Consider the following 72,089-nt stretch of genomic DNA (forward strand, 5'->3'; position numbering starts at 1 on the left):
ATAATAGCAAATTGATCAACGATTCGAGTGTTAAGATTGTGAGCTAAGAACGTTCATAAACATCACAATCCATCACACATTGAATTACCTTCAATTTGATCATTATCACCAAGTGTTTGTATATTTGTTTCTATCACTCTTACTGCATTGCAAACATTGTCCATCATACAAAAAGTTAATCTGATTTTCAATAAGAGAAACGCTTTGATTCTGCAACATATACTCTTATCATTCAATTCAATTCCTTGACTGGTTTTTTAAACACATATATAATCGTTTCGATAGCGGTTCGGAATATACGCGAGTCGATTCAGAATCACTTCCGCTGAAAAGTCGTTTAAATCCGTAAAACTGTGAACGATCTATTCACCCCCCCTCTAGATCCTAAGGCCAGCGTCTAACATAATAAACGCGCAAATGTCACACCTTCAAAACATAATGAACCTGCTCAATTATTTATAGATACATAACACAAATTACGGATGAACCAAAACAAATTTCATAGTCCTCAATTTCACTTTTATTACACAGCGCCAAAAGAATCATACTATTTATCAAAATGATTTTCATCCAACAAAAAAAAAATATTTATCCAAATAACAGGGAGTTCACAAGACTCCAAACAATCATAAAAAATAACGAAATAAATAAGCGTTCATCCCCCACCCACCCACCCCCCTGTGTTACATATCAGAGCAACGACGCCAACTTGAATAAAATGAAGAGCAACCTCTTCTAAACTTCCACGGCCTCAGAACTACTCCTAACTATCTGCACAATGTCGTATAAAGCATAATTCCAACAGAAGGGTGAGATATCACAACAATATAAGAGAATGTATAATAATAAGTATATAGCAATATAATCATGCTGCCATACCCCCAAATTTTCCCACCTCATTTCAAAAAGTCAAATAATCTTAAAATTGGGTTTCATAAAATTCTTTGGTTTATTTACACTAACATTTTAGGTTTTATAAATATTCATTTAAAATTTATTTTGTCTATTTAAAAATATATAATAGTTTATTTAAAATTATTTGTATTTCTTGAAGAGAAAATACTTGTTTGCACTTCACATACTTTCAATTAGTTTTTTATTTGGAATAAATAACATAGCACAATTGGTAAAGGAGTAGAGCTTGTAAGCACAATTTGAAGGAGTGAAAAACACTTAGAAAGGGGGGATTGAATAAGGGTTGTTTCTTTTTGGCAAATAAAAATAATGAACACAATTATTTTTATCCTGGTTCGTTTGAACTCAAACCACCTCCAGTCCACCCTCACAGGTGATTTACCTCCACTGAGGATTTAATCCACTAATCAAAAAATGATTACAACGGTTCTCCACTTAGATCAACCTCTAAGTCTTCTTGAGTCTACAGATCACAACTTGATCACTCAAGGAAATTTCTTTTACAAAGATATAATAAAAAAATACAGAGATATTAATGCTTCTAAAAAGCTGTAATCACTAACTGATTTTTCTCTTAAGCTTATGATCTAGAACTCACTAAGTATACAAAAGTATGTGAGCTTGAAGATGAAGATGCTTGATGTGTTCAAGAAGTTTGCATGAAAGAATGTTATGCGTTATATGTTGTAACCTTTCTCTTGGGCATAACATACCCTTTTATAGGTGTTGAGAATGTGACCATTGAACAGTTCTATATTTAATGCTTTGCGTGTACAATACATGCTACATTTAATGTTACATGTTTTTGTCAACTACCTCGAGCCTTGCTTCAACTGCTTTTTCTGACTATGCCTTTTGTAGCCATGCTTCTAACGTTCCTTTTGTCAGAGAGACAGACTGGCCTATTTAGCTAGTCATCATTTGCTTTCTTCCAGAATCATACTTTGTGATTTGCTTTGTTCATCATAGTTTCCAGCGTTTGGTGCAAGTTAGAACTTCAGCGCTTCAGACTATAGAAGTTCCTTTGAGCGTGATACTTTTAGAGTTTCAGAGCCTGCTTCTAGTAGCCATGTTCTGACAACTTCAAGACCATGTTCTGATGTCTTCAAGACCATGTTCTGATGTAGCCATCCAGAACATCTGGGTCAGAGCATCTGAAGGATAAGATATTGCATACTCTTTTACACTTTTCCTGAAATGGAAAACATAATTTATTAGAGTACCACATTGTCTTATACAAAATTCATTTCTAATGTTATCATCAAAACTAGAAAATATGATCAGAACATTTCATGTTCTAACAAATGTCACGGGTTTGAATCCCACCATTGCACATTTTAACATTTTTTGGTTTTTGTTACTAATTTTATTTCCTTTTTTAAATTACCAAAACTTGAGCTTTTCTTGTTCCGGGTTATTTCCTTTTTGGGATTTTTAACCTAATTTTTGGTTCTATAAATAGGGCTCTCTTACAATCTCTTACAATTTCTCTACACACTTTCACGATCAGCAAGTTCATAGTTTCACTTCTTTTCAAAGTTTCTACTTAGTTTATAGAGGCCGATGATTTTTATATGAGGCCCCCCAATTTATTTTTAATGTTTAATTTTAAAATCATATGATGATAATCTGATGGTATAGTTTTAAATATATTTTCGTATTTCCAATTTGCAAGTCAATCCCTCAAAGTTGTTGTTCTTGACGAACAATAACAAAGTGGTTGTTCTTGACGAACAACAACAATTAAAACCTAAAAACCTCTTTTATTTTAATCCTAAACTCTAAATAGGTCCCCTTGAGTACAAGGGAGGTAAAGGGTGCATAACACCTTTCTTATATCTAATTTACCTACTTATCCATATATCTTTTATTTTAAGGGTTTCTCACTTGCCTTGTCCTTTCATTAGGATAAAACAGGTAGTGAGTGGCGACTCTCTGTTTAAACGTAAATTTTTTAAAGCAGGTCATTACACATGCATAGTCATACATTCCACATCTCACACATCCACACCATTCACAACAAATATCACATAATACATACATCAACCACAAAACATAATTATCATGTTAACAAAAATGCAATGCAATGAGACCGACTCACAGACCCAATGCATGTGGTACCAATATCATGAACAATTAACTTCACACTGCTCTTGAATCTACGCCATGCGACACAACCATGAAACAAACACAACACATTAATATCTACATCCATCAATGCAACACACCAATACAGGCCACTTGTTTATCATACATGCATCATACAATTCATACAACTCAACAATAATAGTATGCACATATCTCAACATAATAGACAAAGTCTCACACGGAAAAATGTTAGTTCCCAATAATTAATCACCCAATGTGTTTGAAATTAGTTTTATATGATAGAATATATTGTTAGCTTCCCGTAGATTCAAACGGCGTGTCAAACGGACACTTGAGTAAAAAGTTACGAATTTTTAAAGTTTTGGAAATATTTAGCTCAACACAGTGGAAACTGGTTAGCTCCAAACTGGTTACCAGTTACACCCCTGTAACCCAAAAATACCATGCCTCTATTTTATAAGGTAACCGATTACCTCCAAACTGATTACCGGTTACACCCCTGAAAAATAGTCTTCCTATGCCAATTTCACACAGGATAACTGGTTACATCCAAATTGGTAACCGTTTACACCTGAACCAGAATCCAAAAATCGACATTTTTCAAATAGGAAAAGCCGAAAACCTTCCCCTATCAATCCCAAAACCTCAAAATGCAACCAAAATTAAGTTTCTCATTACCAACCATCAAGCATACATATTACCCAATGTTTCTACATATTTTACACCATCAATTACACCAATTCAACCACAATTATATCAACAATTCATCATATAGATTTCCACATACATAAAAGCAATTTCATGAATAAAATCATACAATAACCATAGCAATTAAATCCCCACATACCTAACATTAATCAATCCCTTAGAAAGTTGGAACCTCACCCTTACGTTAGATTGAAGATTCCTAAGCTCCAACAATGGATTCTTCAAGCCCTAGCTCTTTCTTGATTTCTCGCTTCTACTTCTCTACGAGCACAATCGTTCCAAAATAATATGATTCCCTTCTCTATTTTTCCTTTTTACTAAGATAACCCTTAGACCAATAATATGGCCTTCCTCTTATACCCCCACTAATCCTCATGTAATTACCACCTTGCCCTCATTCTTTCTACTCAATTTATCCAAATTAAATTATTAAAATAATTCTAACAATTATTCCTAAATTCAAATAATTTCCAACAAACTATTTAAATTAGAATAATTCTCAACACGACTTAAGTCTGACACTACCCCCATATAACTTCATTAAACCATCTATTGCATCAAATAAATCACAACAAAATAATTAAATAATAATTATAATATTCGGGGCGTTACACCAAAGGCTGCAAAGAATGAGATAACTACCAGAAGGTTTGTAGAGTTCGACATGTTATGTGATAGTGAAATAGACTCTGAAGGAGAAGTCATTCAGTGTGTCATGTTAGTAGACTCTAAGTCTGTGAGTACATAAGAAGCACTCAAGAAGAAAGTATGGTTGAACGCCATGAAAGAAGAACTTGAGGATATAGAAAGAAACAAGACTTGGGAGTTGATTGAGCTTCCAAAGGAGAAGAAATCCATCAACGTCAGATATGTTTTTCCAATGTGAAGTTGAAGCCAAATGTGTCAATTGTCCAACGCAAAGCAAGGTTAGTAGCTAGAGGTTTTCTTCAGAAACATGGGCTAGATTACTTTGAGGTATTTGCACCTGTAGCTAGACATGAAACAATCAGGTTGGTGATTGCTATAGCTGCTAATATAAATTGGTCTATGATACATCTGGATGTTAAATCTGCATTTCGAAACGATCCTTTACAAGAAGAAGTTTATGTGTCACAACTTCCTGGATTTGTGAAAAAGAATCAGGAAAGGATGGTGTACAAGTTGCATAAAGCTTTGTATGGACTAAAGCAAACGCCTAGGGCTTGAAACTTGAAGATTGATTTGTTTTTCAAGAAATAGGTGTTTCAGAAATGTGAGATGGAATACGGTGTTTATGTTTAACATACTTTTAGAGGCAATATGATTCTGATGTGTCTTTATGTTGATGACATATTGCTAACAGGGAGTTGTTCTGATGAGATAGTCAAGTTCAAGAAGGTGTTGATGAATGAATTTGAGATGACTGACTTAGCAAAGTTGGTATACTTTCTAGGGATGGAGATTTTATACTCTGAGAAGGATATCATTCTGCATCAGCGAAAGTATGAGCTTGAGCTTCAGAAGAGATTTGAGCTGACAAATTGTAAGTCTGCTATCACACCTGTTGAGACGAATCACAAGCTGGATTCTGATGATGAGGGTGATGATTTAGATGCTACAACTTTCAAACAATTGGTAGTCTCGCTGAGATATCTCTGTAATACCAAACCTGACATATGCTATGCAGTTGGAATAGTGAGTAGGTTTATGAACAAACCAAAGTAGTCACATTACCAAGCTGTTGTTAGGATTCTAAGGTATGTTAAGGGGACTCTCAAGTTTGGAGTTTTGTTCCCTTCTAGAACTGAATATGAGTCAGAACAGATGTGCTACTCAGATTCTGATTGGTGTGGTGATAGATTTGTCAGAAGAAGTACTTATGGATATTTGTACAAATATCTGGCAAGTCCCATTTCTTGGTGCTCTAAGAAGCAACCAGTGGTTGCGTTGTCAACTTGTGAAGCAGAATCCATTGCAAGTGCTTTGTGTGCGTGTCAAGCTGTTTGGCTGATGCATTTGTTGCATGATCTAAAGATCAAGGCGAGCAAGCATGTGAAGTTGTTGATCGATTACAAATCAGCTATAAACCTTACTAAGAACTCAATGTTGCACGGGAGAATCAAGCATATTTACCCAAAGTTCCATTTTCTAAGGAATCAAGTCCATAATGAAATGCTAGAAGTTGTTTTTTGTAGGACCTAGAAGCAACTTGCAGATGTTCTAACGAAAGCTATCAATACTTGACACTTTATCCATTTGAGGGATGAAATTGGTGTTATAAATTTTTGAATAAGAATTAAGGGATGGTGTTACAAGTAATTCATATCCAAAAACATCATTAATCGGAAGCAAAAACTTCCGAAGTGACTGTTCCAGAAGTGGTGTTTAATTTCTGGAGTTTAGTTTGTTTGTTAACTTGACTATTAAGCATAGTGTTTTGTTGAGCCTACATGGTCGTTTACTTTGTCTATTGAAACAAGTTTGTAGCTAGGATTTTGTAATATTGTAATGTCTTTTTGTGAATAGAGTTTCTTTTTTAAAGTTTGTAGTAATCGTTTTTCTCTATCTTCTTCTGCTGTGCGCCAACACAAATCAAAGATACATCAATCCAAAATTTTGAATGCAAAATTGCTAGACTACAATGATCAGACAACACTGCTGCCCCACACAAACTATGGGGATTTAATGGTTTTTCCACGACCATTGATTATCTTATATTAAGATTCTTATACTATAAATATACTGGACATGAGACGGATAAGTAATGGAAGACATTAATTGTAGATATACTATACATACCTCTCCTTTTTTCTAGACTAACTACATCAAAAAAGAACCAAAACAATGATTATTAAAATAGAGGCTCAATTTTGTGAGTGAATGATAAATGACAAAAATATGTAATTAAATCTATCTAGTATCTACTTTTGTTATTAATCTTACAAAATTAATTAAATTATAACTTTCTATTTTAAGCCTCTAAATTAATTTGGTGAGTCAGTCCCACAATGGAGAGGCAGACAGATCACAAAGGAACAAAAACTGCAAGAAAACACAAACGAGTTCGGAGCAAGGACGATTTGCAAATGAAACGAAAAGCACAAGAAATCGAATCCAAAACCTGCACACACTAATTTTACAAACATCTACTACTATAAAACGACGACTCTCTTTAGCACAATTTCTATCATTTATATGAAGATTATGAATAACTAAAACTTGTCTCTGTTCTCAAATGTTACTCAACTTCAAATCAAAAACAGTATCTAAGAATGTTTGATTAAAGTTAGGAATCATTGTAAAACAACCTTAAAAATTCAAGACATGAGCAACAGCAAAATCCAGAGAAATTCAAACATATCTATATAATAAATATAATCGCTTATGTGTAACAAACTTCATAAATCAAATCATAGTCCAAAACTAAAATCTCTAACCCAACAAAACCATACACTATTATTCTTTATATATATCAACTCTATAAAACTAACAAACACTCTCCTTAACTCCTACAAACAAAACATTAAAACTTTCTTAAGCATAAGTTTCTTTTCTCCTCAAAAAAACAAACAACGAATCAAGATCAGGCGGTTGAAAATACCCCTCCTTCGGTGGCGGTCGTCTGATTCCGGCAACCGGTTTCTTCCTCGGCGGCGGCGGTGGACAAATGAAAACCGGAATCTGATTCTGCAACAACCTCGGCGTCCTACACTCATCTTCCATGGCAGCTTTATATTCAGACAGACACCCTTTTGCTTCTTCTCCCCAAAATCCAACAGAAAGAGCAGAATCAACTCAGCTTCACAAAAAAAGTGTGAACTTTCAAAGAAAATTGAATGAAAGTGTTTTTTTCATGAGAAGGGTATATATAATAGGAAAATAAATAATAATACTATTTATTTAATTTTGAATATTTGAAAATTTTGAATAATTGGTGGGAAAAAAATTGGGTTGGGAGAGCGAGCGTAACGGGGAATTGGTTTCGAGGTGCGTTATGATGAGATGACAGCTAAGCAGATAAAAACATTTAGACACGTGTCGTTTTGTGAATGGATGACGTGGCATACAGTGGGCCAGGTTTCACCGCGTTTATTTTCATTTGATTCAAATTGGGCGGCGCTATGGAAAAGTCGGTGATTGCGCGGGAAAGTGTAAAATTGGGTTTGGGTTTGGGATGGATGTGCGGTGAGTGACGGATGTGGGGCCTGCTGGGAATGAACGGTGGATATGTGGCTGTTGTTTTTGGAGTTTGGCAGGGGGGTGTGAGATTAGTGTTGCTGGAATTTTGTGTGGGGTCTATTATGGGTATGGGTTTTTTTTGTTGTGTAGTAGTGAAGGATTGAATGGCCTAATGTTGAATAATTACATGTGTCAAGTCATGTATTATTATTACCTTTTAAAGTTGAAGACGAATATAGAGTTACATTTTTACCTGAGGTAGTGACGTACTGACGTTATAGGTAGAGTAGTACATATTTGTGAGGTCTAACTTTTGTTTTATGAAAAAAACCTAAGTCTCCTATGTAGTATAGATTTCCTTTTAAGTTTGAGTTTAGCTTTTAAAAAGTCTAATATGATATATTAATCTATTTTAAAATATTTTTAGTATATAAGGCAAGTTATTGAGTATGTTAATTAAGTATGTACAAAAATTAATATGATAAATTTTTGAATAAGTTAATAATTTTATAAAACAGTCTAAAATAAAATTTAGTTTGTCAATAATTAATTTAAAGAATATATTAATCATATTTATTTAAAGAGATTGCATATAGGTTTATTAAACTCTTTGTATGCCCTATTAAAAAGTTTAATATTTTAAACTTTGACGAAGATTAGAGCATATATTTTGGATTTCTCAAGTAGTAAAGGTTGTCTTCTAGGGTGTAGCTCATCTTCATCTTCTAGTGCATCAGGGACTCTAAAATGTGTGGATAATTTTAGCAAATATTGGATGACTAATATTTTTTGAGACCCATAACACATGCTTTTAGATATTGTACGAATTGTCTCATAAGGAGGAGAATTCGAAATCAGAGCTCATAGTATTTTGGGAAGATTTAGGCTTCGTATATAGGGCTGGCTCCTTTGATGTTTAGGGTACCATAAGAAAAAGGTGGTACATAGAAACACATTTGTTGGAAGAGTTAACATCCAAAAGAAGAGACAAAATGGATACTTGGTGAGGAAGGAAATTTTTAATTTATGCATGACTTCCAATACTATTTGTTTTATCTTGTGTATTTACTTCTTTTATATTGTCTCGTAAAAAACTGAAGAAGGGTATTAAAGAGAACTCTCCCACACCTCTGCCACCGGAAGGGACGATGGAGGAAGTCGCGCAGGCTCAAAAGGATGTCAAACAGAGGGGTCATGTCGAAGGGAGAAATGACCCAAGTCCTTCTGTCTCTTAAAACACGAAGCAAGAAATATATTGACTTCTCAAGAAATTGGATTGCAAGTCGGCCTTTGCTGTAGACAATGAGTGATAACCTACTAGACGAGAGAAAGATAAGAGACCTATTCAAAGTGGGTCGGATCCAAATAAGCTCAAGACGGGGCACCCAAAGCTGGAAAATTGAATATATATGGGACCCAAAGTGCAACACTTTCATATTATATGCACACATTCCTTCTTATTATTGGTCTCTATTTTGCAAAAGATATGAAGGTCAACTTTCCAAGTAGAGATTATACGTACTTTGCTTGCTTAACCAAGTCAAGTAAAAAATAAGTGATGTTGAGATGTCTTACCACTTGCATTAGGCAGCTCTTGTATTGTCTATTGACACTTCGGGTAAGGGGGAGTATTGGCCATAAATAGCATGAGAAAGGAGAGGGAGACCCTACAAAAGTGACTAAATGTTTCCCTATTTTAAAAGGACGGCCTTTAGAAGAAGTTTATCGAGACAAATGGGTTATTAGAATCCTCTCAAAAAGAGGTGGAGGAGCATAGTTCCCCAACTGCACTTGCCGCAAAGGTGAAACACCTAGTGAAACTGATGCAGGAAAAGGAAAAAATCAGGATGAGGTATGGGCATCGTTATCCAGCGTAGTGGTTCTCTGAATAAGGTTAAGTAGTACTTTCAAACTTTGAACAAAATTGTGGGTGATATGGAGGCTTCCTTAACAAGTGCGAAGGAGTCTCACGGGAGGGAGGTAATTAACATGACGGAGCTGATGAGGAAGTTGAAATGGGAATATTAAAGTGAATTCCATAGCCACCAACTGATGCAGGTCTCCTTTGATAACACCTTGAATCAGATGGAACTATTGTGTCGTGGAGTGAAAATTCCCAAAGACAGGTTCAACGTGTCACAAAAGGAAAGTTCATGACTCTTGGTGAAATTCTGACTTCATAGTCATTGCTTTGCTCGCCTTTTTGTTAGGCAACCATGTTAACCTTAATTTGTTTTGTTTGTTGTCGTCCTGTATGGCATTAGAATTTTGCCTATTCTTGTAAATACTACGCCAAATGATTTTTATTCATCAGTAAGTTTCTAAATGGATATTTGTCTCAATACTATGTCTTTATGAATGATTTTGTTTCGTCATTTAATATTTACGAATGATTTTGTTTCGTCATTTAATCTTGACGAATGCTTTTGTTTTATTATTTTATCTTTCGCATTAATCACTTTCTCTTTGACGTTTTCCATGAACTTCTTGAAAGTTGGCCTTCGCATTATCCAACGTCTCTAAGGATCGCTCTCAGTCAAGAGTTTGTTTTCCTTCACTGCCCCCAAGTGAGAACTCGGTTTAAGGCTGATATAATTTGGGATCCACCTCCATTGCAATAGATTGGCTACCTAACAAGAGAGGGTGTGCCTAGTGCGGTGTTCCATTAGTGTTTTTTGTATTTCCTTTATACATTCATCATCTTCCCGACAGAGCTCTGAAGTCCTTTTGAAAAGTTGAATTGTTGGAATATTTTGGGAGTTCCTTCCACCATTGTTGTGATATTTTCATGTACCTCTATTCATGGACCATTTTCTCTTCACTTTCTTGTCTTTTTCAACGAAACGGGCTTGCAAAGAAATTGCAACCTTTGCTTTGTCAACATTCCTCTCTTCCATTCTCGGCTCATGAGTCTCGAGAGAACTTTGCAACTCTTCTTTGATCATGGTTGAATGATCCTTGGACTTTACAATAGCAACCACGGAGTTATCAAATCTTGATGTTAACGATCTCAAGATTTTACCAATCACATAATGGTTAGTGATTATCTCTCTACAAGCTTTCACATGATTCACCAATCTTGTGATTCTTGTAGTAAATTCTCTAATGGTTTCCTCCTCTTCCATCTGATTTAATTCTAGCTGCCTTTTGTGAGTTTTTACCCTCGCCACTTTTGCCTTATCAGCTAACTTTTCTTCAAGATTTCCTAATCTTCCTCTGAGGATGTGAAATCATCAACCTTCTCAAAGCTATCAACATCAACACATTGATGAATGAGATACAAAGCTTTGAAATCTTTCTTTTTCTCTTACATATGTGTAGTTCATTGTGCAACAATTGCACCTTCAACAAGTGGATTAACACCATTCTTGATCATTTCATGAACATATTGATAACATAACAACACCTTTATCTGTTTCCACCACTTGTCATAATTCTTGGTATCTAAAATTGAGAGATTTGCATGAATAAGTTCATTGGAGATAGAAAGCATTTTCACACACTAAGTGTTCGATCAAAGAAACAAACTCTTGATGCCTAATATTAGGGAAAACCCAATCATAATGATGAACAAGTGATAGAGAGGATGAGAAAATTAGAAATAATTAGGGTGAAAATAGTGGCTATTCATTACGAACCAAACATGAGGTATACATACAACACTACACAAAAGTTCAGCTAACCATCTCAATGAAAAAACAATTTTTTTAACCATGTAATTAGTTAGATAAAACCTATAACCAGTTATAAATTCTATTGTCTTCAAAATTATCAAAATCTAGAGGATGTTAATCAGTTACAAAACTTATTGTTTTAATACTGGCTAAATTACCTCTAGGGTCCTTTAAGTTATTTAATGATAACAAGTTATTACTTTATGTTTTTTATTGCTACATGTAGGTCCTTTATGTTAACTAACGACTGCACCGTTGACCTTTTTCCCAAACTCCTTTCCAAAAAAACCTGAAATGGAAATAATGGTATTGATATGTCACTTAACATAGGTCAGAGACCATCATTGGATCATATAATAAATTTTTTAGTGCATAAAAATATTTTTGAACTAATTAAAATACACGCAAAAGAAGAAAGTAAAGAAAAATAGTAAAATAGAAAATAAAATTATCATAAAATTACACGAAATGTAAAACGAGAAGAAATTTTTTAAGGAATTTTTTCATAATTTTTGGATCAAAAACATATTTAATATGATTTTTAGAAGATAAAATAAAATTAATAGAACAAAATAAAGCAGAAAAAGGTCAACGGTGCAGACGTTAGTTAACATAAAGGACCTAGATGTAGCAAAAAAATCATAAAGGACTGACTTGTTATTATTAAAAAACTTAAAGAACCCTAGAGATAATTTAGCCTTTAATATTTTTGTTGTTAAAAGGGGTTGTAACCAGTTACACCGCTAATGTAACCGGTTACATCAATTTAAACTACCTAAAATCACAACAAAAATGTGTTATAATTTGGTTAGTTTATCAATTTCTTGAGAGCCCTATTTATAGAGCATATCTTTTAGGGTAAATAGCATTTTCGTCCCCTGCCATATAGGCGAGTTTTGAAAAAACCACCCGTAAAAAAAAAGTTGCATGGATTGCCCTAACTTTTCCAAAATATTTTAATTTTAACCTTAAGCAGGGCACATCATCAAAAATGCTGATATGGCTTCGTTTTTTATTATTTTTAATTCAGAATCTTTGACACATGTGTTTATTGCCTCATGTAAAGTCCAAATTGCCCTTCCACATAATCTCTCAATCCAACCTTCAACAATGGCATCTCTAGCCCTATCATCTCTCAATTTCTCCCACAAACCCCGTCAGTCCTCCTTCCTCATCTCCTCATCAAACCCCTCTTCTCTTCCCACTCTAAACTTTCTCCCCAAAAAACTCATAAAATCCAACAAACTCAGAACCCTAATTTCCGCCCTTTGTTACTTCTATCCCTTTTTTGATGGCTTACAGTATGGAAATTTGTAATCACTCAATCTTACCTTGTTCAAGCCATTGTTGAACCCTTGATTCCTGCAATTAGGTGAATTCGTTGAACGTGTAAGAAGAGGTGAAGCAAATCTCCTTGAAGAAGAAGACGTTGTAGTAGTAGTTGTTGTAGTTGAAGATGAATTTGTTGTTGTAGTTGTTGTTGTTGAATAAGAAGAAGAAGAAGAAGAAGGTGAAGGTGAAGGTGAAGGTGAAGGTGACGTGTACCTAGAAGAAATTTGTCTACATTTACCTCTTTTGGGTACGACGCCATTGATGAGGTTAATGGTTTCTCTAAAATGGCAACCACCATTTCAAAAAGGTGAAAACTTTATCTCACATTGTGAACTTCATAGCTTGAAAATGGTAGCAAAATGGTATGTGCGTGCTCCGAGTGTTTTGTCTTCTACTTTGTTTCTGACTGCTTCTACCTCACATCGTGAACTTCATAACTTGATTTTTGACTGCTTCTACTTTGTCTTCTTCTTTTTCAACTTTGTGCGTGCGTTGCTGCGAGTATTTTTTTGTTGTCTGACTTGTTGCTCTGTGTTGTTAGCGTCTATTGCTTCAGTGTTGTAGGTTAATGAACGAACCGAAGTTGAAATTGCAAAGTGGAAATCGTGATGATGATGATGATGGTGTTTGTTGTGTTGTTTGGAGTGATGCTACGACTTGGAGAGGTTAGAAGAGATGCAAGTTGTGGTTCGATTTGGTTGTTGTTGTTGTTGAATGCTTGGATTGGTTACAATGATGTTATGGAGTTTTTGCTGAATCGATGATATGGTGTTTGTTGTGTTGTTGTTATGTTGTGTTTGAAATTGAAGATTATGGTGTGATTTGATGTTGCAAGAATAATGGATTATGCAGGTGTGGATCGGTTTGTAGAGTTTTGTGGAGGAAGTTTTCTATGAAAAAATTATACAGAGTAACACTAAGAAATTTGTGTAGAAGGGCAATTTGGACTTTACATGAGGCAATAAACACATGTGTCAAATATTGTGAATTAAAAATAAGGCTTAAATGCACCTTTGGTCCCTGTAAGTTAGCGAGTTTTTGATTTTCGTCCCTGTAAGTTTTTTTTCTGGGTCTGAGTCACTATATTTCACTTTCGCGTTTGTTTTAGTCCCTAAAATCAAAATCCGTAGGAAAATTCGCAAGAAAACCTGCAGATTTTCCTGCGGATTTTGGCTTTAGGGACTAAACCGCATGCAAAAAGTAAAATATAGGGACTCATACCAACAAAAAAAACTTACAGGGACGAAAATCAAAAACTCGCTAACTTACAGGGACCAAAGGTGCATTTAAGCCTAAAAATAATAATAAACGAAGCCACATCAACATTTTTGATGATGTGTCCTGCTTAAGCTTAAGGTTAAAATTAAAATATTTTAGAAAAGTTAAGACAATCCATGCAACTTTTTTTTTATATAGGATTTTTCAAAACTCACCTATATGACAGGGGGCGAAAAAGCTATTACCCTATCTTTTATCTTTTCAATAATATAATATCATCTTTTATCAATGTAATATCTTCTTTTATCTTTCCAATATATTTGTCGTTGAGAATTTTTTCTCATTTACAAATTATCTATTTTCTAAAACTACTTTCCATCATGATTCTATAGTCACGTTTTCCACTATCCATGTTTATAGGAAGAATACATTCTACTAACTTTGATTTTGTCAACTATTTTCACATTCAACTTCTAATTTTTATCTAATCCTTCTATTTAATAAGTATAATTACTTTTTATGTCTAGCATAGTAAGAATCATGCCATGGCACTGTATATAGTGAGAAAAAACATTAGCATGTGCATGAAAAGTTAGCTATTGAGAAAACATTGTCACCTATGTAAGTTGGTCATTGTTCCTCCAACCTTGACTTACATTAGTAAAAGTTCAACATGAGTCAAAGTTCAATATGCCTTAGAAAATACTTAAGTTCCAAAATTGTAATAATGAATGAAACATAAAAAACTTACTCAACTTCAATAAATTGACTCTTCATCAACATTGAGCAAACCTTGTAGCTTTCAGAAAGTGATCAAACTATTAGGGAGAAATATTAACTTCACAAAGTGAGACATTCATCCAATGATCATAGGTCATTGTGATACTCAAAGAAAGGCACCCAAATTAACCTCACAAACTATTACTTCATATCTACTCTAAAATTAAATTAGACCTACAACCTTGTTTATCAGACAAGTTTATGACACCATTTTTGCTATAATATCTCTATATAAACATTTCTGTTCTCACTTTTCATATAACCAGAACTAAGACAAAACATGGGTTTTGTCAAAAAAAATTTGCTTTGTTTATGTGTTGCGGTGACATTGTTTCCTCAGCTTGTAGTTTGCATAACAAGACACTATACATTTAATGTACAATAACTAAACTCATGCATGCAATGTTTAGTTTACTATATATGTTTCTATTGTTGCATTTGTTCACTCTTAATATTTCTGCTTTATCTTTTTCATGTTCAAGATTGAGTACAAGAATGTAACAAGATTGTGCCATACAAGAACCATTCTTAGTGTGAATGGGAAGTTTCCTGGACCTCGTTTAGTGGCAAGGGAAGGTGATAGAGTTTTGGTCAAAGTGGTTAATCATATCTCAAATAATGTAACCATTCATTGGTATGAATATATATTCATCTGGTTTTAAGTTGCACTCTACAACCGCATATATAAAATATTTTGAGGTCTCTGCAATTGGTTTTGCAGAGATCTCTAAAATTTTTATATTGCGGCTGCAGTTGAGAATATGTAGTGATATTGGATTTTTTTTCAGGCATGGAGTCAGGCAGAAAACAACTGGATGGTCAGATGGGCCTGCATATGTTACACAATGTCCGATTCAAACAAACCAAACATATACTTACAACTTCACCATTACTGGACAAAGAGGAACCTTGTTTTGGCATGCTCATATATCATGGCTAAGAGCAACCCTTTATGGACCTATCATCATTCTCCCTAAGCACAATGAATCTTATCCTTTTCAGAAACCACATAAAGAAATCCCCATTCTTTTCGGTATAGCTAATACTTGATAGCTAGACTCTACGGTTCTAAATTGCGGTTGAGGTTGCAGTTGTTACATTACGAACTTTTATGTGGCCACAATTGCGGTTGCAATGCGGTTACAGATATCTCTAAAAAAATTATATTACGGCCGCAATTGTGATATATCAGGCCGGAATTTAGAAGTGTACATGTTCATGCAACATTTTTGGTAAATACTTATATGGTGATGTAACTTGCACAGTTTCATGATTTTAGGTGAATGGTATAATGTTGACCCTGAAGCAATTATAAATCAGGCACTGCAGACCGGAGGAGGACCAAATGTTTCAGATGCATACACCATCAACGGTCTTCCGGGGCCATTCTACAATTGTTCCTCTAAAGGTATAAAAAGAACAGGGAGTATCAGAGTTCGAACTCTGGTGATGACATCTAACCTAATAATATCGGTTTTTATCAGTTGAACTAAGATTTGCAGACAATGACTATTCATCTATGATAAGCGACTAATTCTCTCATTTTTGTATTCATGATTTTTGAAGATACATTCAAACTAAAGGTGAAGCCAAACAAGACATATCTACTAAGGATAGTCAACGCAGCACTCGATGAAGAACTCTTCTTTAGCATTGCAAATCATTCCTTAACAGTTGTTGAAGCTGATGCTAGATACACAAAACCATTCACCACAGACACACTCCTCATAACACCAGGACAAACCACAAATGTTCTTCTCAAAACCAAATCATATTTTCCCAACACCACTTTCCTCATGGTTGCTAGACCTTATGTAACAGGCCTTGGCACATTTGACAACTCTACCCTTGCAGGTATCTTGTATTACAAGCAACACAACACTTCAATAAAAAATCTCCCTTTTCTCAAACCTACACTTCCACAATTAAATGACACAAATTTTGCATCAAACTTCTCAAGAAAATTCAAAAGCTTAGCCAATTCTAAGTTCCCTATCAATGTACCGAAAAAAGTCGACAAAAAGTTCTTCTTCACGGTCGGATTAGGAACTAGTCCTTGTCCAAAAAACACAACATGTCAAGGTCCAACTAATACCACAAAATTTGCAGCCTCAGTGAACAATTTCTCATTTGTTCTTCCATCAGTTTCTATCATGCAAGCATACTATTTTGGAAAATCGAACGGAGTCTACAAAACCGATTTTCCTGAAACCCCTTTGAACCCTTTTAATTACACAGGAACACCACCAAATAACACAATGGTTAACAATGGTACAAAATTGGTTGTGTTGAAGTTTAATACTAGTGTGGAGTTGGTTTTGCAGGATACTAGTATTCTTGGTGCTGAGAGTCACCCTTTGCATCTTCATGGCTATGATTTCTTTGTTGTTGGACAAGGTTTTGGAAATTATGACCCTAATAAAGATCCTGCAAAATTTAACTTGGTTGATCCTGTTGAAAGAAACACTGTTGGTGTTCCTGCTGGTGGCTGGGTTGCCATTAGATTTTTTGCAGATAATCCAGGTTGGTACTTATGCATGCACGCAAATATTTTTATTCTCAGATTCATTGAATAACTGATGTATTTTTTTTCGTTGCAACAGGAGTATGGTTCATGCATTGTCACCTAGAGGTACATACAAGTTGGGGATTGAGAATGGCATGGCTTGTGTTAGATGGTCAAGAGTCAAATCAGAAGCTTCAACCACCACCTTCTGATCTTCCAAAGTGTTGACTTTGACTCACTCTTTTGTGTAATTTTTTGCTCCTTAATTAATTCATGAAAGCAACATTTGAAATTCTTTTGATGTGTTGAATAAGTTGTTGTGACAACAAAGTTTGTTTGTCTTTGTCTTGATGTTGTTGTTGTTATCATGTTTGGTTTGGTTGAAGAGAGATGAGCAGTTGATGAGTAATAGTCATAAGGGGGTTTAACCTTCTTGATTTAATTAATTAACTTCATAATTAACATTTGATTAGTTCGGTTTTGCTTGATTTCAAAGTCTTAAATCACCTATTTGAACTAATTAAAATGTAGGGTTACCTTAAGGGGTTAACATCTGATTTATGAGTTTGATGCTTAAGAAAGCATAGTTTCAATAATGTAGGGTCACCATGTTTATCAATAGTAAATATGTCAAGTACGAGACACTTTGGTAGGGATTTTAATCATGAAAAGAATTAAACCGATCATGTTAGCTACACCCCATCCGGCTCACAATGAGTGAATCCAACACACATATTAAAAAAAATGTAAAAATAAAAAAAAAACGATCATGTTTGCTCACAATGAGTGAATCCAACACACATATTAAAAAAAATGTATAAAAATAAGAAAGAATATTATTTTTACTAAAGTTCCTTTATCATATATTAGACATCATTTTGAAATGAATCATTTTTTTTTTGACATTATTTTATTCTAAATGAGTCATTCATTATGAGACATTATGAAATCGGAGGGAGTATTATTTTAATAATAATTTTAATATAATTATTAGGATTCCAAGGCTTATTTGCATGATGTCTCAAATAATTTAGATCGATCATGTTCCAATCATTAAAATTAGATCATAAAAAATTTAAAACAATTATTAGTTTAATTTTTTTATTTTTTCTTTCTACATTTTTTAATAAGGTTATATTAAAAAAAAACAATACACAAAAGTGAGGGGGACTATACCAAAACTCACTCAATAGTTAACAAACCTAAGGAATGGAAGTAAAAAAAGTAGTATCAATTAAGGTTAGGCCTAAATTAGCAAGGGCATCAGCACAGCTATTCCCTTCTCTAAAAATATGAGAAACAACAAAATTTCTCCGAGAGACTAAAAAATACAGTTAAGCCATCTATTTCGAACCACCCAAGGCACAGTATACGGAGGCTTGCAAGCTTTAACTACCGTCGTAGAGTCTGTTTCCAACCAAACATTATGTCAATTCTTCTCATGAGCAAACTCAATTGCTTGCATAGCACCCGAGAGTTTGGCAATGAGAGAATTTGATACCCCTAAAAAGGAAGCAAAAGCCCCCAAAAAACAGCCGCCATTGTCCCTAGCAATCCCCCCCCACAGGCGGAGAGACCCGACGGGGAAGTGGAGGCATCATCACAATTCAACTTAACGCAATCCCTCAGATGGGGGTTGCCAAAAAACCTCGAAAATATTAGGAGCTCTCGGAGGCCTTATAATAACCTTAAACTTCTTGAGGATCTCAAAGTCATGGATGCGAAGATGAGGCCCAACAGCAACCGCATTACCGACAATACAAACAGCAGCCATAATCAAAGAAATAGAAGAAGATATGGGAGTAACAGAATCATTATATCTATACTTGTTTCTAGCCATCCAAATGGAGTTGAAAATGAAAATAATAGCAACAATAGATATCAACTTGGAGTGAGAAGCACTAGCTTTGCGAAAAATATTCCAAATATCAGATTAATCAAGAATAGGAGAAGCAATGTTGAGCATTTGCGTAATCCAACACCAAAGCTTCGAAGCATAGAGGCACTCCAAAAACAAATGAGATTTTGTTTCTTCCGTCGAACAACAAAGATCATATCTAGAGGGGAGAGAAAAACGTCTTCGTTTCTATTGAATGTCCAAAAGCAACTTATGATGCAATAGCCTTCAAACTATAAAGGACTTAGACTGAGGAATCGACTTAGACCAGATCCACCTCCGCCACTCCTTTCGAATACCTTTAAGACGTTTAAAATCATAAGCAATCTTAAGGGATAAGTCACCATTAATGGAGAGGTTCCAACATCTCTTGTGGGGGCGAGAATCAAAAGGGATGCGACAATTCCTAATGTCCGCCTGAATATCGGAAGGGATAATGGAGTAAGACTTAGAGAAATCCCAACAACCACTAGCAATGATAGAGCTGACCGATTGATCAACAATGGCAATCGGAGAATCATCCTCGAGGGAGGAAGGAGTACCGCACCACTTATCATACCATAAACTAATTGATTTACCATCTCCAAGGCACCAAGAAGAATTTTCAAAGATATTTCCCATTTCCTGCTTTGTGCTAGACCAAATGGAAGAGAACACATGGTGATTAATGAACTTATTGTTTCTAGTAACTCTTTTTCTAAGCAGAATAGCCCAACTATGAGAGGAATTAATAAGATCCCAAGCAAGTTTTAAGTTTGACGCTTCATTCAACTTGATTAAAGATCGAATTCCAAGACCGCCTTCATCAACAGGTATGCAAATATTGTTCCACGCAATAGTAACAACCTTACTTTTTGTAGTCTCACCACTCCATATGAATCTCTTCACCGCCCTCTCGATATCACTAAGAAGAGATGTCGGCCAAGAGTAAATAGCCATGCTATGAGTGAGCATCCCTTGAATCGTAGATTTAACCAACTCCACCCTACCAGCAAAAGTTAGCAGGGAACCTTTCCACGACGCTAATTTTTTGATGACTTTATCGGCTAAAGGTCGTAAGAAGATTTTCTTAGGCTTTCCTTTAAAGAGCAGAACACCAAGGTACAAGAAGGGAGATGAACCTTTATTGAAACTAGAGAGGGCAGCAAGGATATTGAGACGAGAAGCCGACATGGCCCCACCAAAAATGAAGGATTTCCTGCAATTAAAAATCTGCCCATAAACAGCCGCATACTGATTGAAGGTGGAAATGAGGTTTTTTATATTAGAGAATTTACCTTTGCAGAAAATGAGGACATCATTGGCGTAAAGAATATTCGAAGGAACAATAAGATTTTTCGGACCAACAATAAGCTCCAACTTGTGAGAGGCCACCAATTGAAGAATCCTTCTGCTGAGAACATCTTCGACAAGACAAAACAAAAGCGGGGAAAGCAGGTGGCCTTGTCTGACACCACGAGAACAAAAAAAACCCTTGCAAAGTGCTGTTAATATTAACTGAAAGAAAAGCCGAGCGGAGAATAATGCTTATCTAAGAACGGAACTTGAGGCTGAAACCGAAATTATGAAGCACTTTTAACAGGAAATCCCAATTGAGTGTATCGAAAGCCTTCGTAATATCCACCTTAAGAGCCAAATTGCCACACTAAGATTTAGAATCCAACAAGTTTATTGCCTCCGAAGCTAAACCAACACAATTATGAATTTGTCTTCCATGAATAAAGTCTTGTTGCTCAGTAGTAACTAGATACGGAATTAAAACAGCAAGCCTGTCTGCAATAATCTTGGAGATGAGCTTGAACTTAAAATTAGAAATGGCAATGGGACGAAAGAGATCCAAAGCATCAACGCCCTTAATTTTAGGAATGAGCACAATAGTGTTGGAGTTGAACCCCGACATAATCCAACAAGTGGTAAAGAATTCCAGAACCGCATTTGAAACGTCTTCTTTTATAATATCCCAGTAAGTTTGATAATAAACAGCCCCGAAACCGTTCGGACCCGGAGCACTATCCTTGTTTAAAGAAAAAACGGCAGCAAAAATTTCGTCCAAAGAAGGAAGCATTGTAAGCACAGTGTTCATGTTGTCATCCACTATAGAGGGAATGGTTTCATCCACCATGTTCATGTCTTGCAAAATAACAGAGTTAGTAGAAAACAAATTTTTAAAGTAAGTCATCGTGCAATCCGCAATCTCTTTAGAATCAGTGAGCACCCTATCTTCAAACTTGAGCATAGAAATTGGCTTCAGCTTGTGTTTAATTTTAGTGACACAATGAAAAAAAGTGGTGTTACGGTCTCCCTCCAAGTGCCACTTGCCTCTAGATTTCTCTCTCCAAAAACACTCTTCCTTTGCCAAAGCAACAAAAGATTATTTTGGGCATTGAATTCTTGCTTTTTAAGATTATCATCACTGCCTCCAACATGGATTTGATGTTGAATGCTGTTAAGAAGCTCCTTGACACTTCTAACATTATCCGAAACATTGCCAAAAATGTTTTTATTCCACCCTTTTAACTCTTTTTTCAACAGCTGCAATTTCTTGTTAAGAACAAACATACCACAACTGGTAATAGACTGAGCCCATCAATTAGCGATCAAATTCCTGCAATCATCATGGAGAGTCCAAGTTTTGAGGAATTTGAACTGCGATACAACACGAACAAGAATGATGTGAAATTCTAACAGCAACGGGTAATGATCCGAGCAGCTTTTAGTAAGAGTAGAAACAGACATTTGATTGCAACAATCAAACCAAAGTTGGTTCCCAATGCATCTGTCAAGACGTCTGTCAATGAAAATGGAACGTCACGCTTGTTAGACCAAGTGAACTTGGCTCCAGAAGTGGGGAGATGGATGAGATTATTTGAGCTCGATCAATTCTTGAAATCGAGCACGGGACTGCAGGCTGGAATATTCCTTCACGACCCTCACGGGCTCCGATAATAGCATTAAAGTCCCCGAGAAACGACCAAGCAATAGGATGCTTCACAAGAATATCACTAAGATCCCGCCATAGGTCCCTCCTAATAAGGAGATTTGTGGAAGCATACACTACGGCGCAACCCAACAAAACATTATCCAAAAGAAGGGTGAAAGCAACAAACTGGTCAGTAACAAAAATAATAATAGGAGAGAAAACCACATTGCAAAGGCACCACAAAGATGGTTTCTCCTTCGAACTAAAGGCAGAAGGAAAGAAGCCTAATTTAGAGAACCAGTTATTGGGAAGATTAGAGAAATCTATTTTCGGTTCCGCAATGAAAATGAAATCTGAATTGTGAATTTTTATGAGTCTCTTAAGGGCTAATCTCGAAGATGCATTAGCCACCCCTCTAATATTCCAATAGAGGCTCTTTATGGAGTATGAATTTTGAGGCCTGCTTGGGACATAGTAGTGTACTTCTGCTTTTGCCTGGCTGATTGCTTCTTTTTGAGTTTGGATACTGCAGTATTGAAAACACCTTCATTCAAATCTTCACGTTGCTCTGCCAAATTCTCCCAAGAGTTGTTGACAAAGACATCATCAACATTGATTAGTTCTTTTTGGTTTGCTTTCAGAACTTGAGTAGACTCCACATAGGTGGACAATTGAGATCCAGACTCCTTAGAGGCCTGAGAGATAAAATTGAGAGGATTGGGCTGCACCGGACTCAAAATCACCTGCCGAGGGTTTAATTCAGCGTCAGGGATAACATCCACAGCCAGATTGACCTCCCTTCTAACGCTGTCAGCAGAACCAACCTCAACCACGATAGGTAACAAAGGAACTACACCTTTTGCACAGGAAATAGAGGGACATCAACAAAATGCGTAGTAGATTTTGGGACAAATATTGGTTTTGTTTTCGGAAGCTGGTGAGACGTGTTATTCTTCAAAAGCTTACAATTTTGCACTCCATGATCGGTTCTCTTGTAGTGATAGCTAAATTCAGGAATATTTTCGTATTCGATATCAGCAAAGAACGCAAAACCTTCATGTTCTACCAGAACATTGTAATTGAGCGGTTGCGTTAAATCCATATCAATCAAAACTCGAACAAATAATAGATTATACTAATAAATAAAAAATACAAACAACAAAGAGAAATGTATTATTACAATAAGAGCACGGAGACAAAGCACAGTTCTTTTTGGTACCAAATTAATATTATGTTTTACCGTAGAGCACATAGTAGGTATCCTATTTAAATTTAATTATTTTCAAATATAATAAGTACATGATTTAATTGAAAAAAATATTTGGATAAAAAAATTGATATTAAAATAAATAAAATGCAGTTAGTTTTTATTTTTAACATTATTACTTTTTTTATTTTAATTTTACAATACTTCATAACTTTGGTTTTTAGTTTGGTAAAAAATATATTATGTTTATAGTTCTAAAAAATAATTGGTTTTTAGTCTGGTATCTTATATTCTCTTTCCTCCCTATATATATATATATATATATATATATATATATATATATAGGGAGGAAAAAGAATATAAGATACCAGACTAATATATATATATATATATATATATATATATATATATATATATATATATATATATATATATATATATATATATATATATATATATATATATATATATATATATACACTAAAATTTATCATAAAAAACAATCGATTATGATGTAATCGGAATCAATAAGAATTAGCAAACGCTAAATTTAAAAAGAAACACAAGTTTACAAATGACAAACCTGCCAAATAAAATTCTAAAATTCATCAAAAAGAAAAAATTATTGAATTATATTATAATAAAATATAATCTCGACAATCAAACCTAAAAGTTTTTAAATACAGAAAAAGAAACCTAATGGATCTTTAATCCAAAAAATTAAATAATACAGAAAATTGTGGAAAATATTAAAATAATATTTTCGAGCCTGAAATAAATTCGAATGCCTTAAAAAGTTCATATGTCATAGCAAGCAGAGTGTTAGACTCGTGAGCTGATTCTCTATCTAAAATTGCAGTCAAATTATTTGAAAAGACCAAGAGACTCAATTCGAGTAAGATTAAAAAGTTCACAAGTGTTTTTAAAAAGTTCATATGTCATGGCAAGTAGAGTGTTAGATCCTTTTTTTCAAATAAAAATTTCCTAATTCGTTAGGAGAATTTATGTTATCGAAACTATGTGCGCGAGATATAATTGAATAATCTCTTGATGATTAATTAGAAATATAATAGAAAATATGTCGGATATATTAAGTAAATTCATAAGAGATTCATCTATAATGTAGCCTATAAGAATTTGTTTGCGAGTTTGGAGGGAAGGGAAGAGGAAGGCTTACGAAAATGAAGTTTTAAAAAAATATAGAAAAATATTTGACATTTTTTGAAAAAATAATTTTATTTAAAAGAGTCATTATCGTTACTATATTTTTATTTTTCAGAATACTATAACAACCTAAAAGATATTTGAAAAATTTATTTAAGTCTTCCAAAATCCTCCTTCGATACAATTTTTGAGTTCTCCCATATTAAGTGGTTTTTGGTGTTATGAATAAAATCAAATCCTTCAAAACCCTCCTACTCAAAGTATTTTTATTCTATTCACCTAATTCTTCCTATTTTCCAAAACCCTTCTCTCTATTCCCTTATAAACTCGCAAATAAAGCCTAAGAATTTAGCCAAACATGATAAAATATAACATAAACGTGGTTAAAATAGAATTACAAATTCAGAATATAGTAAATGAGAAGGCATTCCCCAGCTTCAACTTCCTTGCGTGATTTCTATGGCAACTCCTGCTTTTAGTAATATTTACCACCCCTTGATCCTGGTTTTTCATCCTTTAAATAACATTTGAATCTATATTTTGCACAATATTAGATGAAGCCTACCAACTGCCTTGAATCTTTTAACTACCTAACTCTAAAGAAAGGTGGATAAAAATATTTCTTTTTAGACCAAAGACTTGTAATTCATCTATAAATATAAAGATGAGGAACAAACTCAAAAAGGGTAGTAAAGGGATCATCATATTATTGTTAAAACAAAATTGGTTTCTACCATATCTCTAAGGTTTTTATGATAACAAAGCATTTAAAGAATAATTGGGTATACTAATAAATGTTCAAGTGTTCAGGACCATAGACTAAAATTTCTGATTTAAACTTAGTACTAGTACTGAAAATGAACATTTAAATAGAAACTAAAAGATTCAGAATCTAAAGGATCAGAACCTAAGAACCAGACTCTAGAGGAGTTCAACTTCTAAAGACCAAACTCTGAAGAAAGTCAACATCTGAAGATCCGGACTCTAAAGGATCAGAATATGAGATCTAGACTCTGAAGACTCAGACTCTAGAAGAGATCAACTTTCTCTAAAGTTCTCAAACTCTAAAGCAGGTCAACGCAAGGAACAAGAAGACTCTAAGAAGTCACTATCAAACTCAAAGATTATTTTATCTTCTTTTAATCACGTGCAGATGCAAACAAAAATCTGCACAGACAACAGGGATGTAACGAATAATTCCTCTTGAAGCAAAGATAATTCAAATGTCATTTCAACGACATTAAACATATCAAGAAATATTCCAATGTATATGATTAAGTTTCTCCAAGATTCACGTGTGCAAGATCTTTTCTTCAACGACCTTTTTTGTCTCTCTATATAAGGAGCTGGAGACTTGAAGAAAGACAACCAATCCTTGACAATCAAAAGAGTTGTTATTTTGTCAAATCAAAAGCACATGTTTAACTTAGAATTTCTTATCATTTGTATATTTTAAAAATTCATAAGTCTTAAGAGTCTTTTTGAGTTAAATTATGTTTACACCTCTGATCGTATCAAGTATAATATTCAAGCAATCTCTTATATGATTAAGTTAAATTGTTATAAGTCTCTTGCTTGTGTGCTTGAGCATCTGAAGTATCTTGCTTGTGTGCTTGAGTATATAAAATCTCTTATGTGCTTGAGCATTAAAAGTCTCTTACTTATGTGAATGAGCATTGAAAGTCTCTTGCTTGTGTGCTTGAGTATATAAAATCTCTTACTTATGTGCTTGAGCATTAAAAATCTCTTACTTATGTAATTGAGCATTGAAAGTCTCTTGCTTGTGTGATTGAGCATTTGTAATCACTTGTGATTATAGTGAAATCTCTTGAAAGTTCAAGGGGACTGGATTACTCTCATTTTGTGGGAGGAACCTATGTAAACTTGCTTGTATCTTTCTCTGATCCTGTTTTTATCCGTTGCAAAACACTTGACTCTACATCAAATTCTAGACTTTGAGTTTAGAATCTAATAAGAGATTTTTACATAAGAAAAGGTTAACACAATTCAACCTCCTTTCTTGTGTTTTTATCACCTTATATACCAATAAAAACTCTCAATTAGAATACCACTTGTCATTCAGTTAATAATAATAGCAAGTTATGAAGATAAGAAAATATGTTAGGAGTATCACACGAGAAGAAGACAAATATGCGTTTAGGGTCCATATTTACCACTTAATGACAAGGAGAATTTTAGTTTAAAAAAACACTTTAGAAAACTGATTTAAGGGCCTATGGTCAACTTCTAGAGTCAATAACCTATTACAATCAAATATCAAACTAACGAGTGTGAATATATCTAATCCAAATGGCATTTCAGAAAGTCATTTGCTAAATGCAAGGAACCAAATCGTATTAATGATTAATATTATCCATTAATAAATTACCAGCTTAAAATATAGATGAAACAAAAATGTAAAATACAAATTTTAATTGACATAAAAAAAAAAAAATGAAAATAACTAAGTATAAAAGCAAGAAAACAAATAAATAGGTGTCTGCCTCAGAAATAATTCTCATAGTTAGAAACATTCAATTCACTGAGAAACTCACCCCCCTGCTCTTAAAGTTCTAACGCAGGTGCCTTGCTGCTTGAAATCATTTTGAAAAGGTAGACGATAGAATCTTTGACCTGGATGAGATGGAATTAGGCACTAGAGTGGCGAGAATAGTTCCCCTTAACTACCTTGATAAAGTTAGTTACAGTTAGGTAGTTAGAATTGATTACTTGTACACTTAGCCATTAGCAAATTTGTATATATAGAGCTATCACTCTATTGTAACATTTAAGAGGAAATATATTGATTCTTTTTCACCTTTTCTTCTCTTCTTCTACTATCATTTTCTATCTTCTTCTTCATCTCTATTGTTGCATATCATGTGTATCTCCATATCATAATAGTTCCCATGGAGGTGGGACGCCATAATTGTTTCCAAAGTAATCTTCAACCAATATGTATTGGTTGTTCATTCTTTGGTAACACTCAATATATATGTATTTGAAAAATATTTTCTCATCATCATTTGCATCAAAACTAGAAAGATTTTCCTTTAGTTTTAATTGATTTAAAATCTTATTTTTATTTAAAATTAAAATAATATTAAAAAAATATGTGATATTGAATATTCTCATTTGATTGCTAGAAGATATCGATATCCAATTAAATTCAAAGATAATGGAATATTCATCATATATAAATTATATTAAATGTATTATTTAAAATAATAATAATAGAAAATATCAAAAAACATGATAATAAAGAATCCAAAGGTGAATATAATGTTCGAAAAAAAGTGTTGTAAACCCATTAATCAAACCAAACAAAACAAAACCGGTTAGTTGCTTCTGTTCTATTTTTAAAAGATATTAGAAATCGAACCATATCAAACCGATGAAAATATCATCAGTTTAAATATCTTTTTACAAAAATACAGATCAAACCGAACCGACTACACCCCATCTTGTGAGCCCGATTTCAGAAGATTTCTTTCTCCTTTTACACAAGAATTCAAAGTGTATCCAGACAAGCGACAAGTGCAAATCCTTTTTAAAATCTACATGATACTGTTGACACTTGACAGTAACCTTTTACAACCAACTTAGATCTCTACTTATCCAATTTGACCAAAACAAAAGACCTGTACTTATCCACATCTCCACAACAATAATTGCAACAGATAAAAACAATGAAACATGTTGACACAGCATAATTACCAACCAAAACCAGAAAAATAATCTGCAAATTTATAGTAAATAAAGAAGAGAGAAGAAAGAAGATAACACTAACTATTACCCTCTCAATCTCTCTAGTTATCTATTTACAATAGAGAGTTTACATGAAATACCTTATCCTTAGAATTTCTAAGATTACTTCACATTCCTCACATAGAGATATACATATACTAACTGCAACTGAGAGTAAAATCACCGAATTCTGTTAAAATAGTTATGACCACTAACTGTTTGCAATAGAATGCAACAGCTTGTAACTAACTGTAACAGACTCCCAGATGCCGCGGCTTTATATGTTGTAGGTAGAATGCTACAACGTTCTGGTCGTATCAGACTTCGAGACACTTCAGCTTGTATCACGATCTAGTAACCAAATCATCATCATCATCATCAAAGAAAGTAATATATACAACATCAATTATCAGAATCAGTATTTACAAATAGTGGCCATAGCACTAGACGACTAGAGCATATCAGACTTTGAAGAAACCGCTATTTTCTGTGAACACCGACTAACAACACTGGTCAGAACTAAAGATGGATCTACTAATCCTTTATAACTTTTACTAGATCATAAGTGCGGAAAAGTACTCCTCAAACTCCTGATCGATTGTCGGCGGAGGCGGTCTTGCGCTTGATTCAGCTTCTGCATTCAAAATATTATAATATGTGATCCTAAGGCATGTATTCTAAAAAACTATTTTCATAAGTTCTGGCACAATCCTGTCTTTATCGCATATTTGCAGAGTAACAGGTACCCAATAACGCATACCTTGGTTCAGTAACAATACTTTGGATGAAAGAACATACTTGTCAGGATTCACGCCATTAGAGAAAAGAAAATCTTCAAATTCCTTATCTACAGATGGATCATCATTGCCGTCCTTAACAATGTCTGAATATCCTGGAAGATGCTCCTCAGAATTCTCCATTGGTTGATTATCAGGATCATCATAGGACGGATTGTATTTGCCATCGATAAATGTTTCATCTTCACTGTAGTTCAGCCTATTAACTGTCGATACATCAAAGATAAAATAAAGTCAAACTGTTTTTATATAAACATTAAGTTGTTTTCATAAGAAATTCTGAAGAGCGTATATAAATAAACTAGAAACAACTTATGAACATGTGACGGGCCGTTTCTTTAGGTTGCCAAGACAATCTCACCAGAACTTCTTATCTCAGTAGATAATCTCAAATAAGTCAACCTAAACATATCTTAAATAACAAAAGAAGTGGAAACCATACCACAATCTGCTTCAAGTTTGGCTTCTTCATTTACAGACATGGAAGTATCAGTGTCTTCCATAAAACTATTGCTGCCTTTAGCTGATTCGGGTTCAGATCTACCGTCAACATCCGCAGCATCCATTCTACCATTAACCGCGTCATTGTTTGCACTCTCTAAAATCAGATTATCATCGATCATCGATTCATCTTCAGAAGAAACACTCTCAACCCAGCATTTATGTTTTGGCCTAAGCAAATCCAACTGAAAACCCTGCAATTTTCTTTTCTTGCTCCATTCAATAATGCTAATGTCATGCATTTCATCCACTTGAAATCTGAAAAAAAAAATCATAAAAAAGTCAATTGAAAAGAAAAATAAATGAAAAATCATGACCATAATATACCTCAAACTAGAAAAGTTCAATCTTAAACTGAAAAATATATCTATAACAGAACTAATTCTCTTTGTAATCTAATCAGCATAACAAATGAAAAATACATCAATAATCATTTTAGTAAAAATAACCTATGAAGCACATACATTCCGACACAACCCGATACATCGGCACCAATAATAATTTTAAAAAACGAATCAATTCAACATAATCAGTCAGTGTCATGTCGGCCGACACGGCCACAGACACACCTATTTTCAGAAGTGTAGAAGTGTAGGTGCTTAAGAGAAAATAACAAAACAGATCATAAATGTCATACTTTAAGGTGAATTATCAATATTACCCTACTAGCATAACATAATTATCTAGGAGCTAAACAGTCAAATTAAACACATAAAAAACAAGAAAAATGAAAACCTGTTAACTTGAGAAAGGGTCTCTTTTCTGGGCTCAATCTCCATGAGTAAAACCAAGAACTTTTCTGAAATGAAAAAGCCAAACAAGGTTATTGAGGTTGAGAGAAAGACCCTTTTGAAAAGTGGAAAGGAAAGTTTAAAACTTTAAGGATGCCATGTTGAGAATATCCTAGAAATTATGACCCTACAGTTTCCTCTGTCATGTTGTGGTTTATTTTTCCAGTTGTGTTCATGGCGCGTGAGTTGCACGTTTTTGAGGTTTGAGCTTTGTAGTTTGGAGTTTGGACCAAATTCACGTGGCCAAGTGTGGTTGAGGATAGGGTTCATTCATACCCACTTGTTAGTTGTAAACATGTGCAATGTAGGCATGAGAGTTTTTTATTAGAGGTGGATTTAATTAAAATATTAATCCCTATGTCTTTAATAGTTATAGGTCCTTTAGAAAAAAGTATTTGAAATCCTCGTGTCCATCTAAGTTGTACTTAAAGAACATATAGACTAGATATTTTAAGTATGTACTCAATGATTTATTGCTATATTTAGAGTATATTATGCATTCTTGAGTTAATTTGGTTGTTAAACTCTAAATCCTTGTTAATCAAACCAATCTTTCTAGGGTTTTTGCTCTTTTGTAGACTTTAAAAAATTATGATTTAAGTCAAAGGTGCACCAAAAGGAATCCAAAGCACAATGCACTACTCCATGCAACATAGTTATATTCTACCTATGAAGCATTAATCTTGAAATGTGTAGATATATGTAATTGCTGGTATCAGTGGCGGAACCGGGAATATTATGTAGCCTGGGCAAAAAATTTAACTGAACTTTACATGTGACAATATATAAATAGTCATAAAGTGTGCTACATAAGAGAGAGATGAAACCTAACATGCGAATAGTGTGTACTAAATAAAATTAAGAGGTAAATGCTCTCTCCGAGACTTCTTTGTGGTGAATGTTCGAATAATATCAACATCTTTAAGTGACTTGAATATCTCCCGTTCGGTGTAACATATCATCAAGACATTGAACCACACATCGTTGATCTTGTTGCGCAAATTAGACTTGATAATCTTCATTGCTGAAAAAGCTCTTTCAACGGATGTTGTCGACACCGGCAATATCAAAGCCAACTCAATGAGCTTGTAGACCAATGGAAATACCAAATGTTTCTCAATTTGAACCATCTTCATAGCCAAACTTTGAACATCTTCACAAGAAGTAAAGGAAGCATGCCTTTTCACTTGATGTACATAAGTCTCAAGTTGCTCCCTTATTGTTCCACGGTCATCATCAGAAAAGTCTACTTGATAAATATTAGCAAGACGAGCAAGCTTATCAACATCAAACTTGGAAAAAGAGTTCTTGGGGTCAAGACATGAGAAGCAATCCAGCACAACGTTACTTCCTTCACAAAGCCGGTGATCCATCTCCACACATATTTTGTCAATAGCAACATAAAAAATCTCTGCACGGTAATGGTGAAGATTACTGACAGTCCTCCCTTCTCTTCTTGAACGTCCCCGGACCGGTATTTCTTCATCCATATTTGGCACTAGAATACTTTGAGCAAAACAAAATTCTTGGACATCAATAAATAAATCATCCCAACCACTCTCTCTCAATGTAGCCAACCGAGCTTTAACATCATCAACTAATTCCATAGCAAGCACAATATTAAGATCTTTTGTTTGCAAGATTTTTGAAAGTTCATTTGTGATACCAAACAACTTTAACATAAACTTCAAAATGAAAGCAAATTTAAAGCTTTCCATTTTTTCTATCAAACCCGTCGCTTGAGATGGTCCACGTCCATCTTCATCAACAATACTAAGCACCTCTAACATGGAGGACCAAATCTGATCCAAACGAATCAAGGTAGTATAATGTGAACCCCATCTAGTATCTCCGGGTCTAGCGAGACTAGATGATTGGTGCAAGCTCTTTCCTTGAGATATCTCACCACTCTCAAGTCTATACAAAATTTCTCGGTGTTGTGCCTCCTTCAAAGCATCATTTCTCTTGCAAGATGCACTTATTGCGGTTACAATCAAGGAAATGTACTCAAAGAAATCATGAATAGATGAGCAACTACTAGCAATAGACACAACCACCAATTGCAAACGGTGAGCATAACAATGGACATAGAAAGCATAAGGGTTTTCATCTAGAAACTTTCTTTGTAAACCATTAAAATCACCTCTCATATTTGAAGTTCCATCATATCCTTGCCCTCGTATCCTTGAAATAGATAACGTGTGACGATCGAGAATACCATAAAGAGCATCCTTTAGTGCCTCAGATGTAGTATATTTGACATGATGTAGAGCAATAAATCGTTCCACAACTTTCCCTTTGTCATTCAAGAACAAGTCAAACGGATCTTATACAATTCTTCTGATTCCCTAGTTGCTCTAGCAAAGATACTTGTCACACTTTGTCTTTGATTATTATAATCATCATAGTGCTTCATACATGAGTTGTGCTTACTATCATGACTACCAATATGATCTTTAAAGCCTTTAGATGCATGCTTCCAATCTTTAAATCCGTCTTTGTTGAAGACTTCATCACCAAAGTGTTCGGCCCTCCCGGGAGGCTTAAAAAGAAAGCAATAGAAACAATAAGTTGCATCCTTTGACTCACTGTATTCAATCCATGTATAACTCTTATACCAAGCTTTACAAAATGCTCTTGAAGACTTCCCAAATTGAGTACGAGGAAATCTTGCTAAATCTGGTTGCGTTGGACCCTTCAATATATATGCCCTCCTCACTTGGTCTTGAATATCAGGAGCATACTCGTGAATTTGTTTCCTACATCCTGAATCACGCACAATCTCATTTGGATTAAAATCGTTGGCCACATTATGGGGTGTTTCTTCTACTTCGGCTTCCGGTTGCTTAACATTCACTTTCTCAATACTTGTTCTAGGAACCAAAAACCTCCTCATCTCTGAAATTTAATGATTCAGTGAAAAGAATTTTTAGATAAACAATTTGTAACACACAAATAGACAAGACCGACTAATTAAATAAAATAAATAAATCGTAACAAAAAAAATTAAAAGAGAATTTTATAATTATGAATGACCTATTAAATTAACCAAAATCTTTGATACTATGTTAGAAAGAAAAAAAGAGTAGAGTTTCTGTTAAAATAAAAACTACAATATAAGTATTAGATTCTAAAAAAAAATTAAACTATTTTAATATGATATAAAAAATATATAATAAGTTAATAATAATTTAAAATTGTCTTATGAGTTCAATGAACAAACAATTTAAAAATAATAAAAATATAAACTTATATATCATTTGCAGTACAATACCTTACCTAATTACCTATCCTGTATGTGAAATCGAACATCCTATATTGCAATTATAATTTGCGGTACGGTAATTGAAATTGACCAAATTGAACAACCTATATTGCAATAGCAATTTACCCTACTGCTATCTGAAGAAGAAAAGTTTAATAAAGTATATGAATAATGAATGAATAACCTATATAATATATATAATATAATAATAGAATTGTTATAATAAGAAAAAAATTAAGAGAAAGACATTACCTGCTCATGCTGCTTGAATTGAAACGTGAAAGTGACGTAGAGGGGAGAGAGAAATATGAACAGTCAGAAGATAAAGAGAGGAGCAGGCTGTTCTGAATATTTTTTTTTTAATTTTTATTCTAAGTCATAAATAATTAATTGGGTTGGGTCTGTTTGGACCATTGGGTATTCATCTATTTTAATTTTTACACCCTTATTTTTACTAATTTTGCCCTTGGTTTCATTTAAAAATCGGCTATTAAATTGGGGAAAATATAAAGAAAATAGGGGTTGAGCCCGGGCGCGTGCTCGGGCTCGCTGGGCTATAGAACCGCCCCTGGCTGGCATAGTTAAGAAGTGATTTAAGATAGTTGAATTTATGGGTGACAAAGTTGCAAGTCAACTAGTAGCTGCTTAGTTTTGATGATGACAATGTCAAATAATTACTTGAGATAGTTCAAGCAATCAAAGATGCACAAGATAGTTGATCAAGCTATCCTCCTGAATTAAGCTATGTAATTAAAGATCAATACATTTATTTAAAGTCAACATTATAGTCCAACGACTTTCAAGTAAAGACTTCGGTTTCAAGAAACATGGTGGTTTAACCTCTCTATCTCTAAGACGATGGTAATCAACATGAAGATATCTCAAAGCTCATTAAGAAGATTCAAAGACTTGTACAATGTTAAAGTCAAAGATTAAGATTCCAAGATTCTTAGCTTTAGAGTTGTGAAATAGAGAAAGTGTGAAAGTTCACATGGTCATGTTTGTTGAGTGATCAGTGTCTTGTAAAGACACAAGAGTATTTTTGGAAACACTATGGCTAAATCACACACATACTAAAAACTTTTGAGAAGCCTATCATGTTTTAAATAAATCACAAAAAAAATATTTTTGAGGCCTAGCTAGTTGGTTAGGAGAACGTCTATTTGATTTAAAGACATTTTCCAACTGAATGATTGATAAGATAATACTTGGTTGAGTCTATAACTGATTGAGACAATCTCTTAATGATTAGTAAAGACTATATATCAAAATATTCCATTTGTGGCCTTAGCAATCGATTATTTAGGCTATAATCGATTAGAGCATTCATTAGGCCATGGATAGTGTTAAAATTTATATCATTCCTTGGCCTATAAATAGAGAGCTTCTCCATCACTTTTCACATCAAATTTATATCACTCATTGGCGTTTGATTGAGTAGTCCATTGAGGCAGCCAAGATCTTTCAGAGAAGGTCTAATGATGTAATTACCCCATGGGAGCAACAAGGATCTTCTAGTAGAAGTCCAATAATGTATTACCCTATAGGAAGGCAAGGATCTTTTAGTAAAAGTCCAATAATGTGTTAACCCGTAGAGCGGCAAGGATCTTTTAACGGAAGTCGAACAATGTGTTACCCTATAGGATGACCAGGATCTTCTAGTTGAAGTCCAACAATGTATTACCTCGTAAAACGACAAAGATCTTCTAGTGGAAGTCTAGTGATGTACTACCCCGTAAGGAGGCAAGGATCTTCTAGTGGAAATCTAGCATTGTAATATCGCGAATGGCAACAAGGATATCCAATTGGAAGTGCAACAATTACTTCAAGATTTCACCATTTTGTTTCAGCATGTGACCCTACAAAAACCGAAACAAGACAAAGAGGTGGCACATTGTTAAAAACCTTACCCATTTAGGGGTAAATAGTATCATTCCATTATTTAAAGTAGACTTAAAGAGCTATTAAAGAAATTAAAAATGACAGCGATAACAAATCTCCTTATCCAACAATAAAAATAATTAATTAAGTCATAAATTCGCAATAATCCCGTCGCTTGGTATTTCTGACTATCTCGGTCGATAAATCAATGCTTTCTCTATTAATTTCATAAGCTCGTAGTTTGATACTTATGTTGCAATTTGAAATATTTTGGTCTTCTTTATGGGTGATATCTCAGTTACTTTGATCTTTATGCTTTGCCAAACTTTTTTTACCCTTGGCATCACGACTGATTACGCGAAGCTCTTTAAAAAAAGTGTGATCCCAAGAGGAACACCAATTTTATCCTTGGATGATTTCCTCACCATTGTAGCCATCTTCTTTATTAACCTCGACTACTATCATCATTGTTAGGGTCATCATCATCCCCTCGATAGTAGAGTCGCAAGGATTGAACTTGAGGTCCGAGTCAATTTTACTATACCCCACGGTGGGCGCCAATTGTACTAGCTATAAGTACAACAAAAGAGATAGAGTCCTCTCGTGTTGGGAATGAGGTAATCCTTACAATAAAGAAATTAAGATAAAACCCTTATTTTCTTTTGATTTTAATTGATTGCTTGATTCAGACTTTTGGTTGACTTGGTTAATTTTGGTTGATTGATTTTAATTTTAATTTTCTCTTTTTTTTTTATCTCACTCTATTAATCCCAAAATGACCATCTCCACTTAATATAAGTGACACACAATGGATTAACATATTTGGAAAACACTTCTAAGTATTTTGGATTTGTCTTGATTTGTATATAGAGAAATTGAAAAATAATTGGGTAGAAAATATAGTTTGTTTTTAGGAACTTGAGAGACTTTTTTCTTGTAACTATAGTTTGGAACAACTTTCGAAAGTATATTGAATCGATGAAATTGTTCTCTCTTCTATAGTAGACCGGTTTAATCGAAATGGATAAAAGAGTTTTTTGTATACTCGTCTTTTATCTTCCTCTTATTTATTGTGAATTTGCATACACTATTTGACATGCTAAATTTTGTTTGAGACCCTTTATTTTATTTATCATTGTTCTTTGTCGCAAATCATTACTCTTAACGTGATTAATATTGTTGTTTTATGTTTAACAATAAAATTTTATTGTGGGTGAAACTTTTAATTTCACAATAGATAGTAACTTTGTAACTAGAATTATGATCATTGTTGTGGTAGATAAGAGGAAAATTTTGCATAAAACTGATTTAAGAAACCTCCATTCAACTCTCCAACTCATAACTTTTCTATTGAGTGTTACCATACATGAATCAAAACAATCACTACAATCAAATTGCCTAAAACCTTTTTCTTTCTTGGGTACAAAACTCCTATGAATCAAACTAGTAATGAAAACAAGCAAAGAATGTGGACAAAACTAAATCCAAAAATCAGAATCAAATCCAATTCTAGCTAATCCAAAAACTGACAAAGAAAAGTAACATCATGGGCTAAATCTTTTCAACATTTAGGAAGATCAGATGGTGGAGGGGGCAGCTTCTGATTTCGTCCTTTTCCATCCTGAACAACCCATGCCATTTTCAGCCCCCAACTTGTATGCACTTCAAGATGACAATGCATGAACCAAACACCTATTCATGTATCATCCACAAAATATCAATGTTAATCACAGACATCAGAAGCACAACACCGACACTGATACGTCGACATTAATAATAGTTTAAAAAAAAAAAAAACGTAATCTCAAGTGATAGTCTTGGTTTCAGACACACTAATCCAGACATATTTTTTTCTGAGATGTCGGTGCTGTCACACTATGTCAAATCATTTTGATTAAGAAAATGGACTTAAATCTTTTTAAATGCTACTCACCTGGATTATCTGCAAGGAATCTCAAAGCAACCCACCCACCAGATGGAACACCAGCAGTGTTTCTCTCAGGAGGATCAACCAGATTGAACTTAGAAGGGTCATTCTTAGGGTCAAAGTTTCCATTCCCTTGACCTACAATAAAGAAGTTAAAACCATGTAGATGCAAAGGATGACTCTCAGCACCAATGATACTTGTATCCTGCAACACCAACTCCACTTTGGTATTGTATGGCAAAACCACAACCTTTGTTCCACTAGTTACCATGATGTTCTTCGGCGGTGTTCCGGTGTAATTGAATTTAAAAGGTGGGTTAGAAGGAAAATCAGTAGTGAACACTCCTTTAGATTTGTTGAAAAAATGAGCTTGAAGTAAAGCAGTGTTTGGCATCACAAATGAAACATTGTTAATAGCTGCTGCTACCCTTGTGTTATTAGGTCCTTGACATGCTTGGTTTTTTGAACATTGGCTGATTCCTAAACCAACTGTGAAGAAAAAGTGTCTGTCAATGGTTTTCGGAAGTTTTGCTGGAAATCTCGAATTCGCTAAACTACGGAATCTCTTGTTGAAGTTCATTGCGAAGACAGTGTCATTGAATTTAGGAAGTGTTGGTTTAAAAAGTTTAAGATTGTTTTTGTTTTTGTTTGGTTTAGTGTTTGAATGTGAGCGTTTCTTGTACTCCAAGAAACCGATTGCGGTCGTGTTGTCGAAAGATGCAGGACCTGTAGCATAAGGTCTTGAAGCTATGATAAATTTGGCATTTGGGATTATGGATTTGGTCTTGAGAAGGACATTGGTGGTTTGGCCCGGCGTGATGAGTACAATATTTGTTGGGAATGGCTTTACATAGACGGCATCGGCTTCAACCACATGGAGGGTGTGATTAGCAATGCTGAAGAACATCTCATCATTGAGTGCAGCATTGATTATTCTGAGTAGATATGTTTTTCCCGGCTGAACCTTGAGCTTGAAGGTATCTGCATTAATTGAATGTAACCACGTGTGTCAGTCAGTGTCATGTTAATATTAGACACTGATATGTGTCGGACACCAGACAATCTTTTAATAGAGTTTTTGGTGTTACGTACCTTTAGCTGAACAGTTGTTGAGAGGACCTGGAAGGCCATTGATGGTGTGAGCATCTGAGTTATTAGGTGCCAAACCTGTTTTTATTGCTTGATTAATAACAGCTTCTGTGTCTGCTTTCCACCATTCCCCTGCCATGTTATCAAGGTTAGCATAAACATACTAATGTAGCAAATAAAAAATGTTGTATAATAAGAAGAGTTCATAGTTTGAATGATTCTAACTTACCTAATACAATGGGAACTTCTTTAAAGGGATGAGGGAAAGGATAAGGCACATGTTTTTTAGGAAGAATGACAATAGAACCATGAAGAGTAGATCTAAGCCATGAGATATGTGCATGCCACCATAATAGAAAGAGAAAATGATTGAACTTTCATTTCAGTTGTAACTGAATTTCAATTGTGAAAAGTTAGTTACATCAGGTATCACAACTTGTTTATATACTACAAGTTGTGACCTGTAGTAGCCTGTAACTACTGAAAACAAACTGCCAGGTGTCAGTAACATACTGACTGGCTCTAAGCTAAAGCTAACACTCTAATACCCCCCCCACAAACTCATGGGGAGCTCGCAACCCTGAGTTTGTGTCTGAATTCCAGGAACCTTGTTGAAGGAAGAGGTTTAGTGAGAGTATCAGCCACTTGATCAACACCAGGAATGTGAGCAACAGCAATGGTTTTGGCTATGACCTTCTCTCTGACAAAGAAGAGGTCAATCTCCATATGCTTGGTACGAGAATGTAAAATAGGGTTATGAGCAAGCAGAACAGCTGATTGATTGTCACAAAGAACAAGAGGCTGTTGAATAGCAATGCCAAGCTCAGTGAACAATGTTTGAAGCCAGAGCAGGTCTGCAGTGGCTTGAGCCAAACTCCTATACTCTGCTTCTGTGCTGGATCTTGCCACTACAGGCTGCTTCTTGGACCACCAAGATATTAGGTTGGGACCAAAGTAGATAGCAGCACCAGAGGTGCTCCTCCTATCATCTGGATCAGATGCCCAGTCAGCATCACAAAACACCTTTACAGGAGGTGGTTGGCTGGAGGTCAGAGGAGACAGATGCAGGCCATGAGACTGAGTACCCTTGAGATAACGAAGAATGCGTTTGACTGCAACCCAATGGGTCTCTAGAGGATGAGACATAAACTGGCAGACTTTGTTCACAGAGAAAGCAATGTCTGGTCTAGTAATTGTGGCATATTGCAAAGCCCCAACTACTGACCTGTACATGAAAGGGTCAGAGAGGGCAGGAGAGCCAGTCTTGGTGAGTTTGCAAGAGGATTGCATGGGGGAGCTGACAGGACTGCAGTCAGACATTTTGGTCCTGTGCAAAAGATCCCTAATGTACTTGGACTGTGTGAGCAGCATGGAGCCATGAGAGGTAGCCTTAACTTCTATGCCCAAGAAATAATCAAGGTCACCAAGATGCTTGAGAGAGAAGGCAGTGTTGAGCTTGGAGATAATCTGTTGCAGCAGCTTTGAGTCACTTCCAGTGATGATTATATCATCAACATACACTAGGAGATAAACCACATGGCCATTGGAAGAGTATATAAAAAGTGAGGGATCACATTTGCTAGGAGTGAAATGAAGAAGCACAAGAGCCTGTTGTAACCTCTCAAACCATTGCCTAGGAGCTTGCTTCAGACCATAGAGGGCCTTTTGAAGTTTGCAAACCAGTGAGGGATCAGAAGAAACAAAACCAGGGGGCTGTTCCATGTAAACTTCCTCAGTGAGCAATCCATTAAGGAAAGCATTGTTGACATCCAACTGTTGGATGGACCAATGTCTGGAGAGAGCTATAGTAAGAATAATTCTGATGGTAATAGGCTTAACCACAGGGGAAAAAGTCTCATTGTAATCAAACCCCTGCTGTTGGTGGAAGCCCTTGGCAACAAGCCTGGCCTTGTACCTATTAACAGAGCCATCAGGATTTTCCTTAACACGGAAAACCCATTTGCAGCCAATAGATTGTCTGTTAGGAGGGAGAGGAACAAGGGACCAGGTTTGATTCTTGCATAAGGCATCAAACTCAGCTTGCATAGCAGCTTTCCACTTGACATCTGTAAGAGCCTGCTTAACAGACTTGGGCTCAGAGTTAACTAGCAGCAAAGAGGGTTGTAGTCTAGGCTGAGTGAAGCCAGCTTTGGCTCTAGTAGTCATAGAATGATTGTTGATAGGAATGTGAGCAACAGGGATGGCATTGAGAGGTATACTGGGAGAAGCAGAAGTAGAGCTAGGAGAAGAAGCAGAAGTAGAGCTAGGAGAAGTAGAGAGGTTTGGGGAAGAAGAAACAGTAGGAGACAAGGTAGGGTCAGAACTGACAGGAGCAGGTGAAGAAGCTGACACAGGACTTGAGACAGGGACAGCTGTAAGAGGAGTAGGCATAGGTAGAGGAGTAGATTGAGAAGAAGTTGAAGTAGGTAAAAGGGAGTGTAGAGAAGAGATACTAGAGGCTTTTAGAGAAGAGGAGGAATGAGAAGTAGCTGATTTTGAAAACAGCTCTAGAAAGGGAAATCTAGACTCATTGAAGAGGACATCCTTGGATATGTACATTCTTCCAGAGGGAGATAGACACTTGTAACCCTTGTGGGAAGTGGAATAACCCAAGAACAAACACTCATGAGATCTAAACTCAAGTTTGTGGGCATTGTAAGGTCTTAATAGAGGGAAGCAAGCACAACCAAAAGCCTTTAAAAACTTGTAGTCAGGAGCAGTTTTGAACAGAAGAGTATAGGGTATTTGAAACTGCACTGAAGATGAGGGAAGTCTGTTAATGAGGTAGACAGCTGTGGTAAAGGCAAAGTCCCAGTAGGTCAAAGGTAGAGCAGCATGACTCAACAAGGTAAGACCTAGGTCAACTATGTGTCTATGCTTTCTTTCTACCACACCATTTTGGTGATGTGTGTGAGGACAAATAACCCTATGCTGAATGCCCAGATCTGCCAGAAATTTGGAAAAGGGCCTAAATTCTCCACCCCAATCAGATTGAATAGCCTTAATAGGATATCCAAGTTGTAACTCAACTAGGGCTTTAAACTGTTTGAACACATGAAGAGCATCAGCCTTAGATTTCAGTAAATACAGCCAAGTGAATTTGGAAAAAGCATCAACAAAGGAGATATAATAATGAAAACCTTGAGTAGAGGATTGAGGGGAGGGACCCCAAAGATCACAGTACACAAGTTCAAGAGGAAAATGATATGTAGTTTGAGACAAGGGAGAGTGTAATCTATGAGCTTTACCAACACAGCAGGCAGCACAAAAGGTATCAAGATTTTTATTAGAATGAGACAAATTACAACTTTGTAATACAAGTTTCAGCACATGAGCATTAGGGTGGCCTAGCCTAAGATGCCATACATTGGATAGGGAAGGGGAAATAGTAGTAGCCTGCACACTAGGCACTATTTTATTAGTACTAACTAAGGAAGAGGTAGGCTTGGAACTGACAGGAGACTGAGTAGGCTTTGAGACAGCAAAAGGAGGAAACTGATAGAGGCCATCAGGACCAACTCTACCAACCAGAAGAACAGCATTAGACACCTGTGATTTAACAAGACATGTGTCAGAAGTGAACAGAAAATAGACTTGATTATCCCTACAAAATTGACTAACACTGATGAGATTTTTGGTAATTGAAGGAACATGAAGAAGATTTTTAAGTGTGAGAGGTGTGTGAGATTGGCAAGTAGAGAAAAACTGACTAGAGCCAGCTGAATTGATATGCAGACCTTGACCATTTCCTATAAAGATTTGGTCATGGCCTTCAAAAGGAGTGTGCTGTTGGAGATTGTTGGCATCATTAGTGACATGAAAAGAGGCACCTGAGTCAGGGTACCAAGTGGCAGCAGCCTGAGGTTGGGCAGCATTAGCAATGAAAGCACTAGGAGTCAATGTAATAGCAGGTCTAGCTTGTGGTGTAGCACTGGCAGTAGGTCTAGTCCAAACATTTGCAGGAATTTGAGCATAAGCAACTTGAGGAGGAGTCCACTGCACAGGGGCAAAAGGAGTGCTAGCATAGGCAACTTGAGGTTGAAACTGTTGATTATATCTATGCCAACAGTTCAAGGCTGTGTGACCAGGTTTGGAACAGACTTGACACTGGACACCAGAGTTTCTGCCTCCTCTACCTCTACCACCTCTGCCACCTCTATAGGACCTTCCACCTCTGAAGGAAGCATATTCAGGCTCAGGAGAAGGAGAAGCAGGAACAGAGGGAGTAGATTCAACAGCACTAACCGGAGGAGTTTCAGAAGCTGGAGGTTGGGATGAAGCTTGAGTGAGATTCAACGAAGCCAGATCTGGAACAGAGGTTTTCTTGAATTTATTCAACCTGAGTTCATGAGCAATAAGGAGAATCTCCACTTCATCTAGATCCATATCTCCAAACTTACTCTCTACAACCGACACAACCGAAGCATACTCACTCGGTAATCCTTCAAGGATAACATCAATGTGATGCGTGGACGGAACCGGATCACCAATCGAGGCTAAAGCATCAACAGTTTGACGAATCTGAAGCAGATAATCAGAAATTGATTGCGAATCCAGAGAAGCAGAGCGAAGTTCAACGCGAAGTTGTCTTGCTCGTGCACGAGTTTGCTTTTGGAAGTAGTTGAACAACCGATCCCAAAGTTGATGAGAGTGAACGCATCCAATGACGCGAGACATGATTTCGCTGGAGAGCGTCGATTGCAACCACGACAAGAGTAGCTGATCTTTTTGAAGCCACGAAGAATAGAGAGGATTGACGATACCTTGAAGACGATCGTCATCGGAGAGAAATTTGGGAGGAACACGCGCACAAACCACCAGATCTGTGAGATTGTGTGCGTTGATGTAAGGCTCCACTTGCTGACGCCATAGATGGAAGTTTTTGTCGTCGAGTTTGTATGCGATCTTCAGCGCAAACTGAAGACGACGTGATTCGTCCATCACCGCCGCAGACGGCGCCGCCGGAGACGAAACGTGAGCGGAAGAGGGAGATCCTGGCTGTGAGTCCATGGATCGGAGAAGCTAAACTGATACCATAATAGAAAGAGAAAATGATTGAACTTTCATTTCAGTTGTAACTGAATTTCAATTGTGAAAAGTTAGTTACATCAGGTATCACAACTTGTTTATATACTACAAGTTGTGACCTGTAGTAGCCTGTAACTACTGAAAACAAACTGCCAGGTGTCAGTAACATACTGACTGGCTCTAAGCTAAAGCTAACACTCTAATACACCATAATGTTCCTCTTTGACCTATGATTGTGAAGTTGTACACATAACTTTTGCCTGGAAGAATTGGACATTGTGTGATGTATGCAGGTCCGTCTGCCCAACCACTTCTTATCTGGCGAATTCCATGCCTGAAATATTTATCAAATTTTAAGTTTGTATTGACTTAGTAAAAACGTTTCAGATATATGTACTTGTGTAAATTAGTAACTAAACTTAAAAATTAACGGGTTTAATGATATAGTACCAATGAATTGAGATATTGTACTTCACGTGGTTAACCACTTTAATTACGACTCTGTCGCCTTCTCTTGCTATGATTCTAGGACCCGGAAATTGACCGTTAACCGTTACAATGCTCTTTGTTTGGCAAAGCCTTGTTACATTTTGCATTTTGATCTGCATAAAGTAAAGAGTAAATTAATATCAATAAAATTGAATTAAATGCATCTTTATCACCCAAAAATAATAAACATACATTAAACTTGTAATGCCTTGTTGTTCTAGCATGTTTTGCATGTGCAAGCTCTGGCAATATGCACAAAGCACATAGCACAATCAACATTACTCTCATGATGCTTGACATTGTTCTAGTTTATTGTTTTTTGATTTGGATGTAGAAAACAGAAAAATGATGCAACTTATATAGTAAAGATTAAACTAGTTTGATTAGATAATTAGGTGATTGAAAGTGAAATATTTCAAATTTGGTATAACTTGAGCAATAATGTTCATAGCTTTATTCATCTTGCCACTTGCTTAAGAGCATAGAGTATTTCTCAAGCTAGATTAAGATTATTCATATTTTGAAACATCCTCTAACGATCTAACATCATTTTCCAAAATGACCCTTATTAAGACAAGTTAACTATTTCATTAGATCTTAATTAACTCAACATAATATATTGTTTTAATGTCATTTAATGAAAATTAATAGTTCATGTCATAGAGATTGTACATGACAAATCAAAGTTAACTTTTGCATGATTATGTTTTTTTTTTTGTGACATTGGAACAAATTAGGTAATGTAATGTAACTAGTGGTAATAGGTCAAGGGTCAATTTGGTCAAATCATGTTATAGTGTAATATTTTTATTGTATAGTTGGAGTGAGGAATAAAATAAAATAAATATTGAGAAAGAAAGGGAGTGATGAACTTGGGTGGGGGGTAAACTTCAAACATCTACCGTTAAAACTTGCTAATAAAGGAAGAAAAGGAAATTAGTTGCATGTTTCACAACCACATTGTTTAGTTAGGAATGTCGGTTGTTAATTTTATAATATAAAAAATCTAACAGCTTTTGATGTTATTCTTGTTGAAAGTGAAAGAACATTTCCCCTTTGGTATAAGCACTTTTTGTGTAAGCACTTTATTGTGTGGAAATGGATACAACCATTTGTTTGAATCTTTACTCTTTTTCATAGAGGGCCATATTAATTTTCTACTCCATATTGTCATATTCCAAAAGGTTTGAACTTATTCTTAAATACATCTTCTTAACATTAATTAGTTAATGTTATTATATATAGTTTCTTGTGAATATCTAGAGAAGTTTTAAAACTAATAATATTTAATACTTAAGAATTTTTTTTGAATCTTTATGATATAAGAATTAGGTCGATAGAGCAATTGAATTAGATAATAGAAGTTTCTTTTAGCTTAACCTCTAGAGAGAATTTTTCATATAGTCCTACAAGATTTAAAAGATTAGTCTCTACAATTGTGTAAAGAAAAAATTTAATTTACAAAAAAAATTAGATCGAAACATTTCTAGTATTTCAATACCAAATTAAATACTTACTTCTTTTACAGGTTTCTTGTAGCTGACTCGAAACACATTGAAACCTAAGACAAATTTTAATATAGTCTGAAAATATATTTTAATAAAATTATTAAATTTTATTTTTTCAGTGTTTTAAATATTAAATTATTTATTAACTTAACATTATCATAATTTTATTCTGTTGATAAATTAATGGTGCATTTGTATGAGTGAATTAAAAAGTTTTGAAAATTTTAAATAATTTAAATGATTTAGTTGATATTAATTTTTAATCTTTTTTATTTAAATAGAATTTTAAAATGATTTATTATTAAATTTTTTAATTATTTTATAAAATTTAAAAAGTAGGGAACAATTTCAGTTTTTGAAATTCTAAAGGGACTAATTTATAAAATTTGAAAATTATGAAGGATTTGTGTGTAGTTTTTGTAATTTTAAAGGAATCGATTTATAAAATTTGAAAATTATTAGGGATTAATTTGTAATTTTAAAAAATTTTGAGGGTCATTTTGGAAAATGAAAAAAATAGGTAACATGAAAATTTGAAAGATTCACAATAAACGATTTAAAATTTGTAATGTATAGAGTGATAGAAAAATTTCAAATTCCTTACTCTTAAATGTCATTTAAAATTCTTTAAAGTTAAACAAAATATTTCTTAGATTTTCATCTTGGTGTTGTGATCTTGATTCCTATACAGTGGTGGTTTGTTTGCCACTTAAAGCAACAAATATGATAGTCTTGATCAGGGCAGGATGAGTGATTGACATTGTTTTATTGAATCTCAAATGCTTTCCTGCCTTCCAACTTGTTTGGATTAAGGCATCTTATGAGATGTAAAATGGAAGCTCTATCAATGTATTCTCATGCCAAATCCAAAGATTTAAAACAAAAGGAAAATGAAGAGACATATGATCGAAGGTCTCATAAGAATTCATATAAAGTAGGAAAATTGAGACCATATGGCACCCTCGTGCAACCATTTTTTCATCAGTTAGCATTTTATCTAGGATCAGTCTCTAAAGGATGAATCAGTGTGATGGTGGATTGAAAGTGCACCAAAGTTTACTAGCTTACACTCTACCAGGAAAAGAAGGATGAAGGTCTTACAAGTAAGCTTCCTTGACAGACAAGTGAAAAATGAGGGACTCGTTAAGAATACTGAATACAGAGAGATAGAAGAGACTGGTAGTATATTGTTTTTCGTAAAACGATTGGTGTGTTCTTTACATATACTATGAAGTGGTATTTATAGTGTCAAGATCTTATCATTTACTGTGCATGTTATTGTGCCAAGTTGAAAATTTCCATGAATGATAGATATAGACTATTCATTCCTATTTCAAAATAATAATAATAATAATAATAATAATAATTATTTATTATTATAACACGCCCCCTTTTGAAATATTTTCCGCAGTGCTCCGTTGAAGTCTTGTTGAGACGAATCCTATGGGAACATAAGTTGCCTCGTTAAAAACCTTATTAGGAAAAACCCATTGGGATAAAAACCTTAATAAGGGAAAAAGAGTACAACATTATGCTCCCTCTCAACAGAACACATATAGGTCCTTTTTAAAGATCTCGAAGGTGACGCATTCCAATATTTTGTACATGCTTCTTGAAAATTGATGTAGGAAGTGCCTTTGTAAAGAGATCTGTCACGTTATCACTTAAACGAATATACTGAATATCAACCTCTTTGTTTCTTTCCAGTTCTTGTGTGAATGAGAAAAACTTCGGAGGGATATTCTTGGTTCTGTCACTTTTTATGTAACCTTCTTTCATCTGGGTAACACATGCCGCATTGTCTTCATACAAAATTGTTGGATTATTATCAATTGGTAAACCACACGCTCCCTGGATATGTCGAGTTACCGATCGTAACCATCTACACTCTTTGCTTGCTTCATGAAGGGCAATTACTTCTGCATGATTTGAAGAAGTTGCTACAAGAGTTTGCTTTTGAGATCTCCATGATATTGCAGTGTTGCCATATGTGAATATATATCCAGTTTGTGATTTAGCATTATGTGGGTCTGACAAATATCCTGCATCTGCATAACCAAGCAAAACTGGTTTTGTATTGTTAGAATAAAATAAACCAAGATCAGATGTACCTCGAAGATATCAAAATATATGTTTTATTCCTTTCCAATGTCTTTTAGTAGGGCATGAACTAAATCTTGCTAGTAAATTCACTGCAAAAGCTATATCGGGTCTTGTATAGTTAGGAAGGTACATGAGTGCCCCAATGGCACTGAGGTATGGAACTTCTGCGCCAAGATCCTCTTCATTACTTTCCTTAGGCCTAAAAGGATCCTTTTCAATATTAAGGGTTCTACCCATCATTGGACTACTCAAAGGATTTTCCTTGTCCATGTTGAACCTTCTCAATACCCTTTCTGTATAATTTGATTGGTGTACTAATATACCATTTTTAGTGTACTCAATCTGTAAACCAAGGCAGAATCTAGTTTTTCCCAAATATTTCATTTCAAATTCTTTCTTTAAATAATTTCTTGCTTCTTTGATTTCTTTATTAGTCCCAATGATATTTAAATCATCAACATAAACAACAATTATTACAAATCCAGATGTTGTTTTTCTTATAAAAACACAAGGACAAATAGGATTATTCTCATAGCCTTCTTTAAGTAAATATTCACTTAGTCTATTGTACCACATGTGCCCGAATTGTTTTACTCCATACAATGATCTTTGCAACTTAATTGCATACATTTATCTAGGTTTTGATGTCTCAAGCATTTTAAATCCTTCTGGGATTTTCATGTATATGTCAGTATCAAGTGATCCATATAAATAAGCAGTAATAACATCCATAAGATACATATCAAGATTGTTAAATACTGATAAACCAATTAAATAATGAAAAGTAATGGCATCCATAACAGGAGAATATGTTACCTCATAATCAATTCCTTGTCTTTGGTAAAAACCTTGTGCAACGAGACGAGCTTTGTATTTGACAATCTCATTTTTCTCATTTCGTTTTCTTACAAAAACCCATTTATACCCAACAGGTTTCACACCTTTAGGTATATCCACAATAGAGCCAAATACTTTTCGATTATTAAGAGAATTTAACTCAGTATCTATAGCATCTTTCCAATTTTTCTAGTCATGTCTATTTTGACATTCATTCATAGTTCGTGGTTCTAGATCATCGTTAATAATTTCACATGCAATGGAAAATGAAAATATTTCATCTATATTCATACCTTTTCGGTTCCACAAATTTCTCGTATCAACATAATTAATTGAAATCTCAAGATCATTCTTATTTCTAGTTTCACTATCAATGATCTCATTTTCATCATCTTGTGCTTCTTCGAGAGCACGCTTTTCAATTTTGGACTTATCATTATCTAGTGTCTTTTCAATATCACTTTCAATCATATTCAGCTTTTCTATTCCCTTTCTTTTTCGGGGATTTTTGTCTTTGGATTCTGTAATACGGTGAACCGACTTTATTTGAAATGTTGCGGATAGCAAGAGTCGCCACCGACTTTTATTTTATCCAATTAGGAAAGGCTAAAAGAACAGGAAAAGACCTTTTAAAAAGATTTTGAGTTCGGGGGGTAAGTTATACAAAGGGAAGGTGTAAGGCACCCTTTGTATCCATGGTTATCCATGGGCTCTTAATTGCTTAGCTCGCTTTTGTATTGTTTGAAATGTTTGAAAAGGAGGTGTGAAAAGTAAAAACTTTGAAGAAGAACTTTAGCTTGTAAATAAGCGTAGTCTTTTTGAATTTGATTTTGAAAAGAGTGGGAAAAGGTTTTGAATTTAGAGCAAGCAATTAGTAGCAACTATCCTAAGTTTGAAAAAAACGTTCTTTTAGCTTTTCGGGCGAAAGGGTCTATCCATACCATAAGAGGGCAGGAAGTCTTTCAATTGGATGTTAAGGTTCATCGAGTAATCGTTCGCCATAAGACTTTCCCTTGCCATAAAGAGGGCAGGTAGTCTAAGGGAAGGATATATTAGTCATTTAAGGCATCATGCGAGGATACCTTAGCAATCGGGACAATCATCTTTTACCGAGGCAACTTCGAGGGACTAGATGATTTTTAATCTCTGTAGGCAACCTTGCTTTAAGTATCCTCGGAATCGAGGGACTTGACTATTTTAAAGTAAGGCAACAAGGCAACCAATAAGGCAACAGGCAACGAGAGAGATTACCCTAAAGGTGTGTGTGTGGCACAATCATGTGTTTAATTCAGATATTGTTATCTTGTAATTAGTTACCCTAATTCTGTTAAAGGCTTGCACTCCCTAAGATTACTAACCACGCAGTTTAAAATTGCAGAAAGTAGAGGCAGAAAAATAAAAAATCCTACGCTATTACAATAAACACTTGCGGGGACGGGGGAATTAAAAGGCAAAAGAAAATAAGAAATGTAAATAATTAATTTAATTATTTTGATCTCCGCCCCTGATCTTCCTCGAACCATGATTGACTCTGATCATCTGAGAATTAACAGAAAATAATGGGGGTGAGTGTATGAATGATTCATTGACTATTTGAAACAAACCCTATTTTGGGCAAAGGAAAAATAAGAAAATTAAAATGATATTTAAACAGGAGAAGGGTTAGAAACTTAGCTTTTCGATTTGTTGTATGGCGCATGGCTGAAAAAGCTTTGATTAACCCTGAAAAAAAATCAAGAATGAAGAAAAGAAAGATTAGTGTATTAAAGTCCCCAACAACTACAAGGATACTAAGTTAATGGAAAATATCTACCTAACAGTGATTAATGATCATGAAGAAATCAGGGTTTAAGGCATGAAATAAAATCAGGTTTTGAGAAATTAAATTATTATTGTAAAGAAAATTTGATACTACGAAAAAAATAAATTTTTGATTGAAAAAATAAATGGTTATAAAATTATTATGTAATAAAAATAGTTTTGTTCAAAATAAAATAAAAAATTTATGTGATAAAAATAATTTTTGTTCTAAACAAAAAATAAGAGAAAGAAAGAAAGGAAAAAAAGTTTATGTAATAAAAAAAACAAAAAAGGAATTGAAAAATAACTTAGCTGATCTAGTGTGGCGCCCTCTTGATGGTACATGGTGAGCCTTCAGTCTTTAGGCGTTGGATATGAGTTGGCAGAGATCTGGTGGTGACGAGATGAGGGAGTATGATGTGGGCACGTAGGCACGCGACACCTCATCTATAAATCAGTCAATTCATAAAAATATAATACTTTCCCTGGACTCGAACCCAGGACATGGAGATTACATGAGTAACTTCTCCTCCACCAAGCTGCACACGCTATGTTGTTAGTATTATGCATCTAATAATAAACAAATAAAACAAAAAGGGTAATGGGAGATTCAAACGCAGTCAACGGACGGGCCCCACACGCACTGAACAAGCCAATTAAAATGAGAGAGAGACATTTGATTCTTTGACCGGCCAATCCCATGGAGAGGGAGAAATTGGAAAATTGACCAGGGAATCAAGCAGCGCCACGTGATGGTCAAGGGTTCTACGGACACTATTCATCATCCCTTACTTCCATACCTGCAGAATTTGATGCGGGTTCTTCTATGCATTTACCTGCGGAATTATAGCATATCCGGAGGAAGAATTCTGCAAGCATGGAACTCAAAGAAAAAGCGTTAACAATCAATATAAGAGCCCAGATCCGCATAAAATTATGCCCTGAATCCGAATATGGGGTCGTTTTTGCCAGAAAACACTCGTAGCCATGGATACGAAGGGAGAGCTTCGTTATGCCCTAACAATGGCATAGCTCGTTCCAGACACCAAAGCATCGTATAACCGGTTCATACCTTCCCCAAATATCATCATAAACATGTTACCAATATTAAATCACAGCAACATTCAAAAATATATGAGATACGAATTTTGAAAGTGAATGAAAAGGATGACTATGATGCGAGAGTTTCATGATACCTTGGCCATGGATATTGATCTATTATCACCATATATTACCTCAGGGACACAATGATGTGTTTGGAATGGATTGAAAGAGGCTGCAAGGTGAGGTTCAAATGTGCAGGTTCTCTTGATTTTTTTGGATAAAAAAACCCTCTCTTCTGGATGTCGACTCCCCTTCTTTTTCTCCTCTTTAGGGTTGAACGTGGTGAATATATATAAGAGAATAGAATTAGGGCAAAGAGTGGACCTGGACCTTGAGCAATTAGTGAGAAAGAATCCAAAAAAATATGCATACAATCTTTCCATATTTGTATATTTCTTCTCATAATCAAGCTTAGCACGAATTTGGCTTCTTTTGTGGAGTATATTTGCCATTTAATTGAATCACATCTAAAGCCAAATTAAATCTTCTATTATTTTTTATGATTTTATTTAATTAAATTATGATTTTAATGAATAAAATCTATAAAATAATAAATAAAAACAATAAAAATATAAAAGATATATTCCATAGTCGTGGGTGGGCTTAAGATGATGTTAGAACAAGAAGAAATCAAGCCCATTTAGGAAAAAAATCATTTTGGACCATATTTCTCATTGTACACCTCTTGAAAATTGTCCAATTTTTACATCTTATAACTTCCTCAATTTTCCATATTTTTGAGTGTTCTTGGACTTTTTAGAAAGCTTGAAGAGTCCTCTAACTATCCTTTTTGGTCTCATGTCAAAATCTTTCTTGATGCTCCCTGTGCGTTCTTTTGAAAAAGATGACTTTTTGTTGACTTTTAGAAGGACATATAATGTCTTGGTCCATATCTCTTAAATGAAGCATCTTTAGCCTTGACATGTGAGAGTCAAAGTTATAGAGAATTCAATTTCCTTCAAATTGAGATTTGGATGGGAAATTTCTGATATTCCATGTGGAAGTTATGATCAGTCAAAGTTCAGTTGACTTTTAGGTTAAAAACCCTAATTTAGCAACTTTGTACTTCTGATGATTTCGGAGCTTTCCTTGATGAATCATGGTCAATCCTTGATCAAATTATGAATGATACTTCATAATGAGGATGTTGATAAAAAATCAGAAGTTTTGACTGTGGTTTGACCATAGTTTGACTTTTAGGTCAATCAGTCGATTATTGATCGTTTGAGCTGTTGATTGAGCAATCTGAAGAATCAGAGCTTGAACTTTTCATGAGGGTATTATGAGACATATGAGAGACCATGGAACCTACTTGGGGTATCAGAAGTTCAAATTCCTTGATTAAATCAGAAACCCTAATTTAGAGGTTGTTGTTTTAGGAGAGAGACTGCATGCTTTCTTCTTGTATATCTTTGAGCATTTGAAGATCATATGAGTCAAAATATTTTGAAATATGATGGGAAAATTTTGGGGTATGACAGCTGCCCCTGTTCAATTTTCTTAAACCTGAAGGTGTAGATTGGCCTGTGTGCCTGTCGGAGTCTGAAGGTAGAAGAGGATTGAACACTAGAATACCCAAGAAATTTGCCCTTGCTGGGATAGGGACTTTTTGTAGGAGATGGGCTTAAAGATGCCATATTATCTGGGTAAGTACGAAAGTCAGGATAAGTCGTACGTTAGACTATATCCGAGCTTGAAGTATTGAGAGGTGTTTGTCGGAGATGTACTTGAAGATGCCATCAAACGTTTGAAGAGTTGTTTGTCTAAAGCAGATGCTTTTCAGACTGGATCATATGCATTGATTGTATCTGAAGGAGAGATGAAGTAATGTCTTACAGAAGACTACCTGGAAAGGTTCCTGAAAAGGGTAGATCACTGACCTAAAGGAGACTATGATTACTGATTTAAAGGAGATTAGGCTTTAAACAAAGCTCGGGCAGAAATGTCTTAGAGAAGACTAACTAAAAAGCTCACTGAAAGGGCAAGAGATGTCTTAGAAAGGATTGGATAAATATTTTAAGGAAGACTACCTAAATAGGTTGAGATATGTCTTAAACAAGATTAACCTAGAAAGGTATGATATGTCTTAAATAAGACTGACCTAGAAAGGTTCCTAGAAAGGATGATAGATGTCTTAAAGAAGACTACCTGGAAAGGTTCCTAGAAAGGATATGAAACATCTTAGAAAAGATTACCTAGAAGGGTTCCTATAAAGGATATGATACGTCTTAAACAAGGCTACCTAGAAAGGCTCCTAAAAAGGATGGGATATTCTTTGATTGTTTCTGAATTATCTTTGAAGAAAGACCCGAAATGAAGTGTCAGATTTGTATTTGTCTTGAATGAGTGTTGAGATTGAATCGTTGATACGATTGTATTTGCACCGCACTTGGATGATAATATTCTTTTGATTATGAAATGACCTGAAAAGGAAAGATTAGTTTTATGCAATGTCATGATGCATGTATTGAGATTCTCGAAATAAACGAGAGTACTGTATGTTATGCATGTATTTATGAATGATGCATGGATGGACTATATAGTCGAAGCATATTGATAACTCTTGTATAGAAACTGCTAATTGAGAAAATAAATCCCTGTATGCCGTTGGAGATAATGACAAGAGAATTCCTATCTTTCGTTCGATGATATCCAGCTGGGGATTTTTGATCTTCGCTTGGGGATGAGAGCAACTTGAGTGATCTGATCCTGACGTATCCTGGGGACAAGAGAGACCAGATTTCTGAGCTTCAGCTTAAATGGCAACAGCGAGTTGGAATAAACCATGCTAGAGAAGAAGATTGTGTCGGAGAACCGGCAGTATCGGAGGTATGAACTCTGTTGGGGAACCAAGTCTCTGTTGGGAAGAAATCGCTTGAAGATAACTTGCTATGTGGGGATATGCTATGAAAACTGCTCTGTGGGGAAGATTCTCTGAGATTTCAACTTTCCATTGCCCCAGGTCTTTGAGTATTTGGAAAACACTCTTAACCATATATGGTCTTTCGCTTGCGGGAATATACCTGCCCCTGGATTCAGTAACCTGGTAGGCTTGATGTTTTAGATTACTGGAATTCGAACTTCGAAGGAGAGACAGATAATGACACCATCTGATGCCAGTAACTAAATAGCATTTGTTGAGATTTGTAACTGATGTGACATGCCCCCAGTGATGGACTAACTTCTCTGGTTGCTCAGTGCCTCTGAGAGATTCTATGAATATGTCATGCCCCTTGTGTAAACAAGCTTTTAGTTGATCGAGTCATGCATACGAGACGTCTCTGCAAACTTATTTGTTTGGAGGACTTTTAGTCAGTAATTATGCCCCACGCAGATTCTTCCTGATGTGAAACATTTGAAATTACGTAGACAAAATTGTTTTATAATGACACTCATAAAAATGCAATGCATATGTCTGTCTTGGAGTTTAAAAAAAATTTTAGTAAAACAAAAGATGTAAGAAAGCGATGTTTGTAAAACCATGATATCAGCTTGATGTTTATGGTAAACCTTAAGGAGTCAGGATACCTTTGGTAATAGTACGCTTTCGAACTAACCCTGCTTCAGTTAGGACTTTCAAGGGTTGTAACGTGGCTTGGTTCACGGTTTAAGAAACAAAGGATAATGGCTCAAAGTTTATTTGTACCCATCCCAATCTTCGTGATGTTCTTCGATCTTATGCTCAGTTAACTTTGCGTTTCATCTTTAGCAAAGCTTGAAGTGTTAACATTGATATTTGATGGTGGTTGAAGCACCAGAAGTTTATTTGGACAGTCAATCATCCTTCTTTGTAATTCTTTTTGCTTTGGTCGAGGATTTGTAGTGACCTCTTTTTTTCTTTGACTTTTGTTATCCCTAACTTTTGCCTGAACTGCTTATTTTGTGATTACAGTCAGCGAGATGTTTCGACTTTTTGATAAGTCTCCTTCATAGGTTTTGACTTAACATCTTTTTTCTTTTTGGTGGATATTGACTGCATGACTTACTGGTTGCGGGGACCCATCATTATTTGTATAAACAACAGCTAGTACAATTGAGTTAACTGAGTAACTACCCTGCCCCAGGTTGTGATTAAGGGTTTAATTTGTATGAGAAAGAAACTTCTACTTCTTAGGCTCAAAGGGGGTTGACGAGGGACTAACATCCTTATATCTCCACTGTTTAGGAATTAAAACAATGCCTGTAGATCGTCAACATAGTCCGTCCAATGCATACTGTATGAGGTTGCGGTATCATTTTCGTCATCCTCCCTCAAAAGGCTTACAGCTTTAGCGAGAATTAAATATCATAAAGAAAACCAAGTAAAAACAAAGTTTAATATAGCAATACGAAGAGAAATAAATCAAGACAAACGTATGCAATGCATTAATGATTATGATAAAATAAATAGAGTCTGACATAAGACGAATGTTTAAACAAACAGGAAAGAGATTGCGAATGCGAGTAAATTAATGATCTAAATAGCCATCCTTTAGACTTTGTGTGGCTTCTCTAGTTGGCCAAATTCAACGATCCCTTCTTCAATCAAGTCTTGAATTTTATGTTTCAATGGTCCACACTCTTCTGTATCGTGACCAGGACTATTTGAATGGTAAGCACATCTTGCATGATGTTTGTACCCAGGGACGGGATTAGCAGGAGCCGAGTATGGAGGAAGTAGAGTTATCAGACTCCGATCGAGCAAGTGTTGCAAAGCTTGAGCCAATGGCATGTGTAGTGGGGTAAATGACCTTTTAGGTTTGGATTTCCAAGTACGTTGGCCACCCTGTTGCTTACGTCGATCTTTCTGTTGTTGTTGTTGTGTTGGAGCTTGACTAGGGACCAGGACTGCCCCAACAGTGTTGGATTCATTCTTTCCATTGTATGGCTTTTTAATAGTACCAGAAGAAGTAGCCACCTGAATTTTTCCGCTTCGGATACCACTTTCAACACGTTCTCCAGTCAGTATGAGGTCGGTGAAACTAGACGAGGAGTTTCCAAGTAAATGGCTATAGAAAGGACCAGTCAGTGTATTCATGAACATATCGACCAATTCTCTGTCAGTCAAGGAGGGTTTGACTCTTCCAACTAGATCTCTCCATTTTTGAGCATACTCCTTGAAACTTTCCTCGGGTCCCATAAACATGCTTTGAAGTTGTATGCGAGTTGGTGCGAGGTCAGCATTGTATTGGTATTGCTGGTAGAAAGCAACAACCAAATCTTCCCATGTACGGATGTTGGTACTTTCCAGTTGATAGTACCATTCGAGTTGAGTTCCAGATAAACTCTCTTGGAAAAAGTGGATCCATAGCTTCTTATCGGCAGTATGAGGTTGAATCTTCCTCACATATGATTTCAAGTGCAGCTTAGGACAAGAGACTCCATCGTATTTTGTAAAAATTGGAATTTTGAATTTCGGAGGTATAACAACTCTAGAGATGAGTCCTAGATCTTCAAAGTCCAGTCCAGGTACCTGTTAGAACAAGATTTGTTCTGATCAATATTCTTAGTTTTGATGATAACAAGGATATGAATTTTGTGTGAGATAATGTGGTACTCTAATACATTGAAATTTCCCTTTCAGGAAATATATAAAGAGTATGCACAAATCAGCGCTCAGAAGCTTTGTCTCAGAAGGTTCAGCATGCAACATCAGAACATGGTCTGGCAAGACATCAGAAGATGGTCAAGGCAGAATCAGAACATGGGTCTATGGAAGCATCAGAAGAACTTGAGATCAGAAGCAGAAGCACTGAAGTTCTCATGGTATCACGCTCAGAAGCACTTCAAGGTCAGAAGACAAGAAGATGCTATGCACCAAGCTGTTTGACTCTGATGATATTCAAATATTTTATTCACAAGCATCAGATCAGAAGAAAGTACAGGTGGCAGGCTACGCTGAATGACAAAAGGAACGTTGGAAGCTATTAAAGGCAACGTTAGTAGACACAGCGTGAACAAGGCTCGAGGTAGTTGACAAAAGCGTGAAACATTAAATGCAAAGCTGTACGAAATACGCAAAGCATTAAATGCGCCCAACGGTCATCTTCTCAAACGCCTATAAATATGAAGTTCTGATGAGAAGCAAGGTTGACGATTTGCTAACAATTAACTTGCTGAAACGCTGTTCAAACTCAAAGCTCAGAAACTTCATCTTCATCAAAGCTCACTACATTGCTGTTGTAATATATTAGTGAGATTAAGCTTAAACGTTAAGAGAAATATCACTGTTGTGATTATAGCTTTTCAGAAGCATTGTAAAACTCTTATTTGATTACATTAATTTGTAAGTAACTAGAGTGATCAAGTGTTGATCAGGATACTCTAGGAAGTCTTAGCTTGTGTCTAAGCAGTTGTAATTAGAGTGATCACGTGGTGGTCAGGATACTCTAAGAAAGTCTTAGCTTGTGTCTAAGCATTTGTTCCTAGAGTGATCAGGTTGTGATCAGGATACTCTAGAAGACTTAGTCGTGGGCTAAGTGGAAAACCATTGTAATCTGTTGCGATTAGTGGATTAAATCCTCAGGTGAGGTAAATCACTCCGTGGGGGTGGACTGGAGTAGTTTAGTTAACAACAAACCAGGATAAAAATAACTGTGCAAATTGTTTTTATCTTTCAAGTTTTTAAACTACACTTATTCAAACCCCCCCTTTCTAAGTGTTTTTCTATCCTTCAGTACCTTCTGAATTTCCATGGCTTTCATACGTTCCTCCAACAACTTGTATTTTTCATCAGGATGTTCATCCTCATGGTGATAGTCCTCTTCTTCTTCAGAGGGTTTGGCAGAATCATGGTTACTTTTTGCCTCAGTCTTGATACTAGCATCATCCTCTTCGTCACTGTCTTCAGAGGCCTCGGCATCCCTGAGTTGCAAGATTGGTGTCATACCCCAAAATTTGCCCACGCTTTTCAAAAATTCGAAACTATTTAAAAAATTGGGTTTATAAAAATTTAGGGTTCATTTACATTGATATCATATTCAATTTAAATTCTATTTTTAAAATATAATAGTTTACTCATAAATTGTTATATTTTAATAAATAGCAAAATGTTGGCCGATGCTTCTTATGCTTTCAATTGGCTTTTTATTTTGAACAAATAATATAGCACAATTGGTAAGGAAGTAAGGTTTGCAAGTGCAAGGTCTTGGGTTCAAATCTCATTTCTGATAGTTTTCCTTTTTATTTTGTTTCTAACCTTAATTTTAATTTTATTTCCATTTATTACTAAAAATCACAAAAAATAAGTTTTTTTATATATTTAAATACTATTTTCGCTTTTTTAATTAGTATTTTTAAAATACTATTTTTTTACTTTTTCCATTTCATTCACAAAAATATCCAAAAAAAATCATAAAATATATAAAAAATCAAAAAAAGAAAGTTTTAGAGTCAAAATTGTTATTTCTAGCATGTTAGTTGTGTTAGTGAGTAAGAAATATTTTTTAATCAATTTCAATAATTTTTAATCAATTTCAATTAAAGTTTTACTATAATTATTTTTACCTTTTTTAGTTTTAGGTCTTATTTTGTTCACTATGTAAATTAATTTTTCTAACACTCTCAGGGGGAACCGAGGCCGCCTCCCACACATATTTTACACAACACTTCATAACCGTACCGCAGTACCACCAAACCACTCAGCCTTCTAACATTTTCTTTTCAAATTTTTTTTGTTACATGAACAAAACCTTTTTTCTAATAAAACAATCCTAACTTATCACCTTCAATTTCTACAATCTACACCAAATGCATCTCTATCATAAAAATTCAAACATAAATTTGTAGTATCCAAAACTCCAACCCCACGCTGTAAATATCAATTGTCTATATATGTTTTTTTTCTAATATCACTACCTTCAACCTTTGAAAACCCACAAAAGAAACCAATTTCTACCAAAAAATTAGACAAACCCCATACATACAGCCATACTCATACAAAAATTAACCACAACAACCTGAATTCATTACCATCACAAAACTATTCAAAAAAGTCTGAAATCATCAATACTAATTTGTCAAAAAAGAAGCATCATTCAGCCTTAGAAATTAGAGCAACATCAAACAAAATATGCTCTTTGAATTTAATTGTTACTATTGATTTTTTCTGTTTCAGGTTGTAGCATCAAAAATGATTTGTTTCTGCTGTCTATGACAAAACTGCGGCACCATCAGATCCGTTTCTCCCTCCGCGAGGGAACCCACCGGCACCCAGTCCTCGACGGAACAGCCGTATGCCACCAGCCACAAAACCACCACGCGGCCCGCCCTTCCGACGCCGCCGCTCCCTCAACAACAACAAACGCCCTTGTCCCGCCGAATCGCACCTACTTCCGTGAACCTTCGGCCATACCTCCGACATAATACCGCTGAGAGACATTGAGAGAGAGGATTCGATTCGACGCTGGAATTGAAGACGAAGAGGAGGAGAACCGCCGCTGGGATTGCTCATGGGAGAGGAAGATTGGTTTTATTTCTTCTTTCTGAGACCGTGAAATTGATTCACAAACCCCTGTTACCTTTTGCTATAACTATTTATTTATTTATTTATCTATTTTTATTGATACTTAAATTATAAGTTTATCTGTTAATTAAAAAAAAAGGGTGTTTGGTTTAATTTCAGAATCTGCTGTTGTTGGACTCTATTGGCTCTTGGCCCATCCGATTCGCCACCTGCACCACCCTCCAGCGCAAACACACCCCATTCTGGATAGGTTTCAATGTTTTGGGCTCAGCTATTTAGAGCCCGAGGAATTCATTTGCTATACTGCATCCCAGGCCCATCTAATTTCTTCTCTTTTTTTTTTCCTTTTTCTTTCCTTGTTCTTTTGTTTTTTCCTTTTTAATTTATTTTCACTAACTTATTCTAATTGTTTTTTTTTAAATAAAATCAACCAATTAAAAATCACCAAAAAAATATATATATTTAATATTAGAATTAGGTTTAACTAATTGTTATTTTGTCAACTAATTTAATTTAGTATAATTAGGATGTCAATTTATTTAATTAGAATTTTAATTAGTTAAAGCACATTTAATCATTTAATTAATTTAGAATTAAGATAAAATTAAATTTAATAGTTAGTTAGTAAACCTCGGTTTATCCTCACATGTTCTTTTTCAAAACTAATCTTTCTCCCGATTTCTTCTCTCATCTCAAAATCCCGTGTATGGCGCATGTTGTGTTTATTTTATTGCTTTTATTTAGATATTAGAATGTATATAGGACAAATGTAAATATTTAAAGGAGTCCTTTTACTTTCTTGCACTTTTTTTAATTTCCGTATTTTATTATTATGTTATTTAGATGTATGATAGGTTTGTATTATAAGACTGAAAAACAAAACGTTAGCTCACTAAAACTACAAGATTAATTATAGTCGAATACAACACACTTGCACGCACTCACCCCTAGGGTACGCCTCTCTTGGTTGCCTTCAATTATAAGGTCGTGTCCCTCGAGTGTGGAGGTACCCACTAGCAAAAGTCCCTCGACATAAAATCGTCACTAAGTCCCTCGATGACCCTCGATTGTTGCCTACGAAAAAGTGACGATTGTCCCTTCGAAATTGCTAAAGGTACCTCTACTTGTTGCCTTCAACGACCATACGATGACCCTTCGATGACCCATACGTCCAATATAAACAAGGATTTCCTACTTCTATATAGTATGGATAATTCTAGGAACTTTAAAAGGTATAGAAAAAGACCAACTATTTAGGGTAGTGCTCTTAATATGCCTAGCTCAATTAAAAAACATCTTTTTCAAAAACTCTTTCGAAAAAACTAAGGCTACGCATTTACGCTAAAGTCCTTATGCTCCTTTTCAACAAACAAACATGAGCTAAGCAAATTAAGAGCCCGTAGATAACTACGGATGAAAAGGGTGCTTACACCTTCCCTTTTCATAACTTACCCCCCGAGCCCGTTTTCTTTAAAAAGGTCTTTTTCTGTACTTTTTACCTTTCCTAAAATTGGACAAAATAAAAGTCAGTGGCGACTCTCATGCTTACCGCAACATTGTTTGCTTAAAAATGAAAGTCAGTTCACCGAGTTACAATCGGTCTAAGCCTTTTCCTTAGAATCTTCTTGCCTTTCTTCTTCTTATTCTTGGTAAGGAGTGCTTTCAGTTCATCTTGCCCCTTGGATAAGTTCAGGATCAAATCTTGAAACTGGGCATTTTGAGCTTGAAGGTCTTTGACTGATTGCTCGAGATTCATGGTGCTGAAATAAACAGCGAGGAGGTGAGAAACCTGCGGTAGAAACCTGTGATGCGATGTTATGAATGCAAATGTAATGCTTTCAAGGATCTTTAGGAAATTTAGTTAGCAATGTTGGGAAATGATTTGGTCGCATCTTTGTTCGAAGAACTCTTATTCTTGTATGTTCTTCCATGGGAATCAAGCTCACCATATCCAGTGGGTCATAGCCTCTGATTCGGGATACTTCTGAATTTGAAGGTATATGGCTAGAGGAAAATAAATCCTCCTGCCCCTTGATAGGTACTGAGTCTCTGAATTGGAAGGTATGTGACCAGAGGAAAATAAATCCTCTTGCCCCTTGATAGGAATTCCGTCCTTGAGAAGGGCACCTGAAATTGTGCGCCCTAAATTCCTAAGATTCTTGAAAGGGTTAGTTAATCATGTTATGTTATGATGTCATGATGTTATGCAATGCATCAAGAATGTCGTAAGACAATAAGGACAAACAAATTTTGCAAAGAGAACCTGCAAGGAAAACAAAGATTAGTGGCAAACACAAACAAGTCACACAAGTACCCTTAGGTTTAGAGGCTTGCATGAAGTTCGTAGGTAAGTACCCTCCCCACTGAAGTTTAGTTGGTTCAACCTGTCCTATACAAAGACCGGGTTCTAGGGAGTTCATATCATCGACCTTTCTCGAAGGCGCTTATCTCAGTTCGGCAATCGAATCACCAACCGAGAAGGTCCTGAAAGTCCAGTCCATATGAGTGTAGCTTCGAGTATCAACCAACTTCAGTCGGAACCAAATCCAGCCACCTCGCTACTTTCTAATAGGCCAAAGTCAAGTTCAACTAGGGTTCTAGGGGCAAATTAGTGCTTAATGACACCACGCAGCAGCCAAGTGTTTCCTCGAGTCGGATCCCAAGGAACACCAGGATAAACAAATGTGTCACACTAACGATGGCCACCATATCAACCACATCAGTATACATTGTGCAGTCTCCTTGGTCTCATGCCATTTACCTAAGGTTCTCAGATCCGGGTTAGGATCTTTCACACAAGTAAATACCCAAAACAGCCTTTGAGATATAAAGCAGACAAATCAAACAATTAAAGTGAATCCTAAACTCTAAGGTAACCCCTCTTTTAATTCGAAAGTATCCCCAGCAGAGTCGCCAGTTCTGTAATACGGTGAACTGACTTTATTTGAAATGTTGCGGATAGCAAGAGTCGCCATCGACTTTTATTTTATCCAATTAGGAAAGGCTAAAAGAACAGGAAAAGACCTTTTAAAAAGATTTTGAGTTCGGGGGGTAAGTTATACAAAGGGAAGGTGTAAGGCACCCTTTGTATCCATGGTTATCCATGGGCTCTTAATTGCTTAGCTCGCTTTTGTATTGTTTGAAATGTTTGAAAAGGAGGTGTGAAAAGTAAAAACTTTGAAGAAGAACTTTAGCTTGTAAATAAGCGTAGTCTTTTTGAATTTGATTTTGAAAAGAGTGGGAAAAGGTTTTGAATTTAGAGCAAGCAATTAGTAGCAACTACCCTAAGTTTAAAAAAAACGTTCTTTTAGCTTTTCGGGCGAAAGGGTCTATCCATACCATAAGAGGGCAGGAATTCTTTCAATTGGATGTTAAGGGTCATCGAGTAATCGTTCGCCATAAGACTTTCCCTTGCCATAAAGAGGGTAGGTAGTCTAAGGGAAGGATATATTAGTCATTTAAGGCATCATGCGAGGATACCTTAGCAATTGGGACAATCATCTTTTACCGAGGCAACTTCGAGGGACTAGATGATTTTTAATCTCTGTAGGCAACCTTGCTTTAAGTATCCTCGGAATCGAGGGACTTGACTATTTTAAAGTAAGGCAACAAGGCAACCAATAAGACAACAGGCAACGAGAGAGATTACCCTAAAGGTGTGTGTGTGGCACAATCATGTGTTTAATTCAGATATTGTTATCTTGTAATTAGTTACCCTAATTCTGTTAAAGGCTTGCACTCCCTAAGATTAATAACCACGCAGTTTAAAATTGCAGAAAGTAGAGGCAGAAAAATAAAAAATCCTACGCTATTACAATAAACACCTGCGGGGACGGGGGAATTAAAAGGCAAAAGAAAATAAGAAATGTAAATAATTAATTTAATTATTTTGATCTCCGCCCCTGATCTTCCTCGAACCATGATTGACTCTGATCATCTGAGAATTAACAGAAAATAATGGGGGTGAGTGTATGAATGATTCATTGACTATTTGAAACAAACCCTATTTTGGGCAAAGGCAAAATAAGAAAATTAAAATGATATTTAAACAGGAGAAGGGTTAGAAACTTAGCTTTTCAATTTGTTGTATGACGCATGGCTGAAAAAGCTTTGATTAACCTTGAAAAAAAATCAAGAATGAAGAAAAGAAAGATTAGTGTATTAAAGTCCCCAACAACTACAAGGATACTAAGTTAATGGACAACATCTACCTAACAGTGATTAATGATCATGAAGAAATCAGGGTTTAAGGCATAAAATAAAATCAGGTTTTGAGAAATTAAATTATTATTGTAAAGAAAATTTGATATTACGAAAAAAACAAATTTTTGATTGAATAAATAAATGGTTATAAAATTATTATGTAATAAAAATAGTTTTGTTCTAAATAAAATAAAAAGTTTATGTGATAAAAATAATTTTTGTTCTAAACAAAATAAGAGAAAGAAAGAAAGGAAAAAAAGTTTATGTAATAAAAAAAACAAAAAAGGAATTGAAAAATAACTTAGCTGATCTAGTGTGGCGCCCTCTTGATGGTACATGGTGAGCCTTCAGTCTTTAGGCGTTGGATCTGAGTTGGCAGAGATCGGGTGGTGACGAGATGAGGGAGTATGTGTCATACCCCAAAATTTGCCTTCCATATTCCATTCACAATGATTCAAAGTTCAAGATTCAATTCCAAAGCTTTGCTCAAACAATCCCAAGATCCACAGTCAACTGATCCAATCCTAAAGGCCAACTACAATCAAAGCATGATTCAAACCTATGATCATTGGTCAAATATCAAGTATAGAGGTGCATAACCATCATTTGATCAAAGAATGATCATGATTCCATTAATAGAAACTCAGAGATGAACAAATACAAAAAGGTTCAAATTAGGGTTTCTTAAGAGAAAGTCAACCCAACTTTGACTGGGCATAACTTTCACATGGAACATCAAAAATGCCCCACTCAAAGCCTATTTTGAAGGAAATTGGATGCCCTACAACTTTGTCTCTCACAAGCCAGGCCTAGAAATGATTCATTTGAGAGATACAGTGCAAAAGATTACAGGTCATTTTCAAGCATCCTCCAAAAGCAGTTTTTTCCCAAAGAGGATATGATCAAGATAAAAGCTCCAAATGAAAAATATATTCCAAAGTGGCTTATAGAGGACCTCTTGAGGTTTCCAAAAAGTCTTAGAACTCCCTCATAACTTAAAAATTGAGGGAGATATGATTGATCAAAGTAGGGTGATTTTGGAGGACCAAAGGTGAAATAAAAGGGGTCAAAATGGAATTTTTCACAAGTGGGCCTATGTTTTGTAATCCAAACTTGATCCATAAGATATCTAGGCTGCCCAAGACACATGCCACGAAGTTAAATATTTTTATTTGATTTTTTAAGGATTTTATTTCATTTTTTAATGATTTAATCAAGATAAAAATCAAATATTTGGTAAGGGAGATATTTTAATTGATTCCAATCAATATTAATGGCAAAATATAATATAATTTTCATGACAAATTGATTGGAGAAGATTGGCATAAGATAAAGCAAAAATAGAAGGTTTTGAATGGAGAATAAAATCAAATTTCCTAAGATTGGCAAGATTGGATTCAAAGAGGTTTTGGACTATTTTTCTTAACCTAATCCATTGCCTATAAGTACTTAATGCATGCCACATGAATAAGGGTTGGAAAATCGGATCAGGGGAGAGCTTGCAAGAACCAAATTTTCACAAAAAAACCAAATTCGGTTTTAAGGATTAAGTTTGAGCATTGCTACACATTCATTGGAGCATTCTGAATTGTTTGGGATCATCACACGACTTCAGCACCCCCAGATTAACCTCCGATTGGCCAAGGTACGTTGCTTTAAAACCAGGCTCGATTGCTTGAATTCACGCCATGTTCATGTGTTTTGATTGCTTATCATGCTTTGTCTGGATGTTATGAATGTTTCTGGATCGTTTGTCTGGAGTCCACGTGCCTAAAACGTGTTTTGCCATAGGAGGCCGGTTTATGTTTTAGGGTTTCAATTTGGGGGTTTAGATTAGAAGTAAAATTAGGATCAATTGGGTGCGTGGTTAGATTCGTATGACCCAGACGAGGAGAATGGAGGGGTCGCGATTCGTTTTCGTAAGAGTATGTGCTATTCGCTATTCTACAGGTTTAATTGCTACGAAACGATTTCCTAGCAAAATCGTGGCAAACTGTTGCAGGAAACCCAGGTCTTCTTTGGGGAAGACGATGAGGTGTCAGGGCGTTATTGGCGTGTTTGAATTTGGCGCCTGTTTTGTTTGGTCTTTCTTGATTCTCTATATAATATATTGGGCGAAAATGATAAACGACTAACTAGCTTAGTTGGGATGGCAAGCGTGTGTGGTGTGTGTCCCAAGGGTCCAGGGTTCGATCCCTGGCCCTTTCATTTATTTTTCTGGATTTATGTCCTTAATCATATGCGCCTCACACTATAGGGTGCACAGTGAACCCTCAAGATCTAACCATCCAATCTCCACTCAGCTAAGATCAACGTCCAGAATCTAGTCCCTATGCCATGTACCTTAGTGATGATCACATTGAACCAAAATCCTAATAAACTAAATAATTTTTATTATTTATTTGTTTAAGTTAAAATACTTTTAAATATATTAATTATATAATAATAATTATTTTTTATAAATAAATTATTATATGATATTTATATTAAAATGTCAATTTGTTGTTCGTTCCGATTAAATCGATTAATCGCTATGGGCAATAATAATTTTAATTAGAATGTTATTTAATTAAAATGCAATTAATTTTTATTTGGTTAAATGGTTTCGACTATCTTATTAGTCGCGATGATTAACCTTTCTATTTTCCATACTTCAATTCATTATTCTTTTTAATCGAACCAATCGATTACGAGGGGTAATGATACAAATTAATTATTAAAAATTATAAAAAATACTATTATTCGTTATTAGTGATAATCAAATCAATTGATTAAAATTGGTAACGATGCAACTACTAATCTGTTAACTATGGTAATTGAATCAATCGATTACCGCGGTTAATAGTGCATACTAAAATCAGGGTTGTACGCCCACATCCTAAAACACTTCTCAAAACCTTTCAAAACCACAATACTAAACTATGGATTTTCATCCTCATCAATTAGACAATTCAAAACGCTTTTCAAAGCACAAACAATTTCAAACACCTTCAATTCTAATTCTAAGGCGTACAACCCTTCCCCGAACTACGTTGACTTTGATTCTCCATAAGGAGATACGTAGGCACTTGGCAACAAGGCGAGTCCCCCTCTTCCAAACTCTAATCATGTTCAAATAATTAGCTTTTAACTCTATTAACTGTCTGTCATCTTTCTTTATTTTTTAGCCATAAACCCTAGCTTTATAATGCAAACCTTAGGAAAGGGTTGAGGGTGCCTAACACCTTCCCTCGACCTGAATATAGTATCTTACCCCGATCTCTATACTGCGTAGGGTTTCCTATTCGCCCTTCAGAATAGGTGGCGACTCTCTAAACATTAATTTTTAGGGCAGGTTGCTACAGCTGGCGACTCTGCTGGGGACAACTTAAATGGTGAATACTATGCTCCTATAGGTTTTAGGTTTTGGCAGGGTTTAGGTTTGACAACTTTTTAGGGTTTGGCTAATTCGCCTTTTTTAGGGTTTGTAATTATTTTTTTTATTTTTCTTATTTTTTTAAAAAAATTTCTTTATTTGTTTTTTATCTAAAAAATATTTAATTGTTTATGTTAATATATTTATATTTAATTGCCTAATTGTCATATTTTTATATGCACTGCTGACATATTATGTAATGTTAAAACCCTAAGTGTGGGAGTTAACTTTGAGATCAATAGGGGACATGAATCACCTACGAGTCTCATTGATAACTCCACTCGGAGTGGGTTGAGCATTCAGAAATGTCCAAAACGAGGCTTGACTTTGTTGAGGGCAGGACTGGATACTTGGCTGATCTCTCCGAGAACCTACCCCAAAAATTCGAACCTCATGGATAAAATGAGTTGTTCTAAAATCCGAAGAGACAAAGAGTCTCGGAGGCTACGAACAACCACATGAGACCTTCTAGAACCCCCCTATAAAAAGGTTGGCTCCCAAGAGCCGCTACGTCGAACCTATGAACTTATGTGATTATGTGCTATACGTATATAGATGTGTTGATCATTTTTTTTATTATTGCTTTTTCCATTCATCATACATCAGGGGCATTCTTGCATCATATTTTATTCAAAAAAAAAAAGAAAGAAAAAAGGATATCATACATATCATGCATGGCATACACATCATTTTCATGACATTAAGAGAAGATTCCTCTTCTATCTCCAGAACAAGGGACCATTGGGAAGGATAACCTAACATCCCGTCCATATTATCCAACAAGATTTCAGCAGAAGAGATCAATGGATCAGCAAAAGCAACAGGGTGGCCAACGCACCTGGAGGTCCAAGCCAAAACGATCATTCACTCCGTTGTACATATCATTGTCTCAAGCTTTGCAACGTCTGCTCAGTCAGAACTTGGTAACTCTGCTACCTCCATACTCAGCTCCAGCTAACCCCGCTCCTGGGTACAAACATCATGCTAGGTGCGCTTATCATTCAGACAGTCCTGGTCATGATACAGAGGATTGTGGGCCGTTAAAACCCAAGATCCAAGATTTGATTAAAGAAGGGCTCATTGAGTTCGAAGATCCTCGCAAGTCTAATACCATAGGTGGCTAGAAGGAGGATTTCTTAGATCATTAGTTTGGTTTTCATTCGCAATTTCTTTCCGTTTGTTTAAACTTTGGTCTTACGAAATGTGCTATGTACTTCACAATAATCATTAACGCATTGCTTACGTTTGTCTTGATTTACTCCTAGTGTTCTCACTATATTTAAAACTGTGTTTTACTCGGTTTTCTCATTTGTGATATTCAACTCTAGTTAAGAGTCGTACACCTTTAGAGGGAGAATGACGAAAATGATACCACAATTTCATACACTACGCTTTCGAATAGACCGTGTTGACGATGTACAGGCATTGTTTCAATTCCTAAATAACGGAGATATAAGGATGTTAATCCCTTGTCAACCCCTTTGAGCCTAAAGAAGTAGGAGTTTTCCTTCATATAAAATAAAACCCTTAATACATAACCTGGGGTAGGGTAGTTGCTCAGTTAACTTAATTATTCCAAGTTGTTCCTTTGAACATAATCACCGATGGTTCCCCGTCATCATTAAGTCTGGCAGTCAATATCCGCCAAGAAAGAGAAAGTAATGCAAAGGCATTCTAAGTCAAAACCTATTAAGGAGACTTAGGCAACATTGGGGCATCCCGCTGACTGCAGTTTTAAAACAAACAGTTCAGGCAAAAGTTAGGGATAACAAAGTCGAAAAAAGGTTACTATGTACCTTTGACAAAAGGAAAAAATTACAAAAAAGGAGAATGACTGCCTTTGCAGATAAACCTTTGGTTTTTGAACCATCATAAATGCCAATGTCATAATTCCCAAAGTCTTTTGGAGCCTAAACGCATAGTCAACTGAGCATAGGACTGGAGAACATCACGAAGATGGGGATGGGTACAAATAAACTTTGAGCCTCTATCCTTTGTTTCTTTAAACCGTGAACCAGGCCACGTTACAACCCTTAAAAGTCCTAACTGAAGCATGGTTAGTTCGGAAGCACATCGTTACCAAAGGTATCCCGACTCCTTAAGGTCTACTATAACTCTTGAGTTGATATCACTTACAAAAAAAAACTTTGTTTTACTCAAAAATGTTTTTAAACTTTCAAGACAGACATATGCATTCGCATCTTATGAATTTCATTGCAAAGTACACTGGTCTATGTGGATTCAGATGTTTAAACATCAGGGAGAAGTTGCATGGGGGCATGGCTAATGGCTAAAAATCCTATCGACTGACGAAGTAGCTTTAAAAACTCGTCAAAAGAAGAAACATCCCTTACGCATGTCTGGGATGGCTAATGTGTACACACGACATAACTCGTCATCATCCCATTTACATGGGGCAATCTAATCAAGATCCATTGGAATCTCTCAAGGACGCTGAATAGCCCATGGGGCAAGTCCATTACCTGGGGGCACGTTGCAAAGATCACTCAGTATCAGATGATGTTAATGCCACTCTCACATCCTTTCCAGGAACCTTTATAGGATATTTCTTAATCTATCCATATAGTCTTCTTTAAGACATGTTCAAATACTTTTTACCCTTTCTAGGAGCCTTTTTCAGACAGTCTTTTAAAGACCCACCTTCTTATCTTTTCTATTTTCAAACCCTTTCAGACAGTCTTCTCTAAGACATATTCATTTCCAAGAACCTTTTCTAGGTAGTCTTCTGTAAGACATCTCTTAACTTTTTTTCAGTTAGTCTTTTAAGACATATGCAAACTTCTCTTATTCTTTCAAGAACCTCGTCAAACTTTGTTTAAAGTACAGAATCTTCTATAAGACAGTCTCATATCCTTTCCAGGTTAATCTTCTTCAAGATGTCTTTTCCTAAGTTTTGTTTAAAACATCACAAAAAACAGTCTTTATCCTCTATAGGAATATTTCTAACCCTCTGCATAACACATCCCTTTGAGCTTCGTTTAAAGCGTAATCTTGTTTAAGACAATTTCCCATTCTTCCCAAGGACCGCTTCAGGTAATCTTATAAAAAAGACATCATCTCATTCTGAGTACTCAGCAAATCACTGTCCGTCACAACTCATTCTGAAAAGCATCTGCTTCGCATTCAAATCAACACTTAGCATCAAGGAGACCTCAAAATTGGTCTAATCAAAGACGATCATTCCTGATAAAGACTCTTGAATAGGGAAACCACATCCAGGGGGTTTTCCTAAAACAGGGGCATACAATCCAGAATCCTATTAACTAGGGGCACATCTTTTAAGAATTCAAACACTGGGGCAATGCATATCAGGCAAGACATGGTGAAACTCGGGTTCTCTCTAAAGGTCCTTCCTTCAGATTAAGGGGCACATCTCTCAAAATTTCTGATAATCGGGGAGTCACACTAGTATCATACAAGGAGCATTGTTGCATAATTGATCTTCCCACGCCTGTACTATTTACATCCCGCAGTGTGGGATGAGCATACATGCATAATTCTCATTTATTTTGAGAATCTCATTACATGACACATGCATCATGACATTGCATAAAACTAACGTTGCCTTTTCAGGTCACTTTATAATCAAAAGGATGTTATCATCCAATTACAGTGCAAATACGATCGTATCAACGATTAAATCTTAACAGATACAATTCTAATACCTCATTCCAAGTCTTTCTTCAAAGACAATCCAGAAGCAATCTAAGAATTTCTCACCTCTCCAGGTAGTCTTGTCCTAAACAATTATACTAACCTTTCCAAGCAGTCTTGTGTAAGACATATCCTGACCTTTTCTAGGTAGTTTTGTTTAAAACGTTCCACGACCTTTATAGGAACCTTTCTAGGTAGTTTTGTTTAAAATATTTCATAGCCTTTATAGGAACCTTTCTAGGTAGTTTTGTCTAAAACGTCTCACGTCCTTTATAGGAACCTTTCTAGGTAGTTTTGTTTAAAATGTATCGTACCCTTTATAGGAACCTTTCTAGGTAGTTTTGTTTAAAACATATCGTTCCCTTTATAGGAATCTTTCTAGGTAGTTTTGTTTAAAACATATCGTTCCCTTTATAGGAACCTCTCTAGGTAAGTCCTGTTTAAGACGTTTCATATCTTTTTAGGAGCCTTTCTAGGTGAGTCTTATTTAAGACATATCATGCCTTTCTAGGTAGCCTTTTTAAAATGTTTATCTAATATTTTCTAAGACACACTTAGTTCTTTTAAAGAACTCCTCAGTTAGTCTTCTCCAAGACATTCTTCCTAAGCATTGTTCAAAGCCTAAGCTTCTTCGCATCAACCTTCGATATACCCTATTCAGGAACCTCTTCAGGTAGTCTTATGTAAGACATTACTTCCTATCTCCTCAGATACAATCAAATGATCCAGGTATGAAAAGCATATACTTTAGACAAGTACCCTTCCAGGCAAATAGATGGTATCTATAAGCCCATCTCCCACAGAACTCCTTCCCTACGCAAGCAAATTTTAGGGCATTTCAGTGTCCAATCATCTTCTACCTCTTCAGGTTCAAGAAGATTGAACAGGGGCAGCTGTC

General features: G+C 35.3%; 4 protein-coding genes across 6 annotated transcripts; 1 reads left to right on the forward strand and 3 right to left on the reverse strand.

Moving 5' to 3' along the window:
• The first annotated feature begins 15,139 nt into the window (after positions 1–15,139).
• On the forward strand, positions 15,140–17,842 carry LOC131624246 (laccase-17-like). The gene is made up of 6 exons (XM_058895197.1): positions 15,140–15,270; positions 15,377–15,528; positions 15,683–15,927; positions 16,174–16,302; positions 16,461–17,417; positions 17,498–17,842. The coding sequence occupies exons 1-6, from the start codon at positions 15,175–15,177 to the stop codon at positions 17,626–17,628; spliced, it is 1,710 nt and encodes a 569-aa protein (XP_058751180.1). The 5' UTR covers positions 15,140–15,174; the 3' UTR covers positions 17,629–17,842.
• Positions 17,843–28,334: 10,492 nt separating this feature from the next.
• Positions 28,335–30,647, reverse strand: LOC131624247 (uncharacterized). Of its 3 annotated transcripts, none has more exons than XM_058895200.1 (5): positions 30,556–30,647; positions 30,369–30,432; positions 29,575–29,891; positions 29,096–29,338; positions 28,335–28,969 (listed from the first exon to the last, which is right to left on the reverse strand). In XM_058895200.1, the coding sequence occupies exons 2-5, from the start codon at positions 30,410–30,412 to the stop codon at positions 28,890–28,892; spliced, it is 684 nt and encodes a 227-aa protein (XP_058751183.1). In that variant the 5' UTR covers positions 30,413–30,432; positions 30,556–30,647; the 3' UTR covers positions 28,335–28,889. The 3 variants fall into 3 exon arrangements, with proteins under 3 accessions (XP_058751183.1, XP_058751184.1, XP_058751182.1); XM_058895201.1 differs by having other exon boundaries at positions 30,551–30,595; XM_058895199.1 differs by lacking the exon at positions 30,556–30,647 and having other exon boundaries at positions 30,369–30,544.
• A 378-nt stretch (positions 30,648–31,025) lies between these two features.
• LOC131624263 (uncharacterized) lies at positions 31,026–33,320 on the reverse strand. The gene is made up of 4 exons (XM_058895212.1): positions 32,858–33,320; positions 32,262–32,720; positions 31,621–32,021; positions 31,026–31,091 (listed from the first exon to the last, which is right to left on the reverse strand). Exons 1-4 carry the CDS (start codon positions 33,318–33,320, stop codon positions 31,026–31,028), a joined length of 1,389 nt encoding a protein of 462 aa, XP_058751195.1.
• Positions 33,321–36,892: 3,572 nt separating this feature from the next.
• Positions 36,893–44,424, reverse strand: LOC131624276 (laccase-17-like). The gene is made up of 7 exons (XM_058895223.1): positions 44,296–44,424; positions 44,065–44,216; positions 43,820–43,948; positions 38,816–38,931; positions 38,590–38,718; positions 37,504–38,478; positions 36,893–37,262 (listed from the first exon to the last, which is right to left on the reverse strand). The coding sequence occupies exons 1-7, from the start codon at positions 44,401–44,403 to the stop codon at positions 37,132–37,134; spliced, it is 1,740 nt and encodes a 579-aa protein (XP_058751206.1). The 5' UTR covers positions 44,404–44,424; the 3' UTR covers positions 36,893–37,131.
• Between the last annotated feature and the right edge of the window lie 27,665 nt (positions 44,425–72,089).

Source organism: Vicia villosa, unplaced genomic scaffold, assembly GCF_029867415.1.
Source record: "Vicia villosa cultivar HV-30 ecotype Madison, WI unplaced genomic scaffold, Vvil1.0 ctg.000113F_1_1, whole genome shotgun sequence".
NCBI lineage: Eukaryota > Viridiplantae > Streptophyta > Magnoliopsida > Fabales > Fabaceae > Vicia > Vicia villosa.

What these genes read in the sequence shown, in the direction of transcription:
- LOC131624246 (XM_058895197.1), top strand. Translation starts at nt 15,175, where the DNA reads ATGGGTTTTGTCAAAAAAAATTTGCTTTGTTTATGTGTTGCGGTGACA. An exon ending in CAAGACACTATACATTTAAT is followed by an intron (nt 15,271 to 15,376) that starts GTACAATAACTA and finishes TTCATGTTCAAG; the next exon opens with ATTGAGTACAAGAATGTAAC. An exon ending in AGAAATCCCCATTCTTTTCG is followed by an intron (nt 15,928 to 16,173) that starts GTATAGCTAATA and finishes TCATGATTTTAG; the next exon opens with GTGAATGGTATAATGTTGAC.
- LOC131624247 (XM_058895200.1), bottom strand. Translation starts at nt 30,412, where the DNA reads ATGGAGATTGAGCCCAGAAAAGAGACCCTTTCTCAAGTTAACAG. An exon ending in CAAACTTGAAGCAGATTGTG is followed by an intron (nt 29,339 to 29,574) that starts GTATGGTTTCCA and finishes ATGTATCGACAG; the next exon opens with TTAATAGGCTGAACTACAGT. An exon ending in AGTATTGTTACTGAACCAAG is followed by an intron (nt 28,970 to 29,095) that starts GTATGCGTTATT and finishes TTTTGAATGCAG; the next exon opens with AAGCTGAATCAAGCGCAAGA.
- LOC131624263 (XM_058895212.1), bottom strand. Translation starts at nt 33,320, where the DNA reads ATGAGGAGGTTTTTGGTTCCTAGAACAAGTATTGAGAAAGTGAATGTT. An exon ending in ACCCGGAGATACTAGATGGG is followed by an intron (nt 32,022 to 32,261) that starts GTTCACATTATA and finishes CTATGGAATTAG; the next exon opens with TTGATGATGTTAAAGCTCGG. An exon ending in GGGAGCAACTTGAGACTTAT is followed by an intron (nt 31,092 to 31,620) that starts GTACATCAAGTG and finishes AATGCTTCATAG; the next exon opens with GTAGAATATAACTATGTTGC.
- LOC131624276 (XM_058895223.1), bottom strand. Translation starts at nt 44,403, where the DNA reads ATGTCAAGCATCATGAGAGTAATGTTGATTGTGCTATGTGCTTTGTGC. An exon ending in CAACAACTGTTCAGCTAAAG is followed by an intron (nt 38,479 to 38,589) that starts GTACGTAACACC and finishes CAATTAATGCAG; the next exon opens with ATACCTTCAAGCTCAAGGTT. An exon ending in ATTCCTTGCAGATAATCCAG is followed by an intron (nt 37,263 to 37,503) that starts GTGAGTAGCATT and finishes ATACATGAATAG; the next exon opens with GTGTTTGGTTCATGCATTGT.